Source organism: Triticum aestivum, chromosome 7A, assembly GCF_018294505.1.
Source record: "Triticum aestivum cultivar Chinese Spring chromosome 7A, IWGSC CS RefSeq v2.1, whole genome shotgun sequence".
NCBI lineage: Eukaryota > Viridiplantae > Streptophyta > Magnoliopsida > Poales > Poaceae > Triticum > Triticum aestivum.
In genome coordinates, this window is record NC_057812.1 from 9,243,646 (window position 1) to 9,315,384 (window position 71,739).

General features: G+C 44.6%; 4 protein-coding genes and 2 pseudogenes across 6 annotated transcripts in view; 3 read left to right on the forward strand and 3 right to left on the reverse strand.

The window, feature by feature from the left end:
• Window positions 1-2,054: 2,054 nt before the first annotated feature.
• LOC123148442 (anther-specific protein BCP1) lies at window positions 2,055-2,741 on the forward strand. Its single transcript, XM_044567875.1, has one exon. The coding sequence runs from the start codon at window positions 2,061-2,063 to the stop codon at window positions 2,628-2,630; it is 570 nt and encodes a 189-aa protein (XP_044423810.1). The 5' UTR covers window positions 2,055-2,060; the 3' UTR covers window positions 2,631-2,741.
• Window positions 2,742-3,653: 912 nt separating this feature from the next.
• LOC123150453 (MLO-like protein 1) lies at window positions 3,654-31,695 on the reverse strand (annotated as a pseudogene).
• An 11,637-nt stretch (window positions 31,696-43,332) lies between these two features.
• LOC123149546 (disease resistance protein RGA4) lies at window positions 43,333-49,779 on the reverse strand. 3 transcript variants are annotated; one of them, XR_006474745.1, is made up of 5 exons: window positions 48,779-49,779; window positions 46,433-48,552; window positions 45,990-46,316; window positions 43,782-43,985; window positions 43,333-43,612 (listed from the first exon to the last, which is right to left on the reverse strand). XR_006474745.1 is itself a non-coding variant. In XM_044569230.1 (4 exons), exons 1-4 carry the CDS (start codon window positions 49,591-49,593, stop codon window positions 43,924-43,926), a joined length of 3,324 nt encoding a protein of 1,107 aa, XP_044425165.1. In that variant the 5' UTR covers window positions 49,594-49,779; the 3' UTR covers window positions 43,333-43,923. The 3 variants fall into 3 exon arrangements, 1 of the variants encoding a protein (XP_044425165.1); XR_006474746.1 differs by having other exon boundaries at window positions 43,731-43,985; XM_044569230.1 differs by having other exon boundaries at window positions 43,333-43,985.
• Window positions 49,780-52,216: 2,437 nt separating this feature from the next.
• Window positions 52,217-59,627, forward strand: LOC123148999 (disease resistance protein RGA5-like; annotated as a pseudogene).
• A 9,351-nt stretch (window positions 59,628-68,978) lies between these two features.
• Window positions 68,979-69,931, forward strand: LOC123146870 (uncharacterized). The gene has a single exon (XM_044566141.1). It carries the CDS (start codon window positions 69,284-69,286, stop codon window positions 69,638-69,640), a length of 357 nt encoding a protein of 118 aa, XP_044422076.1. The 5' UTR covers window positions 68,979-69,283; the 3' UTR covers window positions 69,641-69,931.
• Window positions 69,932-70,995: 1,064 nt separating this feature from the next.
• The window catches only part of LOC123152522 (probable glutathione S-transferase), a 1,070-nt gene continuing 326 nt past the window's right edge, over window positions 70,996-71,739 (reverse strand). Inside the window, exons 1-2 of the mRNA XM_044572048.1 lie at window positions 71,717-71,739; window positions 70,996-71,534 (exon numbers count right to left, since the gene is read on the reverse strand). The exon at window positions 71,717-71,739 is cut by the window's right edge and continues 326 nt beyond it. Coding sequence (XP_044427983.1) covers window positions 71,160-71,534; window positions 71,717-71,739 — 398 coding nt within the window. The 3' untranslated portion in view covers window positions 70,996-71,159. The remainder of the gene's footprint in view (window positions 71,535-71,716) is intronic.

The window sequence follows — 71,739 nt, forward strand, 5'->3', positions numbered from 1 at the left end:
AGTGGAGGCATCGAGAAAAGCTGGGGCTGGCCCATTTGGATGGGGCGGGGAGAGTAGAGGGGAGGACTAGAGAGGAAGGCGGCCGAGGATGGTTAAGACTAAGCAGGGTCGTCCTTGACGAGAAGAATGACAAGGTTTGGAGTGGAGAAGGGAGGGCTGATTTGTAGAGGATTTGATTATAAAAGGCCGTGTTAACCTTACCATTGACCTGCCGGTAGGATTTGGCCAGTCAGTGTATAAACAATATCACAAACGGTCAAGGCAGGTGACACGTCGGTGATGAGAATCGGTTTATTTTTGCATCCGGTTTTGGCATGAACCTGTTATCAGTGACCAACAAGATGACTTATTTGGTAAGTACTTATTGGACTACTAAAGAAAACATAATTTGTTTTGTTAAGTCACTAAGAGATGAGGCATTTGAGGCGGTTTTCAGGGAAAATCGGTGGGGAAAACAAGGAGAAGAAATGGGAACTTAGGTATGGTTGGACGAAGTATGAGCGGACAATGGAACCTTTTGTTTACATAGGAGAGGTAAAAAAACTAACATATTCCCTAATTACTGATCGAACTGGCACACAAGCACATCGTCGTCGCCGCCGCCGCCGTGCCGCCCACACATCCCTGGCCGGTCAACCCACATTTTGCCGCTGCGACACCATCCTCTGATCCACTATGCACCCTCGATGATGATGCTGAAACCTTCCACGTCATCACCCGGCTCCGCCACCACTAACTCCATCCACTGCCACCGACACCCAGTAGGCTTGCATGCCTCCAGCAACTTCACACTATGTACCACTGCTCAATGCGCTTTCTGTAACGTTCATCAAGCAAGGTAGCTTTTGCATGTTCATATAGATCTTGTGACAATCCATGATCATAACCAGTACCACAATGGAGGCCAAATAGCCAATCTCAATATTCCCATGCACATATTTCGTTTCACTGCACACACTTCACTCTACTTAACTTTAGCAACTGTAGCATACATGTCTTGTACTCGTAAGAGGCTGATTTCTCACCTAATACACTATGTTCATTTGCTTATATTGGGAGTTCGTCCTTGTGATTTCATAGTGTACTAGTGGTACGATTGTATTCAGCTTGTTTTTACGTAATTATATACATAGCTTTAGGGACCTAAGTCATCAACTGCGCCCTAGGGCCCTCCAAAACATAGAGTCGGCCCCTGTTGTGGGTCGATTCAGTTCACATCAAAGTTTTAAATAGCCCGCTATGAAAAATAGCAGCCAAAGCGTTAGCGCACTAGATTGTGCCATAGCGCGATAAATGGCACTAAAGGATGCTAAATGTCCTAACGTGATGCCCCTCCAAACACCATAGCATCGAGACAACAAGCAATGTAAAACTACATGATTCAAATCGTAGGGAAGAAGACCATGAACAATGAATTCTGAGGGGAGGAAGGAAGCCATATGTGGAAATCGACTGATCCAAATTGTACTACACAATTTATGTTCAATTGTAAGTACAGCTCAACCAATGGTCACTAAACCATCCAGCATGGATGGTGAGCTATCTCAAAAAGAAAAAAATCAATGGTCACTAGTGCACAAAAATATAACTGGGACCTAATAAAAGTCAATCTTTAATGAGATTTAACCAAGTCTCAATCAAGTGACATAACATGCAGGAGAGAAAAAAAACAGAAAAGAAAATTTTGCACAGATCTCAATGTAAATCTAATGGATATAGTGTCGACTGAGACTTAGCAAGACTGATATTTAATCTACTTCTTATGCTGAAAAGTCCTCTTTTCGGATGAGTCACTGTAATCTAGCAGGATGACAGGATACAGTAATGGTCGAGAAATAGTATTGATCCATAATTTCATGTGTCCAAGGTAAATTCGCCCAACACACAAAGCATATGTATGCATGCATGCCGCCGCTTGGCGCACGTCACCACCACACGCAGCATGCCGACCCACCCAAGAAAAGCCACCGTCCTCACCGTGCTTGTCTCGCCGGCACCCTTTTCTCATTGGTCAACCTATTTAACTCCGCGGCGCCATGGCTCCCCCGAAAGGACGCGCCATGGTACACTCTGTCGGCCTCGTCGTCGTCCTCCTCGCCGCGTCCGCCGTCGTGGCGCTCGCCGCCCAGGCTCCGGCTCCGGCGGCCTCCGCGAAGTCCGGTTCAGCTGCAGCACCCCCAAAGGCCTCGGCAAAGGCTCCGGCTGCGGTCCCCGAAAAGAGCGCGAAAGCTTCAACGGCGGCGGCCGCAACGTCCACGGCTACACCCAAGGCTGCACCGCCCAAGGCGCCCGCGAAGGGGTCTGGCGCCGAGTCGCCGAGCAAAGGCGCCATGCCGTCCAAGGCCCCGGCCAGCTCGTCCGAAGCCGAAGCCGCCGAGTCTCCAGACGGCGGCGCCACCGACGAGGATGATTCATCCGCCGCGACGCCGTCTTCCTCGTTGTCGGACGATGACTCCGACGACTCCGACAGCCCGCCAGGGCCCGCCAGCTCGCCAGACTCAGACTCGCCAGCTGACTCGCCTGACCCCGCCGCAGACGACGAGGAGAGCGGCAGCGTCGGCGTGAGGAGTGGCGTGGTGGCTTCCGTCGTGGCCGTGGCCACCTCAGCCTCCGTCGTGCTTTTATTTTAGAACATCGTAGCGATGTCAAATGTACTACTTAGGTTGTAGACATAAACTTTTTTGGCAATTTGTACTCAGTTTTGGGTGAAATTTCAGGCGCGGGTGAGTAATTATGTGGCAGTTAATTACTACTCAAATTAGGTTAGTTTCCTTCTCAAAAAAATTTAGGTACAGTTTCTTTGGTCTATGGTTGGTTTGTTCTTTTTTGTGTTTGATCAGTTGAATGCCTGGAATTGTTGCATAAAACAACAAACTTAACACTGGGGTCATTTTCTCTTCCTTGCCGCTGAGACTGAGACATATCAAAAAGAATGAGAATAATTTGGGCGACATAGCAGCAATGCATATGTGAATGCCGCATTGCCGCTGCTTCCAGATTCAGTGAGCAAAATTTTCTATCCAGGCTGGCAGGCCACCGGAACCTAGCGCTCAGGCCTCGCCGGCCCTATCGTGTCTTCCCTCGAAATCGCATGCTTTTCGCTTGCAATAGTAAGAAGAATGTGGAGAAGAAGATTCAGATGCTTTGATATATGTGTTCCCACATGGCACACTACGAGTTGCGTCTCACTTCAGGCTTTTTTTTTTGTTTGCGGGAACCCTCACTTCAGGCTTGAGCCGAACAAAACCCTGCCACATAGAATTTTCTCCTGATCTAAGAAAAGTCTATTTGTGACTAGCAAAATACACGTGCCTTGCTAAAAAAACAAAGATACTGATTAAAATGTCCTACTATATATCATGTACATGTGTGTCGACATATTGTGTAAAACTCTAGGTGGCAACTTCTAAGCCTTCTTTTCCCAGTAAAACATATAGACATACGAGATATAGTACTGAAACTCTCATTGAAACAAAGTCAACCATGAAAGCGGATCATAAATTGGATCAATGGTTTGAGAGAGAGAAACATTTTGGAGCTTCAAAATTTTCACTAATAATGCTAAAATTTCCGCTCAGAGATACATGCATGTAGTGGTTGCTAGTGTGGACACATTCTTACCCTTACTGGGGTCCTAAAGCCTATGTATGCAATTAAATTAGCCTAGCAGTCCCTTGCTCCACTGATGATCTTTCCGGCGTATTTGCCATTTCAAACGCGCCGCCATTTGCCTCATCAATTGGTGAACTATTAGTAGCATTAACGTACGCGGAAGGGGCGTCCTCTGGTGATGTCCACGTAGGATTTCTACAGTGGTTAGCGATTGGGGAGAGAGGTAAAGGATCGACCGCAATTGGATGGTTAGCGTGTATAGATGGGATAGGGACGTGAGGATGCGTGCAGTAAAACCTGCCGCCACTCATTCCTTCCCTCTCGCGCCGCTCATCTCCGCCTCCTACCAGCCGCCCTCTTGCTCGCCACGCCTCGCCACTTCCTTGCCGTCGACCCGCCCCACCACCATCCCAGTCGTCTCCGTGCGCTCGCCAGCGAGGGAGAGGCTGCCACCTCTCGTCACCTCCTCCCCGAGCGGCTAGGGTTTCTGTGGCCGCCGCCACCGCCATCACGGACGCCCCACCCCGGCTCTTCCAACACTGGCCACTGAAGAAGGCAAGGTCTCCTCTTCGCGGCAAGGCGTGCGCTCCACCTGGCTGCGATGGTGGTGGCAGAGGAGGGGGGAGGGCCAGGGAGCGCGACCTCACCGCCGAGGAGGTGGAGCAGCTGCGCGGGGTCATGCGGTGGCAGGGCAAGGAGCTGCGTGCCCGCATCGCGGAGGTCACGCGCGAGGAGGCCGAATGAAAGTGTGTGCAGGGCGAGCGCTCCAATGCCAGGTACCCAAATACCTGTGGAATTAGGGGCACGAACTATGTACAGTATGATTTGATGATTCTGTTGGAGATATGTGGATTTAATTGATGCTATACATTTTGGTTTTCACTTTTGCTGCTTGCTGTATTTACTGATAGGAATGCCTGTAAATAGTCCACTTAGTACCAACTGACTGTCAATACTTCACTGACGCTAGTGGAAATACATGAAAATACTCCCCATAGAATTGCATGAAAGTGTCACTCCTTATCGGATTTTGATGGGAACAAGGTTGGATATATTAGAGGATGTTCAGGTTGATGCCGCCCAAAAGATAGACACGTATTAGACAGGGGGGTGATATTCATGTTACATTGTGATTTTCGCTTCTGCAGCTTGCTAAATTTACTGGTAAAATTGCCTGAAAATGTAGGACGTAATATTTACTACTGTCACTACTTTACTTGGAAGTGTCACTCTTGAATCTTTAGTTGAGTTTAATGGGATCAAGGCTTGATGTATTTGAAAGATTCAAGGCAGAAGACTAACATATAGTAGAACTACTAAAAGCATTGGTAGAGTTTATGGGCACTCTAAATGTTGTTCCATTGACGGGAAGGTGGGCGGGGGCCGGTCAACCTAGGCTCAATTTCAAGGTCTCTCATGGCCACGCCCGGGCCACTTGCACTCTTCCCCTTCCTGAAGCGCAGCTGCTGTTTTTGGGGCTCCGCTCGAAGAGGACTACTACCGGCTGCCGGCCAACGGAACACCCTCCTGGGCCTATTCCCCTGGAGAAGAAGAAGACCTCTTCCGCTTCAGATTCCTACCATCTGACTTGTTTTCTCTTTGTCTGGCCAATTTCTTGCTCGTTGCTCTTCAACTGGTCGATTGCTCTATTTTCGCGGGTGGTTCTGAGGTGACCACGAAATTTCTGGAGGTTCATCGGTCGGGCATTTTGTTTGTGTTTCTGTCCTCCGGCCCGTCAGGCTGCTCAGCCTGAAGGTTACTCCCTCAAATGCACTTTTCTGCTCCATGCTTTTTATTTTTGATTTTTTTCAGCACTGCTTGTTAGTTGGTTGTCTGAATTTTATCTGGTAGTTGATAAAATCGTGTCGATTTTTGCAGGACCAAGGCCACACTGTTATTGTCTGATATGGATAGCACATTTCATGCAATTAAGGTTAGAGCAGTACAATATATGTATCTTTGTTTCCGTAGGCACTTAGCCAAAGTGATGCAAGATGTCCATGTCGCTATGACACCAACAGCTCTGTATCTAGCAAATTTGTTGTTGGTGATATTTTGTTTTGTTTATTGGGACCTTAATATAAATAAATTTAGTATTGAATCACCCTTACATTTGGTATGCACTGGTTGCTAGTCTCTACTCCTAAGGGAGCAGTTGGTAGTCTCGCTTCCAGGTTTTTTTTCGTCCTAAAAAAATCTACGAAATTTCGTAGGTTAACCAGGGACAACTCCCACCTTCCAGGTTTTTTTTGTCCCACCTCTCATGGTTTTTTTGGTACCTCGTCCCACCTCACACTAAGCCGCCACGAACCGCAAAAACCGCCTACCTTAGCCAAATCAACAAATCTCTCTCATTAATGCAATTTTCTTTAGGAAACAAATAATAGATTCTTTCCTACCTTAGCCAAATCAACGGATCTCTTCTATTAATGCAATTTTCTTTAGCAAACAAATAATAGATTCTTTCCTACCTTAGCCAAATCAACGGATCTCTCCCATTAATGCAATTTGCTTTAGCAAACAAATAATAGATTCTTTCCTACCTTAGCCAAATCTACGAAATCTCTCTCATTAATGCAATTTGCTTTAGGAAACAAATAATAGATTTTCAGGAAACAAATAATCTCTAATCTCTAATAATTTCTACTCCTAATGAAGCAGTTGGTAGTCTCCTCCCACCTTCCATGGTTTTTTTTGGTACCTCCTCCCACCTTCGCTGGTTTTTTTTCGTAGATTTTTTTCGTCCCCTCCCCTCACTTCATCAGTTTATTTTCGCGTCACCCTCTCACACAACGAAAGAAATCTAAACAGATCAGAACTTTCCATACTGGCGCAAGTTATTTAGTAATGTAGAATCAATCACGAACAATATCTAAAGATCAAATCTAAATTAATTAACCTTACCTTAAATCACTCAATTACATTAATTAGAAAACAAATAATTGATTTTCAAAAAATCGCTCAATCACGTAAACCTTACCTTAGCTCACGGATGGTAATCAATCTCCAAACAAAGGAAACAATACATCGAGGGAGCAGTAAATAAACTCCCTTTCTTATGACTGTATATGACCTTTCCTTCCCTCTACGTTGTCGAGCGTTCTTGATTCTCGAGGCCGATGCTTGGGCTGCGTCACTGGGTCGCGATGGTGCTGGAGGACGAGGACGGCGAGGCCGGGTGCCGCGGCACCGCGTTGGCCGCGACCGGTGAAGGGGGCAAAGAAGGGCGGCTTCCCTGGCCCTGGCCATGGCCGTGACCCTGGGAGTTGGTGCGGTGGAAGTGGCACTTGAAGGACACGGCGTGGGTGGCCGACGCGCAGACGCGCTTGGAAGCGGGCCCGTGGCCCGTGCCGGACGGCGCCGACGCCGACCGGGCCACCTCCTCCGCGTATTCTTGGAGCTGTGGCTGGCCGATTTACATGAAATTAATTCCCTCAGTTGTGGTGGCAAATATAATACACATAATCCATATTGTTATGTACTAGCGTGTGTGTGTGAAATAGATGGATTATGGTCCCGTACCCAAAAGATGGATATGTGTGTGTGTTAGAGAGAGAGAGAGGGAGAGGGGGAGAGAGTGAGGAAGAGGGAGGCTGAGTGTGTATGTGAGGAATTGATGGTAAAAAAGGTCGCCAATGTCATTTGATATATATGAGAATATTAATATTGAACTTTTAAAGTTAATGTGGCCCCGTTGCAACGCACGGGTGTTCTTCTAGTTTTAATATATGTCCAGTTGTCCATCCCGGGACACTCTTGTATGCTGTGAACTTTTATTCAGTGCCCATGTCTTTTTGAAGCTTGTTTCACTTCCACTTAACCTGGATGGTTTAGCTACAAATCAAATGCATCAGGCACTGATGTTTAGCAACACTATGCATACAATTTTCAAGACAACATGAACTGGATATATAATGCATTGACATTCTTCAAAGTATGGGATATTTAGTTGGAAAGAATGACATTTTGTCAAGGAAGAAACGGCCTTAACTCCCTTATGATAAGCATGCGGTTGATCTGGGTGCAACTCATATGCACCAGCATACTTGGCTGTAGCATGTTTTGTTAGATCCATTCTTAAGAAAATGCATTATTCTTGAAAGGCGGCACGCTCACTGCAGCTTGACCACGTCATCCCCGCCAATGCCGATTAGCTCAGCCTTGCTGGCGGCGTGCTCCTGGACCACCTCAAGCAGGCGCCTGCTGCGGCGGCCGACATGTGAGGTATGCTCTTTGGTACCAGCTCTTCATTCTCGACATCCGGCTGTGTCTGTTCCTCATATTGTTTCCAAATACCGGTGCGGAAAGGCTTTCTTCTAGATCTGCTCATTATGGTTCTCCAAATACAATACATTCAATGATATTGTAGTTTTTGTGGGCTTTTTCTTTATAAGAAAATAATTGTACACATAGCACTAAACTTAGAAGCAGGTCCACGAAGGCATGGCTTCAAAATTCCATATACATGTTTTGTTCCTTTTCCTTTCCATATCTATGGTTTTCATACTAATTTATGGTTTCCCCTCAAGGGAGGACATGTGTATTTGGGAGAGAGTTATGGAAAAGAGGGGGCTAGACTAAGAGGAAGGAGTGGAATCACATGATGTGCATTGCATTTCTGTCTGTGTGCAATCCAGTTATATACTGATAAGGGTTTATACAATAATAAGCTCCCTATCTGTTGAACGTTACAATTAGTACAGAGGCACAAGTCATTTCTGACAATTGAAGATCAAACAAACAATACTGCAGAATTATGCCAATATAAGTTTTTGATGTACATTGAACTTGTCAGCTTTACTGTCACCTTTCATTTTGGAGACATGGCTAACTATTTTCTCCACTATTTGGCATCTTCCCATGTTCATCTTGATAGTCTGGTTTTTTATGATCTTGTTTTCTATTTGCAGGGGCAAATTATATTTCAATGATACAAATGGCTGATGTTGGTTTTGGTATATGTGGTCAAGAAGGTTGTCAAGTAGTGATGGCCTCAGATTTGTTATGGGGCAGTTTTTTTAATAGATTGCTTCTTGCGCATGAGCACTGGAACCATCGGTCTGTGACATACATGATTCTCTATAACTTCTACCAGAATGCTTTCTTTGTGTCAATGCTCTTCTGGTACGTATTACCTCCTCTATGTTTCTCATATGGTGTAAGCTAAGTATATCTGTGTTACCTTTGTTACTTGTCACCTACAATTTGACTATCCAAATGTATGAATACACGGAAGCATCATCCCACACTCCCTAAACCCTAAACTCCTCTTGTAATGTAAGCTGGTCTAATTAAGTTCTTAATGAATTGATTTAGGCACACTACATATTCGGTAACCCTTGTGCTGATAGATTAGAGTACTGCTTTCTGTTCCATTATCTACATGTCAGTTCCCACAGTAGTGGTTGATATTCTAGAGGAGATACTCATAATAGTCATAATATCCTTCTTTATTGTCTGAGACTATTGAGGCAAAGATTCAAAATGAGGGCTACAACATGACACTCTTCTGAAACATAATGGTAGATACCTTGTAACAAAGCCTTGTCCTTTCCTGTGTACATTTCTTCACATATAATATCAGTATGATGGACATTTGGAGTATGGAATTCTTGATACGTCACCATTTGACAAAAAGAATTAGAATATGTGATATCGACAATGTAAGCCTTTTAATACTTAGCACTTACATATTCGTATGTGTTTTCTCTCACTAATATTTGAATGCATGTACCTTTGCGTTTTGCAGGTTCACCTGATTATTTGAGTTAACCTGATTATTGTCGCAAGCTGTGTCAGATGTTCTAGGAGATAGTCCGGTGGTCCTGTTTAGTTCTGTTTCATGTAGCAGTCTTCTTTGTTAGTAATGTTCCATGTTTCTGTTTACATGTACATTCATTAATTTTCCCATTTGAATTCCCTTAATTACTAAGGTGAGATCACAAGCTTGGGTCCTAAACCACAAGAACTCAAGAAAGTCTTAGGAGACAAGTACCCGTGGTGGTTTCTCTGTTCTTAGGAGACATGCTGAAGACTGTCTTCCTCCGACAGTTAGCATTGAAAGCATTTTTTGACTCCACTTGATGTCTACAAAATTTCAGGCTTATTGAATGGTATGGTTACTTGCAAGACATGTCGCAGAATCCACATAGAACCGGGTGGCATTTTCTTCACGTTTCATGGTGATTTTAATTGGGCCAATAGCTCCTGTGCGACGTGTTTGATGTGAATTTGCTTGAGTGCGACGTTGTTCGAGCGAATGGCTGTGGTGCGACACATTTAAGCAGGTAAATAGCCCAGGGCCACATGGGGTGTTAAATGTGGTTAAATTGGTCGTCAACCAAGCCCGTTTATGTTAGGACATGTGGGTCCAACTTAATTGCTCCTCAAAACAGCTGACCGTGCCCTGCCGCCCGACCGTGCCGGACCCGCCACTCTGCCCCCTCCCCCCTTCTTCTCCGGTGGCGGCGGATCTTGCGTTCTCAACGGCGGCGGCGGAGCCCTCGTTCTCAACGGCGGCGGAGCCTTCGTCCTCAAAAAATGGTGAGTGAAAACCCTAGTCCCCCTCCCGTTCCTCTCTCGGCCCCGTAGATCTCAGCTCGTTTCCTCTGTTTTCGCTTGTTGAATCGATAGGTTGTGAGGGGAGCCCGTGGGCATACTGAGATGGAGCCCCCAGATTCAACTTCGAATAGGTAATGCTCCTCTCTCTGATCCAATTTTGCATGCAATTAGGGCCTAGTCTGCTATTTCTCACGGGCTCACACTGTCCGCCACTGACAGAGGGGAGGCTGCCGCTCGGACCTTCGAATTGACGGTCAATTTCTTTCCATCAAAGGCAAAATTAGTTGATGGTAGCATTCAGAACATTGAGAGAGACACAATTGTTAAATGGGAGGTTGAGTTTACAGAGATTGATCCACAAGTTCTACAGAACATGGGAGAGAAGGCAGTGAAGAAATGGGTGGAAAAAATTGGGGAGAATGTTGTTTGGGGTCCAGAGCAAGAAGTATCACTATTGCGGTTTGATGATTGGAAAGGAGAGTATGTGAGAATGGAAGATGGTGAACAGATTGTTGATGAAATCGATCGGCAAAACGGCTGGACAAGCAAACGAGCTAATTTTTTTGCTGAGCTGGTTGATCTGAATATTTTTTCGAAGGTTGGATATGTGCCATCACAATTGGCTGCGCCGATGGTAGATGATGATTGGGCTACACAGAGGCCATTGATTCCCATGTGTACTGAACTTACAGTAATAGGCGAAGAGGGACAGGTGACTGGAATTGAAACTGAAACTGCAGCAACTGTTGATTGGAATGTAGTTGAATTAGATGAGCCTACTGATTTGGTCATTGCACCAATGCCTGACATTGAGATGGCCAAACTTTTTGGCATTCCAGTCGATGACAGAGATAAGCAGGAGAGGGGAGAATCTAGTTTGCCTGCTAATGTTGATGAAGATGTAGATGGACAATTGATGGAACAAGCTGCAGATGAAGTAGATGATGCACATGATGATGAGCTGGTGCATGTGTATGACAAAGAAAACCCTGTCATTGAAGTAGGCAAGTTCTTCCCAAGCATGAAGGAGTTTAGGATGTGTTTCAAGACTTATGCAGTGAAACATGAGTTTGATGCCAAGACTGTTTGGACTGATAGAAAGAAGTTTTATGCGAGGTGCAGAGGATTTGATGGTAGTGTCAAGCCTTGCAAGTGGTACATATTTGCTAGACTGCAACCTGATGGAAGTACTGTCAGGGTTAACCAAATCCCCAATCAACATACTTGTATTACAAGTTCACAGAGAGTATCAACCATGACATCACAACTTTGGGTTGCAGAAAAGATCACCCCAATTTTAGCCAAAACACCAAACACTACTGCCAAGAAACTCAAAGTAGACTTGGAAAAGATGTACCCCATTAAACTGAAATATACCACAGTGTGGAAGGCAAAACAAAGGACAATGAAAAACTTATATGGTGATTGGGCAAATACATTTAGGATGCTTTACAACTTCAAAGCAGAGCTGGAAAAGAGGTCACCTGGTAGTGTTGTGGAGATAGATACAGAGGTATCAGCCAAAGGTGAAGTCAAGTTCTCCAAGTTTTTTATGGCTTTGAAGCCTTGCATAGATGGCTTCAAAGCAGGGTGCCGTCCATATTTGAGCATAGACTCATCATTTTTTACTGTCAAGTGGAATGGTCAGTTGGCAGCATGCAATGCTCTAGATGGACACAACTGGATGTTTCCTATTGCTGTTGGCTTGTTTCAGTCAGAAACAGAGGCTTCATGGACATGGTTCATGATCCAGTTGAAAAGATGCCTAGGGCCAGTGTCACCTTTGGCTATACACATAGATGCATGTAAGGGGCTTGAAAATTCAGTGAAAAATGTTTTCCCACATGCTGAGCAGAGGGAGTGCTTCGGTCATTTGTGGATGAATTTGATCAAAAAATTTAGAGGAGAAGAATTTGGGCGCATGTGGCCAGCAGCAAGATCTTACACTAGACAGACACACAAATATCATCTTGATAAGATAATGGCAGCATGTGATGAGTTTGGTCCATGGCTGAACACCTACCATTCTTTGTTATGGTATAGGTCAGCATTCAACACTGCCATCAAGTGTGACCACATCAACAACAATTTGGCAGAGAGTTTCAACAATAAGGTGAAGGAGTTAAAAGATTTGCCTGTGCATGACATGGTTGACCAAATTAGGATCATGCTCATGCGGTTGTGGGAATTGAGAAGAAGGATAGGTGATTGTCTGCAAGGTGATAAGCTTCCAGCAGTGGTACAACAGGTGGTCAATAGGAGCAGAAGTCTTTCACATTTGTTTGTTGAAAAATCTTCACCTTGGGGTGCTGAAGCTAGAGATAACAAAACTGGAAGGAGACATGTTGTTAACACTGAATTGCATGATTGCACTTGCCTCGAGTGGCAACACACTGGTAAACCATGTGAGCATGTCATTCTTTTCTTAGCATCCCAACCGAAGATAAACATGCACCCATATCTGCATGAATATTATTCGGTAGCAAGATTCAAAGCTGCATATGCTACTCCAATTCCAGCACTTACAGATCAGTCTCAGTGGCCTGAAGTGGACATTGAATTTTCCATGTGTCCTTCCTTGACGAAAAGAAAGGCTGGCAGGCCTAAACAGAGTAGATTCAAGGCATGGTTTGAGAAAGGTGGGAGTAGTAAGAAGGGAAAGAAAGATGAAAAGCCAAAAAGGGCCCAAAAAGGTAACAAAAATAGATGCAAGTTGTGCCAGGAACTTGGGCACAGAGTGGGATCTATCAAATGCCGTTACACTCCTGATAAGCCAAAGTATGTTCTTGTTTATTTGTCTGTGTTTTGATTTGGTGCTTTTTTCCAATTAGTATATCTATAACATTTTCTGCACAGGAGGAAGCGAGCAAGTTAGCCCCTTGTTGTTGAACAGTGTTGGCCAACCAAAAAAGCAAGAGTCAATGGTGGTAGAAAGAAGAGAAGTGTGCCTGAGCCTAAGCAGACTGAAGAAAATCCTGCTGCAGTCAACATTCAGACTGAAGAAACTGATGTGGAGGTGCACACCGAAGAAACTGAATTTGAGCGTGTCGAGGTTCAGACTGAAGAAACTGAACCTGAGCGTGTCGAGGTTCAGACTGAAGAAACCCATGTTGAGGTACACACCAAAGAAACTGAAACTGTTGTCAACATTGAGACTGAAGACACTGATCACGAGGGTATTGGCGAGGTGTTGAAAAGACCAGTGAAGAAAACCAAGATGATCAGTGAACTTGTGTGTGTAGTAGAACCAAAAATAAGAAGGGCTAAGGCGAAGAAGGGCACACAACGTGGTAGGAAGAAGTAGAACAGAGAATAGTTTGAAAATTTGGGACATGTAATAATATTTGTAACTTGGTGCGTACTGGTAGTCACTATGTATCCCCATATTTCTATTCGAACTTGTTTGTCTAAACTAGCCAAATAAAATTCAAATTTAAATTTAAATTTGGGCTATTGATGTTTTAGTGCTATCTAAAGTACCTCAACTGAAATATGTTTGCTTGCTGATCATTCCGAGCCCTTTTGGTAAGTTGAACTCATAGTCATGAAAAGTGTGTTTCAAATGACCTCCAAAGGTAGGGTAAACGGCCTCATATTTAAGCAAGTTTTTTTGGCACCTTGTCTAAACCAGCCAAATAATTTTTCTACACATCTATTCTACCTATATAGTGTAAATCTAAAGTCTCACTATTTATTGAATTAATTTTCTATTTTTTCTTTTCTTTTTGAAAAAACAAGGTTTAATAGAAAATTATATATAAAACAAGTTTAAAACATGAAAATGAGAAAAGTAAGTTCAGATCTTTCTTAGTCAATCCAAAATGAAGTTTTGGTGAGGTTTTCACACTTTTCATTTTCAAAACTCCACCTACTCTCGGGTGCCCACTACTCTCTCCCTTCAACTCCATACTACATTGTTTGAGGAATAACAATTTTGTGAAGGATTTTTCGTAAAAATGTATGTAAACCATATTTATATTTTTTTTTCGTTACTATACGACATAATAAGACTATGTGCGCAAGTTTTATATTTTTTTGATTTTTTTTGAATTAGTTATGCTCAACCCTAATCAGTCAAAACCTCTCAAAACCCCTCAAAACCCCTCTCAAAACCCCTCAAAACCCCGCACACTACCTGGTCGTCGATCGTTGTGCGTGGACGGTTGAGATCAGGCGCTAGGGTTAGCTACAGTGTGCAGCGATCCGCATGAGACGCGGTGGGGTTTGGATCAGCCTCTCTCGTTGGAGCATCAGGACCGTTCATTTGAATCCAACGGCAAGAGTTGACGCGGTGCATGGACCAAGCCTACGGAGTGCCCTTTCCATCGTTGCATGCGTGCCCGTGCCTACCCGCAGCATGCATGCCCACCCGCAGGACTGCGCCCGTGCGTTGCATGCATGCCTCGACGTAGCCCTGCTCCGCCACCCCTATCAACGCAGTAACCTGTCGCATGCCTACCATTAGAACCGATGCAGCGTCGCATCAAAGCATGCACCCGGCCACAATGCAGCAGCTCGATGAAGACAACCAAAAAGCCAACGCTGCATGGCGTGGTGTGCACGCTGTGCATGGCGTGCTCCTCTTTGACGACGCAATACTGGCATGGTATCGATGGGGCCCGTATCGATGTGGGTATCGATGCAGTTCAAATGGCGTGCTGCCCGTTACAAGATGGGCAAAAGAAGGCGTACATTATTGTCACGTCTCCCATCGACCGAACCTTGCCCTCTAGCCAGGCCCTAGCAAGATGAGCAAATTAATGGGCAACGGCATGCATGCACGAGCAGCACACGCAGAGAACCCGGGGAAGGCGTGTCCCCTTGACCCACGACAGCACAGACGCGTGCGTGAGCCCGTCCCCCTTGACCCACGACCGGTGGCACAGAAGCGTAGCAGTCCGTTTCCCACGGCCACGCTCGTGTACATGCTTTCATGGGGCGCCACCAAACGCCGCCCGCCCATTAATTCTAGGGTTTCGACGGGGTGAAACGACGTCGCACTTGGGCTATTTAAGCCGGGCACTATCGTCCTCTCGCTCCTCATCCATCATACCCCATCCTCTGCCTCCTCTGCCCTTCTTCTTCATTCTTCTCCATCAAACCCGACCGAGCACTCGAGCCACCCCGCCACCATGCAGTACACCGCCCCCACCTACCGATTCCCCCAACCGTGCCGGAAAGGCTCTACCCGGCCGGAGTGTATGTAGAGAGAACCCTTAGGGTTTGGGCGATCTCGAGATGGAGGGGCGCAAGGGAGTTAACGGAGTTCTTCCTTGCGGCCGGCTTCCGCCACCTCCCCCGCGGCTCTCCTCGGATGTACCATGTTGAGGAGGTCAACCACAACGGCGTTGTGGTTGGGCTCCTCGCCACGTTCACTAACCCTTTCGATGCTTTCCATCTCCTCGGGCGAGCGTATTGGGTTGGTTGTGAGTTCATAGCTTTCACCACCTACAATATCTTCACCGACTTCCAGAGCATCTTCCCCAACAACGGCGTTATGCACACGCTCCTGTACCCCATCAACAACGGGGAGGAGTGAAGGACGGCGCCCGGAGGAGCGAGGTGGCGTTGTTCCCCGGGAGAAGGAGAAGAAGAGCCCGAAGAAGAACCCGCGTTTGGTGCCCCCCGATCTATCTAGCTTATCGTATTAGTTTTTTTAAGTTGTATTAGTATTTTAAGTTGTAAGGCTATCATGGAGTTGTAAGGTTATCGTGGAACTATGGGTTGCAATAGTTATGCTACTATATATATTGTGTGTTTCGTGCTATTATTTGAAGATTGCTATGGGTTGTTCTTGCTTATTATTTGTGTATTGCTATGGGTTGCTACGAGCCCGGGTTGCTACACCTCAATCTCACCACACACACACCATCTTCAAAATATTGGCCAAACCATGGACATGCAACTAGGAGCCCCATGCAAACCCACTATGGACATGCCACTAGGAAATGCAAACTAATTTACTTCATGCAACTCATTTAGTTCATGTAACCGTAGACATGCATAAAAACAATTAACATTTGGTTTTATTGCATCAAAAAATGATCCATCACAAAATTTAGTGCAAGAAAAAGGCCAAAGTAAAAATAAGTAACATTTTATTTGCCGAAGTTAGAGGTGGGCTGGTGCCGCTACGAGGGTGGGCTGGTGCCCCTACGCGGGCAGGCTGGTCTCTATTTTGGGCATGGTTATTTTCTCAGGGTCCATTTTCTCACGGCCCAACATCTATTCGGCAGCCCAGTTTTGTTTTTTTTACTAGAAACTGAATTTGGGTGTGTACTCTGTTAACTGAAGAACAAAAACAGAGGAAACAGAGCATCAACACTGAATATGGCCCCTGAGAATATCATTACAATAATTCAAGCAAGTTTTGCTTCACACGAATTCAAGTTCATCTAACAAATGATCCCTGGCTAACTCAAACTACTGGGCACCCCTGAAACTAGCTGACTAACTAACTGAAACTATAACAAATTCTAGCGATTGATGAACATCAAGTAAAATAAACCCATAGCAATGACACAACCATAAAATGCTCTCGCCATCATATTTGCTTGTTGCTTCAAATCGATCAGATGCTTTAGTTGCTTGCCGATTTTCTTCAATTCACACTTCAGTTCTGCACTATGCATCATCGGATCGGCTCTGTCCGCCAAATTGGGGGCTTGTTCCACGGCAAGCCGCCCCCCAAAATTGAGCTCTTGGGTTGGGGTTGATCCCTCCAATTTCAACCTTTCAACATATTCATCGAGCCACTCAAAATGCCCACATTTCTTCAGAACCTGAAAACAGGGGGCCGGCGGCGCATGAATCCTAGATCCACCACCCAGATCCACCGCCCTAATTCGAGGGAAAAAGAAAGAAATCAGGAGAAATTAGACCATAGAATTGGTCAAGAACACAGATCTAACCTGCCCTGGCTGTGGCTTGCTCAAACATTTCACAAACTCGCGCCCATGGTTGCCATTTTCTTCCCTCACACAAGTCAAACGCTTGAGAGGCTCCATGTGTGGGCAATCGGGGCATCTTGTCAATGGCAGTGGACCATACTGCGTCCATGGTTGGCAGGTGGCTGAAGTCGAGCTAGACATCACTTGCCGGCGGCGCGCTTCGTTGCCGGAGTAGAGGAAGAAGAAGGTGGGAAAGGAAAGGGGCAGGGTAAGCAATGGAGGGGGGCGGGCTGGCTCGGGTCGGGGCACGCTGATGAGCACGGGCATGCTTGTGTGGATAAGTTGTGGGTCCCACCCGCATGCGAGTAACTGGTGGGTCCCGTGTGTCATAACTCAAATCGCTAACCCTCGTGTTTTTCATTTCACGGTTAAACAGGGCCATGTCGCATTGGAGCTATTTACACACTCAAGTGTGTCGCATCACAGCCATTCACTCGAACAACGTCGCACTCAAGCAAATTCACATCAAAAACGTCGCACAGGAGCTATTGGCCCGATTTTAATTTGAGCATTCAACTTGAATACCCTTTAAACTTTCCGTCGTTGTGCTCTTATTGTTTTGGTGTAGCACTTCATGTCACAATTGAATGTTGAATTCTTGCCACTGCAGAAACTTGCAACATGTATTGATTCATTAGATAATGAGTATGTGTGAGCTCTCTTTGTCTTTCTAGTTGAATATTGATTTATTAGATAATGAGTATGTGTGAGCTCTCTCTGGATTTCTGGTTCTACATCATGCCTTCCAGTGTTTTGTGTTTCAGATGCCCTAATCTCCTTGTATTTAAGCATCATTTATTTAGCTCTTCCGAAATTTGTCGTGAAAGCAAGTGGAATGGGCGCTTTCAACCCGGCACCGCCCAGATTCCTCTCAAGAGGCGCCACCAGGTGGCGCCCCAACCCCTAGTTTGCATCAATAGCTGCTGTGTTTGGGACTCTTGTGCTTCTCCTTGCCTTTTCGGCCCAGTTGACAAGGCCTTCATTCACATTCTCATCAATTATAGATTTTTTGAATGAATTCCCCATCTGCAATAATAGCGAGAAGAAAATTAATAAGATTGCACATCAAAAGGTCGTACTTAGATCGTTTCAGTAAATACCTATATTGTGGCATTTAATTGTCGAAAAGAATTTTATATTACTCAGGCATTAACTAATCATACTTCAAATTAAAGTGTGCATTAACTAAAATCCTAATGAGAAGCTAAAATCATATCCATCTAATTAAGCGAACTTACTTGAGAGACGATGGCGTAGAGCGGTAGGGTACTATAGCCGCATATGAATTGGTTAATGACACTAAAAAGAAAAGAACAGAAAAGAGTGATGAGTATGCTGCTTTTCTCAAGGCGTGCCGAAATATTATTGCACGATAGTGTTTTTTTGTTGTACCTTATGACAACTCGAGTAATAACATATGCTGGTTTTCCCATGATATAGGATTTAAAGCCGTATGTTACCTGCAAGGTTCATAAATGAAGAGTTAGTTCTAATTGTACTTATTACTAGATTGCAATTTAGGACCATCAAGTCCATATCTTATAATCTTGTAAATACATCATTTTTTATAATACTTTTATGAAATATAAATTAGTCTGTGTTGATGGTCGACGAATTAACATTTTGTTCTTACCAGGAGCCAAAAGAAAAATGCAATTTCGAATGCATTTTGGAAGAGGACGATGTAGATCAACAAAAGGACTAATTTAGGCCGATGGAACCAAAAGAAATCATCTGAAGGAGCTACCACTAATTCCCCACGAATTGATGTATGCTTCTGGGCAACCTCATAAGCTAGTTCCGTAATGATGTGCTCCATCTTACTTCCAACTACAAGTAGCATCTGCCAAAACCAATTCATAATTTCATGTCAAGGTTGTGCCTTTAACCGGATCCATACAAAAAAGAAAATAAAGTCCTGAAAAAATGTATAAACTAAATAAATTTTGTGTTTTCATTTTTTTTCTTGACAATATACTAAATTCACTTACAATGAATGGAACCACCGATATCCAAATGTAGACATACCATCCTACAATAACAGGCAACCATACAGTGAAGTTATATTTTCCATAAAGCAACAACAGATATTATTAAACTTAGCCAAAAATATATTAATACAATAATTGATGCTAAATATGTAAGTAGGACACAACATAAAATAGATACCTTGAACATTCAACAATAGGAATATCATCAGCATAGTCCAAAGGTACCAGCTGCATTCGAAAAACATGCCAGTTAATTAGTTACTTCGTATACCGATAACTGATATAACCAATAGAAGAACATCATGCAATATATTGTGTGGTAGTAGCATTGACTATTTAACTAATACCAACAACCTTCTTGAAATCAACCTCCAATGCTCTAATCATGTAACTATAAAAGTTGAATTTTAAGTTCCCCCTACAATGTTTCTGTGAAAGGGGGAGGAAAACATTTAAATCTCATCCACTAACAAGACATGCTCAAAAGTTTGAAATTGACTTCTATTTGATGACAACTATGTATGATTACCATGATGAAACCAAGTCGCATTGTTGTATAGTCCTCCTCGGTGACAGATCCATAAAATTGTTTGAAGAAGGAACGCTAAAATGACAATTGATTGTCTTATGCTTCAATTATAGTCAACAACAATTGCAATATACATTTTTATTGACGCTTTAAGTTCAAGAGAAAAAAAATACCAGCCAACCAAATGTCTTCCATCGCTTTTTGTCACCTTTAAAGTGGTCTTGAATAAATTTGAATTCTTGAACATGCTTGATCATTCGAGGGGCTGCAAGTTACGACCAAACATTCATAATGAAATAATATGACATAACCTTGTAATCAAGAAAATCTGTGAACTCATCACTCATCAAATTTGAAATGTGTCTGAATCTTACCACTATCATCATTTCTTTGGATTTTTGTCTCCCAATTTCGCCACTTTCTCGTCTGGACAACCAGCAACATTTTTTTTAGTATAAGCATGATAGGTTTAGTACTTGTTAGTACTACTAAGAAACATCTAGTTTGAGTTTTCTAATTGGTACCTGCGCAATTCCTAGAAGAACCGTAATAGCACTAAAAAGGAAATGAGTGACCGCCTGAAGTATAATCCTTGTTGCTAGGATCAGTGTTACTCTAAGTTTCCATAGCTGAATAAGTGACCGACAGCGTGTGCATGTCCACGTTCGGTTCAGTTTTTCTTTTCTTCAGTTAGTTCAGTTTCATCAGATAGCTGTAGAAACGCCAACAAGACCGCTTCCATGGGATGGCGTGGAACTTCAGCGGATTTGACGGCGGCGTAGTGGCTCGCACAAGCTTAGCATCGTGGGATGGCACGATCAGTAGGCTAGGAGTGCGTGGGTGTGATTTCCTTTGTATTCGGCAACTCGTTTTGAGCTCTGCATAAATAACAGAAACACCAGAAAAGCTGCAATCAGTTAAGCAGCGCAAAACCTCTCTGTAAGACTTGTTCATCCCCTTCCTCTCGATCCAATCTTGCTCCCTCCTTCTCTCTCGATCGGTTGGCCAGTTTGTGCAACAACAAGTGGCATCAGAGCCTCGGTGCTGTTCGATCCATCCTGGGCGCCGGCGGTGTCTGATCCGTCGGAGCGATGGCTGGCAGCGATGACGAGAAGGCGAAGGAGAAACAGGAAGAATAGGCCGCGGCGGAGGCGTCGGCGCTTGGCAAGTCCCTGGCCCGTCTCTCCACCGAGGAGGGGTCGGGGGTGCGTGTTGTCGAGCGAATCGTGCACGGCGGCGGCGGCGGCGCGCCTCCGATGATGCTCACGCGCACCAATTATTCTGATTGGGCCATGATCACTAAGCTGCAGTTGCAGGCCGATGAGCTGTGGCGCGTGGTGGAGACAGGCCAAGGCACGGACCGCGACGACCGGCGCGCCATGATCGCCCTTCTGAAGGGGGTGTTGCCGGAGCTGATGCAGATCTTGGGCGCCAAGGCCACTGCCAAGGAGGCATGGGACACTCTGAAGACCATGCGGGTCGGCGTCGAGCGCGTGCGCGAGGCCAAGGCGCAGACTCGTCGCTCGGAGTACGAGTCGCTCCGGTACAAGGACGGCGAGGGAATCGAGTCGTACGTGATGCGGCTCAGGACGATCATCGACGAGCTGCAGGCGCTCGGTGATCCCGTGGACGAGCACAAGGCCGTCCTCAAGGTGCTCCGCACCGTGCCGCGCCCATACCGCGAGATGGCCGTGGCGATCGAGTCGCTCGTCGACACCAAGCAGCTCTCCCTCGAGGAACTCTGCGGCCGGCTCCTTGTCGTTGAGGAGCGTGAGCATGAGGAAACTCCTGCCCCCGGCACGCAGCTGCTGTACACCATCGACCAGTGGCATGCGCACGAGAAGCTGCTGGAGCACGACGACGCGTCCTCAGGCTCTGGAGCAGGGCGTGGGCGCGGGAAGGGCAAGCCCAAGAACCTCCAAGGCGGAGGCGGCCGTGGCCAGAGCGGTGTCCGCGGCAATGGTGGTCCGGCGACGCCCAAGCGGAAGGGAAACTGCCGCTATTGCGGCATCCCAGGTCACTGGGCCAAAGAATGCCGCAAGAAGGAGAGGGACTAGCGGGAGCAGCCGGACCAACAGGCAAACGTCGCCCAGGTCGACGTCGAGCAGCCGGGCTTGCTGCTGGCCACCTGCGCGGTGGTGAACGGCGAGAGCACGAACGGCGGTGCACGCGAACCGGGCATGGAGATCTTCCTCAACGAAGCACGGGGCGTGCCCGTGGCGACGGACGACGACCGGTGGTATCTCGACACTGGCGCCAGCAACCACATGACGGGGCGCCGCGACATGCTCTTGGAGCTCGACGAGATGGTACGGGGTACTGTTCGTTTTGGTGACGGCTTGGTTGTGCAGATTTGTGGGCGCGGCGTCGTGCTCTTCACGTGCCGCAACGGTGAACATCGCGCGCTCGCCGACGTCTACTAGATCCCGCAACTATGCACAAGCATCGTCAGCGTCGGCCAGCTCGATGAGCACGGCTGCAAAGCCGTGATCAAGGAGGGAGAACTCTGCCTGTATGACAGGCAGAGGCTGCTGCTTGCGCGGGTGCGGCGGACGAGCAACCAGCTGTACGCCGTGGCTCTGAACTTGGCCGTACCCGTGTGCCTCCTCGCCGGAGTTCAGGACGATGCATGGAGGTGGCATGCAAGGTTCGGGCACCTGCACTTCCGCGCGCTGCATGATCTCGGTGCAAAGGGCATGGTGCGTGGCATGCCAGCGATCGCGCACCTCGACCAGTTCTGCGAAGGCTGCACCATTGGGAAGATGCATCGCACTCCCTTCCCGCGCGCATCGTCATACCGCGCGGAGAGCGCGCTCGAGCTCGTGCACGGTGACCTGTGTGGTCCGATCACTCCGGCTACGGCCAGCGGTAACAAGTACTTTCTGTTGATAGTTGACGATTTCAGCAGATGCATGTGGCTTGAGGTACTGAAAAGCAAGGATGAGGCATTTTGTTAATTCAAGAAGATCAAGGCACACGCGGAGATGCAAGGAAATGCCAAGCTCCGGGCGTTCCGCACAGACAGAGGTGGCGAGTTCACCTCAAACGAATTCGCCGCCTACTGTGAGGAACTGGGGATCCAGAGGAACACGACGACTCCGTACTCTCCTCAACAAAATGGGGTGGTCGAACGGAGGAACCAGACTTTCGTGGAGATGGCGCGCAGTCTCGTGAAGGCCATGGGCGTGCCGTGCGCGTTCTGGGGCGAGGCCGTGCGCACCGCCGTCCACATCCTCAACCGGTCGCCGACCAGAAGCCTGCATGGCATCACGCCATACGAGGCGTGGCGCAAGAAGAAGGCAACGGTGGACTACTTCCGCACCTTTGGCTGTGTCGCCCATGTCAAGCTCGTCGGACCGGGGGTGACCAAGTTGGCGGACAGATCGCGCTCTGGCATCTTCCTGGGGTACGAGCCCGGGACGAAGGGCTATCGGGTGTACGACCCAATTGGCAAGCTTCTGTACATCACACGCGATGTGCGTTTCGAGGAGGGCCGGTGCTGGGACTGGAGCAAGGACGCCGGCGACTCTGTGCATGCTCGCGAGTTCACTGTTGTGTACTCCGACGCGGGTGGGCCTGTAACCACGACCTACACCGTGGTGCCCGAGGTGGTGGGATCACCGCGAGCTCCTGCAACGCCAACTGCTCCAAGCTCACCAGTTCCATCGCAATCCCCTCGGACGCCCGTGTCCGGCGAGTCGAGCGTGGGCGTGTCGAGTGCGTCGAGCGCGCCAGCTTCAAGTGCCAGTCCGTCTACGCCAACACAGAAGTTCTACGACCCCGAAGATGGGTGGGTGACTCCGCCCATCGGCGAGTCGTTCGATGCCGAGGGGGTGCCCGTCCATTTCAAGTCGATGGAGTATGTGATCGATCACGCTCCAGAGTGCACGCTGGAGTACAGTGGGCTCTGTCTCTCTGCTGCAGAAGAGCCTGCGTCCGTCGACGATGCTCTGGAGGAGCCGGCGTGGCGAGATGCGATGGAGGCGGAGATGGAGTCAATCCGCGCCAATAACACATGGGAGCTTGCCACGCTCCCGTCGGGCCACCGTGCGATAGGCCTGAAGTGGGTGTACAAGGTGAAGCGAGACCCGGCCGGCAACATCATCAAGCACAAAGCACGGATGGTGGCAAAGGGCTATGCACAGAAACAAGGGGTCGACTTCGATGAGGTCTTCGCGCCTGGTGCCCGGCTAGAGACAGTGCGCGTCCTGCTTGCCATGGCCGCGCACCGGAGCTGGAGAGTGCACCACATGGATGTGCGCTCGGCCTTCCTCAATGGAGAACTGGAGGAGGAAGTATATGTGCACCAGCCAGCAAGTTTTGTCGACAACAATGAGGTTCACAAAGTGCTCAAGCTGCGGAAGGCGCTGTACGGGCTCAGGCAGGCGCCACGGGCATGGAACGCCAAGCTGGACCTCACACTGCAGTCACTTGGGTTCGCAAGGTGCCAGTTGGATCATGCTCTGTATAGGCGCGGAGACGACTCAGAATTTCTGCTGGTATGGGTGTACGTCGACGATCTGATCATCACGGGCACTTCTACTGACGCCATTGAGGGGTTTAAGACCCAGATGCAGGAACTCTTCCAGATGACAGATCTTGGGTTGCTCAGTTACTATCTTGGGATTGAAGTGAAGCAAGAGCATGACATGATCACTGTTTGCCAGTCCGGATATGCAACCAAGATCTTGGAAGATGCTGGAATGAGCGACTGTAACCCGAGCTTGACACCCATGGAGCATCGCCTGAAGGTTGTCAAGAACATTGGAGAGGCAGTGGATGCAACCAGGTATCGCAGTATCATTGGAAGTCTGAGATATCTGGTGAATACTCGCCCGGATATTGCATATGCTGTAGGTGTGGCCAGCAGGTTCATAGAAGCTCCCGGAAAGCAGCACTGGGTGATCATCAGACAGATTCTGAGGTATGTTCGAGGCACACTGAACTACGGTTGCACCTACAAGGCAGGAGAAGGGACTGTTCTGACAGGGTTTAGCGACAGCGACCACGCCGGTGATTTGACAGACAGGAAGAGCACGACAGGTCTGGTGTTTTTCATGGGGCCTAGTGTCATCACTTGGAGCTCACAAAAACAGAAGATCGTGGCTTTATCTTCCTGTGAGGCCGAGTATATTGCAGCAGCCACTGCAGCGACACAGGCTGTTTGGCTCAGAGGACTAGTTTCAGAGATGCTTGGAACAGAAAAGCAGAAAGTGCAGCTCAAGATCGATAACAAGTCATCGATTGAGCTGAGCAAAAATCCAGTGCACTACGAGAGGAGTAAACACATTGATTTGAGGTATCACTACATCAGAGAGTGTGTTGAAGAAATAAAAGTGGAGGTTGAGCATGTCCGGACTAAGGATCAGTTGGCTGATATACTGACAAAGTCGCTTGGGCGTGCAAAATTCACAGAGCTCCGGTGCAGACTTGGGTTCATTCAGGTCAAGTGAGAGCAACAGGATTAGGGGTGATTTGAAGTATAATCCTTGTTGCTAGGATCAGTGTTACTCTAAGTTACCATAGCTGAATAAGTGACCGACAGCGTGTGCATGTCCACGTTCGGTTCAGTTTTTCTTTTCTTCAGTTAGTTCAGTTTCATCAGATAGCTGTAGAAACGCCAACAAGACCGCTTCCATGGGATGGCGTGGAACTTCAGCGGATTTGACGGCGGCGTAGTGGCTCGCGCAAGCTTAGCATCATGGGATGGCACGATCGGTAGGCTAGGAGTGTGTGGGTGTGATTTCCTTTGTATTCGGCAACTCGTTTTGAGCTCTGCATAAATAACAGAAACACCAGAAAAGCTGCAATCAGTTAAGCAGCGCAAAACCTCTCTGTAAGACTTGTTCGTCCCCTTCCTCTCGATCCAATCTTGCTCCCTCCTTCTCTCTCGATCGGTTGGCCAGTTTGTGCAACAACACCGCCAACACGAAGATAAATATGTGTAACTAATGAATAGCTTCAGTTGAAAGTATTGGAACTTTGCCCTACATGCAAGTAAACATGGAATAAACCAATAGATAAAAATAAGGGGGAAGAGAAGAAAGGTGGAAACTGAATATCAAATAACGCGTCAAAAAACAGATTATCAAATACAAAATACCAAATATTTTGAGCCGAGGAGAAGTCTACACATGGAAAAGAAAACGGAAAACGGGAGTAGCAAAGACCAAATCAAGAACTGTTAGATAATAACGAGATAAAAGAGACACGAGAGCACACAGATTTTTACGTGGAAACCCTTGCGGGAGAAAACCACGGACGCACGAAGGTGCGACCACTATGAGGAGGAGTATTACAAGCACAAGACGATATACCGTCTGAGGTGTGACTACATGGGGTATATATGAGGGGCAACACATAGGAGTCCTTGTAGGACAAGTAAACGAGTTGTACTCGTACGCGTCGGTACCATTGCAAAAGGCCCACGCCGTATGTACTACGTCTAGTCCAATACGGTACTAGAATTTGGATCACAATTTAACAATCTCCACCTTGAGCCAAATTCCCTACAGTAGTCGAAGAAAGTGAATAACTCCATCCAAATCAGCTTAAAACACTTTGTGCGTCAAAGTCCATAGGACTAGTGAGAAATACCAACTAAGCCTGAGCAAAGCTCAAACTTATTGGTCGGAACTGGCTTTGTCATCATATCAGCAGGATTATCATGAGTACTTATCTTGCATACCTTCAAATCACCTTTAGCAACAACATCTCGAATATAGTGATATCTGACATCAATGTGCTTTGTTCTCTCATGATACATTGGATTCTTTGTAAGACATATAGCACTTTGACTGTCACTAAATACGGTAGGGCAAGATGAGTCTCCACAAAGCTTAGTGTACAAACCTCTCAACCAGATAGCTTCTTTGCATGCCTCAGAAATAGCCATATACTCGGCATCAGTAGTGGAACAAACCACAATAGACTGCAAAGTTGCTCTCCAACTCACAGTACAACCACCAATGGTGAAAACATAACCTGGGAGTGATCTTCTCTTATCCAAATCACCAGCAAAATCAGAATCAACAAAACCAACAAGTCCATCTCTAGTTTTCCCAAACTGTAAATAAGCATTAGAAGTACCTCGCAGGTATCTGAAAATCCACTGAACTGCTTTCCAATGTTCCTTTCCAGGATTAGCCATGTATCTACTAACAACACTCAATGCATATGATAAATCCGGACGAGAACAAACCATGGCATACATAAGTGAACCAACTGCACTTGAATAGGGAACTCTAGACATGTACTCAATATCGGCATCTGACTTAGGACATAAAGCTGATGATAATTTGAAGTGTGCAGCTAACGGAGTACTTACTGGCTTGGCATTATGCATATTAAAACGACGAAGAACTTTATCAATATATCCCTTCTGACTTAGATATACTTTTCCAGACGGTCTATCTCTGGATATTTCCATGCCAAGTATTTTCTTTGCTGCACCCAAATCCTTCATCTCAAATTCATTACTCAATTGCTTCTTTAGTTCATTAATCTCTGACATACTCTTTGCAGCAATAAGCATATCATCAACATAAAGGAGCAAATAAATAATTGAACCTTTGACAGTTTTTAAATAGACACAACTATCATAATTAGACCTTTTGAAACCTTGAGAGAGCATAAAGGTGTCAAATCTCTTGTGCCATTGTCTAGTGGATTGCTTCAATCCATAAAGAGATTTCTTTAACATACAGACAAGCTTTTCTTTTCCAGGAATAACAAAACCTTCAGGTTGTTCCATATAAATATCCTCTGCTAATTCTCCATGTAAAAATGCAGTTTTAACATCCATTGTTCAAGCTCAAGATCATGCATGGCAACAATACTGAGTAAAGTGCAAATAGAGCTATACTTCACAACAGGAGAAAAGACTTCGTTATAGTCAATACCTGGAATCTGACTGTAACCTTTAGCAACTAACCTTGCTTTATATCTTGTCTCATCATTAGAAGAAACACCTTCTTTCCTCTTGAAAACCCACTTGCAACGAATAGGTTTCTTCTCTCTAGGTAATCTTACTAAATTCCAAGTGCCATTCTTTTCAAGTGATTCCATCTCATCATGCATAGAAGTCATCCACTTATTACTATCACCAGAAATAATAGCCTCAGAATATGAAGAAGGCTCAGCATTACCTTCAATTTCTTCTGCAACAGATAAAGCAAAAGAAACAATATTGCACTCTTCAATTAACCTGTCAGGTTTATTACTACCCCGTCTAACTCTGTTACGTGCAAGATTCCAACTGGGTGGAACAATAGGCTGATTTGGAGTGGGAGTGACATGATCATCATTAACGACGGGTTCATCATGTGCATCAACAATTTCATTACGAGATGTATCACCTGAATCAATAACATGCTCCACCTGAACAGTAGGCTGCTGAATAGGAGGTTGCTGTTCACTCTCAACAGGAACATTAGTAGATGAAACATCATGTAACATAGCAGATTCATTAAAGATAACATTTCTGCTAATAACAACCTTCTGGGTTTCAGGATTCCATAATTTAAAACCTTTAACACCAGACTTATAACCAACAAAGATGCACTTAACAGCCCTAGGCTCCAATTTTCCATTATCAACATGAGCATAAGTAGTGCAGCCAAAAACTCTCAATTGTGAATAATCAACAAGTGAACCAGACCATACCTCAATTGGAGTTTTCTTATTAAGAGCAATAGATGGTGAATGATTAATGAGATAACAAGCAGTGGAAGCGGCCTCAGCCCAAAAACGCCTATGCAAACCTACATTGGACAACATGCAACGGGCTCTGGAAATAATGGTCCTGTTCATGCGCTCAGCAACACCGTTTTGTTGAGGAGTATAAGGAACAGTGTAATGTCTGACAATGCCTTCAGACTTGCAATAATTCTTAAATTGCTTAGAACAGAATTCCATACCATTATCAGTGCGAAGTATTTTTACCTTCTTTTCAGTTTGTCTCTCAATCATAATCTTCCACTCCTTAAAAGCTGAGAATGCTTCATATTTATGCTTCAAGAAATAAGGCCAAAATTTTCTCGAATAATCATCAATAATAGTCAGCATGTAACTAGCACCACCTAGTGACTTCTTGCGAGATGGTCCCCGTAAATCAGAATGCACATAATCAAGAATACCTTCGGTTGTATGAGTCGAAGTGTTGAACTTCACCCTCTTGTGCTTGCCGAAGATACAATGCTCACAAAATTTTAATTTACCAGGTTCATATCCATCAAGAAGACCTCTCTTATTTAACTCTGCCAAACCAAATTCACTCATATGTCCAAGACGCATATGCCAAAGGTTAGCAGCATCACAATCAGAATTCTTTAAAATAGCTGGAGTAGCGTTACCTGAAATGGTAGAACCTCGAAGGTAATAAAGACCATTGGTCGAACTTAAATCACCTTTCATCACAATAAGGGAACCTTTGGTGACTTTCAAAACACTATCTCTACCTGAATACTTGTATCCCTTTGCATCAAGGGCACTCATAGAAATAAGATTTCTCTTCATCTTCGGAATATACCGAACATATGTCAAAGTTTTGATTATGCCATCAAACATCTTGATTCGAATAGAACCTATGCCTTCAATCTTGCATGGTGAATTATCAAAACCCAAAATGGAACCAGCAGAAGTAGTGGAATCAAAAGTATTAAACCAATCTCTATGCGGGCACATATGAAAAGTACATGCAGTATCAAGTACCCACTCATCATTGGTCTCAACACATCCAGCAATAACGACAAGAGCATCATCAGAACTATCATCACGAGCAACGTTAGCAGAATTTTCACCTGGTTTGTTACCTTTCCTCTTTTCTTTATTCTGCAACTTGAAACACTTTGAGATGTCATGCCCGTCTCTCTTGCAATATCTGCAATATTTCTTGTCTCTGGATTGTGACCGGCCCATGTAGCCGTTTTTACTTTTGCCTCTGTTTCTATTATTGGAGTTCTTCTCCTTTGTCCTGCCACGAACAGATAATCCCTCTGCTTGGGATGAACTTGAACCATCATGAGGCACCATTAATTTCATCTTCTCCTTAGAGTTCAAAACTTTATAAACTTCATTAAGCGTGAGAGTATCACGACTGTATAATATGGTGTCTCTAAATTTGGTATAAGAACTTGGCAGTGAACAAAGTAACATTAAAGCGGTATCTTCCTCTTCATACTTAACCTCCATTGCAGCTAGATCGGATATAATCTCATTAAATTCTGAAATATGATTCAAAACATTACCTCCCTCGGGTAACCTGTGCAGGAATAATTTTTGCTTCAGATGCATCTTGCTGGTGAGATCTTTTGTCATGCAAATCCCTTTCAGCTTTAACCATAGAGCGACGGCAGTTTTCTCGCTCAAACTTCCTGCAAAATATTATTATGCAAATGGAGTTGAATTTGAGACAAAGCCTTACAATCAATTCTTTTCTCCTCAGCAGTCCAGTCCTCAATTCGATTCTTTCCAAAACTATCCAGTGCTACATCATAGTCGGCCTGTGCCAACAACGCCCGCATCTTGACTTGCCATAGGGTAAACCTTGTGTAACGGTTCAGTAACGGAAAATCGTACTTCATGGATGCCATGAGTAGATAAATCTGTGTGTACAAAGTAGTACAAGCCGGTAGAAAAATCCTTGATAGAATTAATATGTGGAGCAAACAAAAAACAGAGATAAATAGCTCCTGGATATTGTACGTCTCGGGTGACCAAACACTTGATCTATAGTTTGACGTGACGAATAGTACTAGTAGCTAGTAGCTAGCTGATCTGACCTTGTACTATTTCTTGATCAACGGAAGAAATATTAAACAATTCTGGACTTGGCTTCACGTGAAGGGAGAGGCGGCTAATCTGAAGTCTTGGGACTTGATCCTTGTACGCAGCCGCGAAGGAACCCGGCGCCTTGCAATTTGACGCGACGGCGCGGCGGAAGTTTGTGTCGGCCTCAGACAACTGGTTGCGTATGAAATCCTGTCGGTCTCGGATTCTGCGTAAGCGATGCAGCAGGCGGAAATCGATCCTGCCTCGGATTGCCTGGTCACGCGCCGGCAGCTGCGCGGCAACCCTAATTCTCTTGATCCCTAATCTCGTATCTGAAACTTGACTTTGTATATCATTTGTTAGATAATAACGAGATAAAAGAGACATGAGAGCACATAGATTTTTACGTGGAAACTCTTGCGGGAGAAAACCACGGACGCACGAAGGCGCGATCACTATGAGGAGGAGTATTAAAAGCACGAGACGACATACCGTCTGAGATGCGACTACATAGGGTATATATGAGAGGCAACACATAGGAGTCCTTGTAGGACAAGTAAACGAATTGTACTCGTACGCGTCGGTACCAATAAAAAAGACCCACACCGTATGTACTACGTCTAGTACAATACGATACTAGAATTTGGATCACAATTTAACAAGAACCTCCACTGCCAATTATTTGAAGCTAGTACCTTCTTGAGGCAGTATTCGTCGGAGGCGCCTCCTCCAGCCAGGAGCCGCCTGGGCCCGCCCATGACGCCGGTGAACACAGCATGGGCAAAGTGCTCAGTCTTGTGCGGCCGGCGCGGCGGCGGCTTGCAGGGAAGCATGTGGCGCATGGCGCTCCGGCGGACGCATACCTTCCCCAGGGGGGCCTGGAACACGTTGAGCAGCAGCGATATGAACCCCAGTAGCATCAGCTCCTCCATCACCTTCAGGAGGGCCTCATACAGCGGCTTCTTTTGGCTCTTCTTCAGCCTCTGCGTGAAAATGAAACAATAGTCAGCTGGTGACGGATTGTACTTTGTGCACGCAGCTAATTCATGGAAGGTCTCATGGTGGACGCACTCCAGCATGCACGTACCTTGCCTAGGCGGTGCAGCAAGCGTTCGAAGAGAAGGGAGATGATGACGATGATGGAGCAGACGGACGCGACGATCCATGTCGGCGTGAACTCGAGCGGCTTGGCTTTGCCTCGTCCGCCGGCCATGGCGCCCGGTCGGCCCCAAAGGATAAGGGTACTATCCCCGCAGCAACGTCAAGAACGGCTGGAGTTCATCCGAATGATGTGGCAAACAAGCTTTTTCTTGGTCAATTTATATAGAGGTGAATAAACTAACATACATGGAACATGGTTGTCAAACATTCAGAATGGTCTTACAAATTGACTCGGCACGCTTTTTTAGGGTATTATCCAAACTAACTCGCTCTCAAAGACCAGAAAACAGGAGAAAGAAAAATCACATCACCTTCCTTCCAGTTCCACTTGCTATATATATTTGTCTCATATGATCATTCTATTTATTTCCTTTTGAGAAAGTTCCATATGATCATTATGACGAAGAGGCCCCTGGTTTAATTTGGATTGGCATATCTGGCGAACGCTCGCCACAGGACATGGCATTTGCGATTGTTTGTCAGGAAGGTTTCAGTGCATTTTTAGGACCTGGGTGGTGTTTTTGCAAAACTGTCATGACATTTTTTTTAACTTTTGTGTGTAAAAAAAGTCATCCAAACTGCACCACAGGATCAAGATCATGGCAGCTAGGGCATTCGCTGGCAGTTTCTCCCTAGCGAACGTTCGCCAGTTCCTATTTGTGTTTAATATCAGTTTCAGAAAATATTTCAGCCATAGCAAAGCTAACTTCAATAGTTCACTCAATGATTTTGGTTTTCGTTTCAGAACTTCAATTCGGTTGAAATACAATCAAATGTTTGAAATTTCAAAACATTATTAAAAAAAAGTGTGCTACTGTAATGAGTGAACTATTGTGTGCTGAACGTAGCTAGTATACCTACCAAAATGGCAGAATTTTCGTTGAAAGTGAACCAACACTACTATCCATGAACCGCAAACTTGGAATTCAAATAATAGTCTACTTTGTGCCAAAAGAAAAAATTGTCATACCTAGGGCTGTTTTGTCACTGGAAAACAGTAGAACACGGTCAAAGTTTGGTAGTGTGGAACACGGTCAAGGGTCGTACGTTGAAAACATTTGCTGTCAAATATTGGCGGGCTTCCATCTTCACATTCTAGACTAGTACTCCCTCCGTTCCAAAATATAGCGCGTCCTCGGTTTCCGTGCTTCAACTTTGACCATTAATTTAATCAACAAGACTGACTGCGGCGGGCGAAAAAATTATACCAATGAATTCGTATTCAAAAAAAGTTTTTAATTATATAATTTTTGATCCCGCCGCAGTCGGTTTCGTGGGTTAAATTTATGGTCAAAGTTGAACCTCGAAAAGCGTGGGCGCGCTATATTTTGGAACGGAGGGAGTACTATTATCCTTTTGGCTGCTGCTTTTGTTGAAGTACAGGTAGTATTATCTCAGCCTAATTTCTAGGTAAACATACGATTAGAATATCTGGCCGAGAAAAAAAATTGCATTCACAAATGAATTTCAAAATGCTTGCTTCAAATTCAATCTACATGCATGAACTAAACATGACTGAGATGGTTAGCTTCTTTGTGCTAGAACCGATCAACCGGTGTTCAAGTCCTAAATTTGGCTCAGATGCTTGTGTATTTTCTGAATTTAAGATTTTCTGACGGCTTCATCAACTTAAGATACGTCTATTTCGTCTAGGAAGAGCGAACATGCTTCTAGAGGTAAGGTAAGATGTAAACTTTTAAAAAGACTTATATTTAGAAACGAAGGAAGTACATTCACATGACGGGGCACGACCGGGTGGCGGGTGCCTCGTGGGTGTGGCTCCATTTGAGCACAGTGCGTACGTTTTTGAGTGAGTGCGCGTGCGTGTCGTGCTTGTCTGCATCAGCGATGAGTTTCTAAAAAAATTCCATCCCGTATGCATGCGACGCGGCGTGTATGAAATCGAAGTTGCTGCATAGTGCCACGGTCAGCGTTGGAGACCGTGCAAAGTCTGAGACGTTTTGGTTGCATGCAATGCATCTCCTCGTCACGGGCCGGAGTGCCGCAGTCGTTTCAAAATACAACTGGTGAGTTTCTTTTTGAATAGTGAAAGGTGCATGCAGCTAAAATGATTGACGTGGTTGACGGAAGAATGGAGCTAGAAATGATTGTGACGTGCCATGATTTTTTGTCTAAAAGAACCACATATCGAACGCAATTGACAAAAAAGACCACCTCTGAGTCATATTGCCAAAACAGACCAGCTGGATCGTGGCGGCAGGCGCGGCAGCCAACACGTGGCACCTGCCGCCACGCGTGGAGGCGGCAGCCCCTGCCGCCACATGCCCAGGCGGCGGGTGGCCTGCCACAGGATTCAGCGAACGGGACGGAAAGGAGACTGTGCAAGTGGGCCCAGCCGCCTCCTGCTGTGGCGACAACACTGTGCAAGACTGTATACTTCTTTGGACTGCGGCTTCTCCACGCAAGATGCATCGCTGTGCACGCGCTGCATGCATGCATGCAAGAGGCAAGAGAGAGCGCTAATAATCTAGGGAGAGAGTACTATTTCTGCGCTGCATGCACGCATCGCATTTGAGGGAATCCCATGCATGTACTACTAGTAACTACGCCGGATTATTATTAGCTACAGTACTTCCGCCACACCATGAGGCGGCAGGGCCATCTGCACAGTGCTCCGTTCCGTCGCGCGTCCGTTGCGTTCACAGAATCCTGTGGCAGACCACCAACCGCCGGGGCCTGTGGCGGCAGGGGCTGCCGCCTCTGCGTGTGGCGGCAGGCGCCACGTGTCGGCTGCCGCGCCTGCCGCCACGACCCAGCTGGTCTGTTTTGGCAATGTGACTCAGGGGTGGTCTTTTCTATCAATTGCGTTCGATATGTGGTCTTTTTAGACAAAAAATCGACGTGCCATAGGGCACACAGTGCAAGTGGTTGACTGTTGGCTAGAAGTAACGCTGGACTTGATATTTATCCACTACTGAAGTGAGTACTTTGAAGGTTAGGGCGTTTCGGTACCTAGTCTCATCTGCACCCGATTAGTAGAAATTCGTAAACAATTCAAAACAAAATCAAAAAATTTTAATTTTTTTGTGCGGTAGATACTTTGATGCGTGAGGCCCGCTTCAAATTTCAAGTCATTTGGACATCTAAGCAGCTCTTAGTAAAAAAAAAGACAAATTGAACCAAAACAGTACATGAACAGTAAACATTTTTACACACCCTCAATTTGTCTTTTTTGCTGAGAGCTCCTCAGATGTCCAAATGATATATGTTGCTGGTGGATGATGCAGTTGGTTTCTTCAGGGCAGTCTCGCCGTCGCCCGGGGACAAACCGCTTGCCGCAACAAGACCTCCATAGCAGCATCAGCCCACCATGGCCTCCAGATAGAAGCTTAAACGGTCTCCCATATGGCATCCATGCTTGGAGGAAAGGGGTAGGATGAATGGACATGTAACTGATAGTCCAATCTAAAATATGACAAAAATATATAGAAATTTAAGATTAAACATGGACCCGGATAAAAAACCGACGTTCAGGAGGGGACATGGTTAGATCGAAAAACTTGTTCGATCTACCAGCGGGGAATGAGCGAACCGTTTAGTTCGCTACAATACAGTCCAACGCACGCGGTCAAACCTCTTCTATTGGGCCACCAGCAGTCAAAGCTAAAAAAAAGTGAAAAATCCATTGCAAAAGGGAGGAAAATATATCGGTAAAATACCACACAATGATTTTTTTTGTTGTCCTATATGTATTGTGGGAAAAATTAAAAAAATGCCGTATGAAAACTCATGAGAGAAGTTCCATGTTCATGATAAAAAACACATATGTGTTAAAAATAATGTTCGACCATGTTCAAGATTATGTATTTAAAGAGAAAATTCATCTTAAAAACACAAATAAATAAGTTGCCATGATAGAAATTCCTAAACTAAAAATGCTATATATGCCATTGTAAAAACACATTGTTAAGATAAAATTGACGTGCTATAAACAAAATAATTTACAGTGGTATTAAGACTAAATTCACCATGGGTTGTTAAAACAATTCAATGATGTGAACACATATAGATTGCCATCATCCAAAATGGTAATGTAACTAAAAAAGGAATCTACCATTGTATAATAACAAATAAGAAATTGCGGGGTATGAATGAAAGAAAGTTTTCCATAGTCGAAAGTAATAATTTGGCATTTTACAAAAAAAATAAAAAGGCCATGGTACTAAAAATTATTAATTTTTCATCATGCAAAAAGTAAAAGAAAAATAAAATAATTTGCCATGGTCAAATGTTATAATTTGCCATGGTACCTATAATAAATTTCCATCATACAAAAAATAATTGCGATAGTGATAGTTTTTTTAAGGAATTTGCCATGGTAAAAAAATGCCTTGGTACAACAAATAAATTTTCTACCATGAAAAGTAAGATAAAAAGGAATTTTCCATAATACCAAACAAAAAATTACTATGGGCACAACAAAAAAGGTTCCATCATGATAAAGTAAGATTGTTTTGCCATGGTGGAAACAAACATAGTTTTGACATTTTTATATTTTACTTTTCATAAAATTTTAAAAATTTGTAGTTTTGCTAAAGATTTTCAACGGAAAAAATATCCATGTACTATGTGAGAATGTTTTGTCGTTATTTTGCCATGTTCAAGTAAAAACAATAAGATAAGAAAATTGCCATGTTCTCTAGAATAATATCTTTAGCAAAACAAAAAAATTGCCATGTTCTCTAGAAAACAGTTTTGTGAATTTTGAGGAATTTGCCATGGTACCAAACAAAAAATTCCTTAAGGGTACAACACAAAAAAATTGCCGACACTAAAAAGTAAGATTTTGTTGCCATGGTACAACAAACATAGTTTTGACATTTATTTTAATTTTTAAGAAATTTCTAAAAAATTACATGTGGTTTTGTCGAAGATTTGCCATGTCGCCTTACAAAAAAATGCCATGTGTTGTGTTAAATACGTTTTCTACTTATTTTGCCATGTTCAAGGAATAACAAAAAGATAAGAAAATTTCGGTGTTTTGAAGAATAACATCTCTGCCTAAAATTGCCATGGCAAATATAGGGAACTTGTAATCCACACATCGCAAAAGGTTTTATGAATTTTGTTCTCTCAAAAAGACATGGCAAGGTTTGGAAAAGTCGTTTAATAAGATGTCTGTATAATTTAGGAAAGTTGTCTCATGACTACTTTTCTCAGCTCTAGTAAAACTTGTTCCCCTAAAATCACTTTTGCCTATTTTCCATTAAATAAACCTCGCTAATGGTCTAGCGCCCTGAAGTCAGTGATACATGCATGGGACAATGGATGGAGAGGTGCGGCTAGGGGTGGTGGCCCGGTGTGGCGATGATGGCGACACAACGGCACGAGCCGACAGCGGTGATACGACAATGGCCCGGCATTCCGGTGGCGGTGCCGTGGCATTCCGGCGGCATTGGCGTGCCGACGGCCTAGTGTTCAAATGAGGCGCAATGGTGGCCCAACGTACCGTTGATGAATTTTCAGGAGGTTTCTTGCCTGCCGTAATTGTACGGGAAGACCATTTTTCAGTAAATGTGAGGGGGGTTGGGGCAAGTGTATGGGATCCTATAATTTTTGCCTTAATTTCTTGTTAAAGACAGTTTTTTTAAGGATACAGAAGTATGTAAAATGGTGACAGTTTCCCCTCCCTTCTCCTCTGTAAAAATGGCAGCCCAGCATAAGGAAACAGACGGCAAAAAACAATCCCCAACGCTACCAAGGCTACTGCGCATACCCTTGTTCCGACAATGAAAAAACAAATTGAAAATAACCCAACCAAAGAAAGGAATAGAAGAATAAAACTGAAAATGGTTGCTTGGCTGGTCCAGTAACCACGAGGATGCGTCATGCTAACGTCACTCTAACATCATCATGTTTTTACGTATTTACTTCACGTTTTTTTTTCATTTTTCCTTTTTTTTTATTTTTTATCTTTATAAATATTCTAAATATATATCTTACAAGAACAATTTATAATTTTTTCAAAAAATGTCAATCATGCATCTAAATTTCTTAATTATGAGTAGAAAAAATTAATAATATGTAATATTTTTCGTGTGATATGTTGTCACACATATAAGAAAAGTACTCGAATTTTAAAATAAGTGTTTATGTCATGTAAAAAATGTTCGTGCATTTCAAGAGGAATGATTTGTAGGTTCAAGAAAATGTACGTTACATTTACAAAAATGTTCACAAGTTTCAAAAATGTGTTTGTTATACTTTGAAAATAACTGTATGCAATATTAAATCATTTTTGCATAATATAAAAAAAATTCGCATCATTATAAAATGCACATGACATTTTAAAGAAAGATTACCATGATTCGAAAAAATGTTTACAATATTTTCAAAAGTGTTAATAAAATGTAAAAAAATTTCCCATTGTATAAACAAATGCTTATTGGCATTAAAAATTATCTTAAATTTTGAAAAGTATTCACATGCTTTCAAGAGATTTCCATGAAATTTTAAATATGTTTGAACAATTTAGAAAAATGCGGGCAATTTATAAAAAGTTGATTGCCATTACAAAAAATGTGCAACATGTCTTTGGAAAATGTTACCATGTATAAAAAAACATTGTTCAAAACATGTATTTTTAAAGGAAATGTAGATCATGCATTTAAAAAATGTCCAAAGTGTATGAATGAATTCATGTGTGCGCTAAAAATGTAAATTCTGTACTGAGAGAAGTAGAGCTGTGTTTAAAATAATAAAAATCAATTAAAACTGACACAAAAACAAACAGGAAAAATAACCAAAAAAAATGAAGAAAACTAAGAAAGAAACAAAAGTATAACGAAGAAAGAAAAACCGAAGAAAACCAGTGAAAAAAGAAAAAAGAAACAATTACAAATTTAAAAAATCAAAGAAAACTGGTAAAAAAAGAAATAACAAAATAAAAATGAAGCGGAGTGAGCGAACCTATAACGACATGCAAGCGACTGCGCTAATGTGCCGGCCCGATTCGCTTGCCTCTATCCTCTAGGCGATTCCTAATAGCCCTAGCGGTCGGTCACACGCAAGGCCAATTTTAAATAAAACAGTCAACTGTGTGAATCTCTCACTATCCTATGGCTAGGAGATGTGGTTAAATTTGGGTGGAGGATACGCAACGGGAGAAGCTGCAACGGAGAGGGGGGGGGGGGCGATTGGACGATTCAATGGCGTTGGTGCAATGGACGGTTGTGCTTCAACCACGGTCCATTGCTGCCTGGAACCGGCGGCTACAAATCTGCAACGGGGAATCAAACCGGCGGATCGTGCTTCAACCATGGTGCGCTGCTGCTGGGATTGGTGGCTGGAAAAGCTGCAGCAGGGAGGGAGTCAATGGTGACGCGGCGATGGTGGTCGACCATGCTTCAATCATGGTCTACTGTTGCTGGGACTAGCAGCGGGAAAGTCTCCAGCTGGAACTGGCAAGGCACGATGCTGCGACTGACATGACGGATCTTCGACCATGCAGATCTCGTATTGCTAGAACCGACAAGGAACAGTGCTGCGATCGGCGCCACGACATGCTGAGACAGGCGAAGTGCTTGGGACCAGCAGGGCAATATGCTACAACCGATGACAAAACGATGTTGTTGCGGCTACGGTGGTGCCGGGATGGGTTGCAACCGGCAACAAAAAAGCTACAACCAATGATAGAATGGTGTTGTTGCTGCTACGGTGGTGCCATGATGGGTTGCAACCGGCAACAAGAAAAAGCTACAAACCGGCAAGCCTTTCTCCTTGATGGCGAGGAGGAAGTGGTGACCATGGGGTGAGACGATGATGCTAAGTGTGGCGAGCCTCTACGGAGAGGCGGTGGGGGCGAGCGCTCGTGCGGGACGGCGAGCAGAGATGCGCGACGCTAGCAGCAGCCGCCATGAGCGAGAGCTGGTCTAGGTGCCTCGTTAATTTTCGTGTGCGTGTGGGGGCTGGAGATAAAGAGAGCAACTAAGCAGGGTCTGATTAAGTTTCGGACTCGCTCTCGCCGTGGCCGACCCTCGTTGCTACCGCACCTCACGTTGTCACCACGCCTCACGGAGAAACATGGCTGACGCCACAAGTATGGAAGATAAAAAAGAATACCCTTTTTTTCTAGAAAGACAACATTTCTTTCATTCTTTTACATTGGAATAACGAATTGAAATCAAAACAATATAATTTAACCTCACACCCTTTTAAATATAGCAGTAACAACGGAGCTCGAAAATCAACGATATGCTAGTATTTGTGATGTTATTATTACTGTAATCTTTATTTTTTTTTGCGGAAGTATTATTACTGTAATCCAAGACGCATTGCCACAAATGCCTCTAGAAAGATCCCAAGTAAAATGTTCAGGCACATAAAATTTAGCAAATCATCAAAAGTTAAAGGACTGTGCTAACGACCAGTCAACTGGTTGTTAGCGACAGATCCAGACGATCGCTATGATTATTTCGATCGTCCCGCTTTTCCAGTTTTCTTCGATCGTTTCCGGCTTTCTTGTTCGATTCTAACAGAAACTGGCCCATTACCGAAAGATTTTGTGGACCCAGGTAAGTGCAAGGCTTCGGACTAGGCCCAGTTGACCTCATGGAGAGAAAAAAAAAGAAAGATTCCATCTAAAAAATTATATTCAAAACGTTTTGTAGCTCAAACCGTTGCTCTGATGGAAAACTGTTTTCACATAAAAGATTCGTCACGACGAGACCTTTAAAACTAGATCCCATGTTGGTATGTTTCGATGACTTTTTTTTCGGGTCAAAAGTTACCAAACCCGCACTAAGTAAGTTATCACATATATGATACATAAGTTACCATCTTATTTATATAGAAATAACCGGGGCATAAAAAGTGGTCCTCCAATTCTCCCCTGTGCAATGATTTAGAAGACCGAAAATTTGATGTCATCCTTGATTCCCCCTTATTTTCAAACTTCAAAATGTTTTGTAGCTCAAATCTTCGGTCCGATCAAAAAATCATTTTCATAAAAAAAACACCGCGAAGATGGCATCGAAACTAGATCCTATGTTGATATGTTCCGACGACTTTTATTTCGGATCAAAAGTTACCAGTTCTAGGCTAAGTAATTTATCACACATGTGCTACATATATTACCACGTTGTTTACACAGATATTACCGGGGCATAAACGTTCTAACCTTCTTATCGGCTTGGGTTAAAGTTACTGTGGTGATTGTGCATGTGTTATCACGTATATGATGCGTATAGTACCAAAAAATTACATGAAAGCTGTCGGGGTATGTTATTAAACAACTCCCTTGCCAATGTTATCAGGACCGAGGCACATAAAGTTATCAGGTCTGAGATGTCGGAGCTACCATGCTATTCACACAAAAGTTACCGAGGAGATATTTCATCAACCCCTCCCCCCATGCCAAAGTTGTCAGGACTGATGTACACAAGTTAGTAGGTCTGTGATATGTGAGTTAACCATGCTATTCACATAAAAGTTACCAGAGGGTATTTCATCAACCCCCCCCCCCCCCTCCCACACACACACACACCCATGCCAAAGTTATCAGGACCGGGATACATAAATTATCAGGTGTATGACGCGTGAGTTATCATGCTATTCACATAAAAGTTAACGGTGGTATATTTCATCAACCACCCCAGCACTCCCCCGCCCCTCACCGGCAGCAAAGTTACCAGGACCGGGGTACATAAGTTATCAGGTTTGCGATGAGTGAGTTACCATGCTATTAACATTAAAGTTGTCATGGGTACATTTTATCACCCCCTCGCCGAAGTTATCAGCACCGAGGCACATAAGTTATCGCCGCCCTTTGCCTTGGGAGGTCCCGCCCCCACTTGGTGTTCAGTGAAATGCCGGGACGGACTTCTCACCAGCTGGAGCAGCACCGTTGGGTTTAATGGCTCTGTCCGGACGCGTACGTCGGTCCGGTCTTCATTTTAGTGACCCAAATATACAAAACGCAAACAAAAAGGACAAGATTTGTGTTTCCTGGTTGGAGTTGCCATGTACAAAAAACTATGACTAGTACTTTATTCATCCCATTTTATTGGTTCCAAAGACCAAAACACGTAGTAATTAGCCTTATTAAATGGCCCTGGTTATCCATCTGCACATAGAGAAAAATGACTTACCTGTGCATGGGCTCATGGAGCCGCATACGACATGCATGCATGCCCACATAAAAAAGGCCAGCTCATGCAGTACCATGCAAACATGCATGTATGGTGTATCCCTGAAAAAGGTCATATCATCTCATCCATCTCTCACGTCTCTCTCTCTCTCTCACTCTACAACCAGGCAGTCTGTCACATGGGGAGGGAGACAACACTTGCATTCACATGGAGAGGGGGGTGGGGGACCAATGGCCAACATGCAGGAGGTAGAAAGGTCACATAGTTAATTTTCATTTACAGGACATCAATTGAGTTTTGGTGAGTTGGTTGTTCGCTTCAAACAAATACCAGCCGGGTTGGGTTTGATCCCCACTGGTGCGTCTTTTTAGCGCTCAAGGAAAAAAAAGGAAAGGGAGCGAAGCATGCGGGCGGGAGCGATTGTACGCGCCTATTGCAAACCACCAGTCGACTGGTGGTTAAATTTACCGAAAGTTAAAATTACGATTGGTCATTCCAAAAAGACCCCTCACTATTGCTACCCTTTCCCCAGTTTGACCAGTGTTGACCTTGATTTTGTCCTAGGCCAGGACATGGGCCCACCTGTCATTTGCTTCCCTCTCTTCCCTCCCCTTTGGATGCACTAGCCGGATTGGACGCGGCTAACCATCGGCGGCGCCGCCCATCCGCGGCCAACCACCACCGCGCTGCTCCGCGATCCATCGAGGAGGTCGAGGAGACCCTCAGCTCACCCCTTGCCCTTCGTCCGAACCGGCGGCTGAAGCCGCGTCGGCGGTGGCGCCTCCGGCCTCCTCCGCCGGCGGCGGCGCTCCCCGGCTGACCACGACCTCTCTCCAAATCTTCTCCCGAAATGTCTCCCCCATCGGAATCGAGCCCATCCCCTCAGCAATCTCCCTCCACCTCTGGCCTATCCCCGCCGGCACGGCGACCTCCGCAAGCCCGTGGCGACCTTCAGCCCCCGCCCCCTCCACGGCTGTTTCTTGGACGCCGATGATGATTTAGGTACTCCTATCTATTTCGTCCTGTACCAATTCCACTACGTTTGCTCGGCGATTAACCCTACCCTGGAATTACCAACAGGCCAGAGATTCAGCCAGGGGCCATACCGGATCGCTCCTCAGATTGTCGCCAAGGGACTCAAGTCTGCACAATGGCGAGCAATTAGTGTGTTGCAGGTACGGTTCAGTCCCATTACTGCAGGAATTTCAACATGGTTTCTTGCTTGTCGTCGTCAGAGCTCCTCATTTGCAATTTTGCATACAAGACAGGTCTGAGCGACGTGTCAGCAAGGTGGGAGAAGCCGGTGTGCGCGCCGCCGAAACTCTGATGGAAACCGGTGCGCGTGGAAACTCTGTCAGGAGCGCCAAACATCTCCGGCCGGTGACCAGCACATAGGTTCTGTCTGAGTTCTGACAGGTCAGCACAAACTAGAACCAAGCCGTTTTCTCTTGAACCATTCCTTTCTTTAGCCTTAGTTTCATGCAAACTAATCGTATACCAGCATGACCATGAAGTTATTAACAAGGAAGAAACCATGGCAATGATCGCATACCAGCGTGGGAAATCAAATTATTTGAAAGAAAGCAAAAAAGAAAAGCTCTCCGCAAAATGCAAGAACATATATTATTGCCAGCAAAATAAACATCATATGGTCTTGTAACTGGATGAAGGATGATTATTAAGTTTTTTTGGAACAGATGTCGAAAGTTAACCGGCACCAAATACATATCCAACAACATACATGGTGAACTCTGTCACAGCAGAAAGCCACCAAATCGACATGCATGAAAGTAAACTTGTGTTGCGGTACAAGTAAAAACTTGGAAGGAAAAGCTTATTCGAAGCACTTCGCCGTCTTCACCACAGCCATATCAGTCTGGTATGGCATTGTCGCAAGCGGCAGCACATGGGGATTCACCATTACTCTCTCTGTAAACAAATATAAGAGCGTTTAGATCACTAAAGTAGAAAATAGTGATCTAAACGCTTTTATATTTCATTACGGAGGGAGTAGCATGTAAACATGCCAGGGGATAAAAAGACAGACCAGTTTCCGAAGCAATAGAAACGACGGCTACTTGAAACACCAAATGCCAACCTGATACTCGAAGCAAACGTAAGTGCTGTCCGGACTCCGGAGCGAGATTGACCAAGCTTGCAAACACACGTACTACATACAAAACAACAATGGATCTGCTAGAGGCACCAGTGGCCCCCATCCACTTCTTCGATGGAAAACCTCAATTTCCATCAGAGACAGCAACCGCTAGCCCAGGCGCTGTTTGTTTTGTAGGCATCGTTTCTGCAAACCAGCCAATGACGATAACCAATGTAACAATTAAAAACACATAGTAGTATCAGTAGGAAAAATATTCTAAAGAGAGCATTTGTAGATTCCCATACAGTCCAAATTAAAGCAACATCTCCAACAGCCATCAGATTTCTAACATCTCCAATAAACTTCAGAATCCAACTGCACGGACAGTTAAAGGAGGTGGGAATGGCTTGAATATTCATTGTGCACTAACTACATTCCACAGATATTTAGAAACAGGGCATAGAAAGAGTCGAAATTCATAGGCACATTGTCAGAGTTCCCCTTGCTAGCTATAAAAGCACTACATCTAGCAGCTTATAAATCTCTAATCACTTGAATAGATTTATTTACCTGAAGATATTGCTTCCAAATATCACCCCAGTTTTACTACACTAGTAGAAAAAGAGGCTTCCGTCCAGCCCCATTAGTCGCGAGACTGTAGGAACCGCGACTAATGAAGTCTTTAGTCGCGGTTCGGCAGACGAACCGCGACCAAAGGCTTGGGCCAGGGCGCTCGGTGGCCAGCTGGTGCACGTGAGGGGCTTTAGTCGCGGTTGGGCAGGCCAACCGCGACTAAAGGTGCCCAAAGGCCTTTAGTCGCGGTTGGCCTGGCCAACCGCGACTAAAGCTCCTCCCCTATATATACCAGTTCAGCGCACTCACTTAGCCATTTGGTGCCACTTCTCTTCACAAGGGGGTGTAGGTTTGCTTTTGGTTCCTCTTATGCACACAAGGTGTTTGACAAAAGCAGGAACTCAAAAGTGATATTCTATTTCCTTACCATTTTGGGTGAGTGTTTCTGTCTTGAGCACATTCTCTTTTGTTTACTCCATGCATGGTATGTGGCCGGCTAATCGATGAGTTATGCATGACGTACTGTGCATGTATCGTGTCCGCAGGTTCCACTGGATTCTGCTAGTAATTAAAGTTGACACCTCAGAATGTCTCGTCCACGACTCTCTGAATAAGGATCCAAAGCTTTGGGTCGACATGAGAAGAATGCTGCAGAAGTAATTATTTTCATTCATTTGCGCTCTATATCGATCGGCCTATTTCGTTCATTTCCTAATATCAAGTAACTAATAACTCTCTTGTTCATTTAATTTTCTTTGCCTCGTAGGGTTTGGAGACGGTTCGTAGATACAAAGGTCGGTGAATTCAAAAAAGAGCTAGAATTCAAAAGGGCAAAGGCTAAGAATGGTGAGGATATTCAGCCAGCGGGGACCAATCTATGTGCATACTATGTCTGTGAGATGATCCGGAGATACACCTCTGAGCGGGTTCCGAGTGATACCAATGCTCAGAGGAATAACCTCCGGATGATGCTTAGTCCAGAAGCTCGCTTCCGACCACTTCAAGAGGAACTAGCTGGATGGTTTAGGAGGGAAGTCCTCCATCCTAAAGGAGAACACCATTACGAGGACGTAGAACTTTATATGCATTAAATTATGTATGGAAACTTGTTCAAAATTGTATATGGTCATCCGATGATATTGAATATATATTGTATATTCCTCTTGAATTCTTTTTGGTTCTAATTTCAAATTTGTTTGAAATTGTACATTCATATGCATGTATGTAGTACCGTAGAATATGTGAAACTCCTTCAAAATTAAAATAAAGCACAAAAGAAATAAAACAATACATATTAAACAGAAAACAGGTTTAAGGGAGGGGGGGGGGGCTAAAACCCTAAACCTGCGGCGGCCTTTAGTCGCGGTTGGCCAGAAGAACCGCGACTAAAGGTCCTCCGCCCCGACGGCCACCTGGCGCCCACGTGGACGGGCCTTTAGTCGCGGTTCTTAAGCAACCGCGACTAAAGGGTGGGGCCTTTAGTCGCGCCCGTTCGGTCGCGGTTGCGCAACCGCGACTAATGGCAGTTGCGAACCGCGACCAAAGGCCCTTTTTCCACCAGTGCTAGTTATGTCACTAAGAGAAATATTGGAAGAATTTAAGACAGTTGGAAACTTGGAATTTGTAAATTACTACCTTGGACATCCTCTGGCTTCTTGCGCTTCACCCTATCAACAACCTTGTCCATTGAGTTATCTTCACCAATGTCTAATCTTGCCCTCTTTCTTCTGTTCTCCCCCACCACAGAAAGCACAACATTTTGATCAGCCTGATCAGTAGAATGAGTGACATCTTCCATCCGCTCATCCTCTAAACCTACCATTCCTTCCATCCCCTGTTCAAAACTTTCCGTGTTCATTGGAGGGTCAAGACAAGTCTTGCTAGCAAAATCCTCTAGGATATCAATTTTATACGCATGTTCTTTCTCATCACCCTGTTGTAGATCAGCACCATCAACTTGTACTGCACAATAAAAAATGTCACATAGACGCGTGAAGAGGGAGTATATATAACTCCACACCAATAATTAACCAAAGTACCAAATATTAAGCAAAATAAGAGGCACACCACTTCTTTACCAGATTGTCCAGTAGAAATGGCATCCTGGGTTGTTATCACTGATACCGTTGTAGCAGTAGTTTGTGCCACAGGGCTCTCAGAATTGTCTGCGGGTTCACTTCCCATATCAGCATCTTCTGCTGTTTTAACAAACAAGAGATTGGGGCGTCTGGGGTGTTTTTTTGCTGCTTCCTTCCACTTTTGTTTTGTTTCACCGTTCACTCCATCATGGAGGGTGACCTCCTTAATACGTCGCAGGGACTGGATCATCTTGCTGCAAAAGCCATTTAGATCCTTACATAGCAGCTGGAGCGACTCGAGGAGCGGTAGAGCTCCCTCTTGGACTTCCAGTTCAGTCATGACTTCAACCACGATGCATAGTTGTCGCAGGTTTCCAAGTGCACCTTCTACGATGACGAGGTTGTCCAGTTGAGATGCAATCATCTTCAGGTATGCCAAGCAGCGCACTCTGCTTAGGGCAACAAGAATATCCCCGCCCAGCTGATGATGAGGGGATGAAAGGCACAGCTTAGTGAGACCACCTAGCATGGTAACAAATGGAGGCAGGCTGCATATGTTGCCCCCTTGTAGCTTGAGCGAACTAAGATAGCAGGAGGAAGCTTCTTCTTTTTCTAGGGACAAGTTCACGAGCAAGTCTTGGAACCATTTATCATTGCAATGTAGTGAGAGTGAATGAGCTTTTTTCACATCGGTGCTTCTCTTGATGAACCCCTTGATGGCCTTTGAGACATGAGTGTAGTTGTTGGTGTTGCTGCTGCTGCCGCTGGCAGTGGGATCCCTGCTATTATTACTGGACTGCTCACACCATATTTTCACCTTCGTCAAGTGTTTCATATGCTCCATGAACTGTGCAAATCCTTGGCTCTTGTTGCTGTCCACAACAAATCCTGCTACTGTTTCCAATTTGCTATTCTCCGAGAACCAAATTTGCAGCTTATGCATTTTCCGTCCTCCTACACCTTGCTGGAGCTTGAACTTTCCAAATAGATGAATCAGGCATGGCAGCTCCATGACTTGTGTCGGCAGGACCTCTATCTTGGTTTTTCTTACATCCAGCGTCTCCAAAAGTTGAAGCTTTTTTATCTCTTTGGGGAGCACCGCAACCTTATGTGCAGCCCCAAGGCTTAAGTACCTGAGCAGCAACAGGTTGCTGCATATCTCCCTAAGATGCTTGTCCTCCAAGTGGTTACTGCATTCTTCTAAATCCAAAACTCGAAGCAGTTCATATTTGGAAAAATCCAAGACTGAATCATGCGCCTTGCCAAAGACCGTCAGAGACCGAACAAGAGATAGATCATTTACTACTCTAGCACTTGCGTCATGGAGAGAGAGCCAACGGATTTTGCTGGGTGGAGGTGGGGGAGCCATCTGATCATATAACAAGGTAATGAAGTTGTCACACTTGGACATGTGCAGGATGAACTCAAGCATCATGCCGTGAGTATGGTATGTCTTCACCTGATCTTTGTTGTTTTTGCTGCTGGCATCTGTATGTTTGATGATGCTCCGGTTGAGAAGCTCTTTGAAATTGGCTTTAGCAGCATCCAGAGCATTACACATATAATCTCCTTGGATAAACCCTTCAGCGCACCATTTCCTTATTAAGCTTCCTCTCCTAACTGTACGACCACTACGGTAGATACCGAGATATAGTAAGCACGTCTTGACATCATGTTTAACAAGGCTGGTGTAGCTATGGACAAGCACACGCTTCATTCTTGCTAACATCTCTTTTGTTTCCAGATGTGCTCCCAGGTTGTGGCATAATGTTGCCCAGTTTCCATGTGTTGGATTACCTGTGCTTTGCAAGTACCGTGCTGTGGTAACAAGAGCAAGGGGTAAACCATCACACTTCTTCAGTGCTTCCGAGCCAAGTTGGTCCTCTTTATCGATTGGTGGATTGTCGTCTTGAAAAGCTTCCTTGAAGAATAATAGTCTCGAGTGTTCATCGGCAAGAGTTTTCATTGCGTACACATGATCATGAGCTGCTGAGCTGCTGCAGGCATTTGCTACTGAATGAATGGCTGTCGTCACCAAAACTCTGCCGCTCAACCCCACAAATGCATCTTTTATATCATGCCAAAATTCTGTCCGCATGTCATCAATAACAATGAAGAACCTACCAGGAGGAGTACATGGTCAAACATGGAGAGATACCAAGTGGAAATTAAAACAGAGTAAATTTCATTTTGTGTACCCACAAAGATGATAATACTGAATCTAGCTAGGAGAATTGCTGGACTCTGCAAAAGTATGAAAGATGCAGACTGCTCTAGATCGAGATTGAATCATCAAACAGGGATGGAGTTGACAAAAAAAAAACCAAGATAGCTTAAATTAGTTACCTCTTGGTCCCAAGGTATAGTCTAAGGATTGCGCAGAGCTTGCTGAGGTTACCTCCACCATTGGTGGGGATGGCAAATTGCTGGAGTATCTCCTTGATAACATTTGTTGGGACCCCTTGCTCCGCTGCAGAGACCCATGCCCGAGCTTCGTATTGGTTCTCAATTGTGTCATACACACACCTGGCAAGGAGAGTCTTGCCTATACCATCGAAACCAACAATGGAAATCACCTTGAGCTGCTGTTGCTGCTGCTGGATCAGCTCGAGAAGCTCCTCCCAGGGTGCATCCATGCCCACGGGTTGGCCAGCTGAGAGGGTGTCATCTATCACCATCTGTGTCGCCGTCTCACATGCCATCACCGACGACGCCACTGAGGAAGAGGAGGTGCCAGCACCGATGTTGGCGCTGTAATAAGTTTCTCTCAGCTTGGATGACTCCTGTGATATTTTCTTGAGCTCGCGGATCGCCTTGGCAAACTCCTTACGGACTGTCACCGTCTGCACCCGGTGGACAGCCTGACGGATCCATGTCGACGCCCCAGAGATGGTCACCCGGTGCATGAAGCGGTCGATGCAGTCCTCGATGGCATGGGCCAAGTCACGTATGATTTGGATCCAGGCCCTCTTCACATGGTCGCCGCTCCTCCAGCGACAGTCATCATCTTGCTGAATGGCAGCGGAGATCAACGCAAACTCTCTTTGGATGTAGGTGATGTCATGCTCCAGATTCTGCCGAAGCTTGTGATTTGCAGCTAAGAATTCGAGGAGCTTCGGCGCGATCCTACCGACAAAAGCGGTGGCCGCCGCAGCCTCCATGGATGTTGGTGATATCTGTGTGTGGTTGGAAGATCAGATCATGGAGTTTCGTGGATAGAGAAAAGAGGCGAGGACGGCACATGAGCAGCCATGGCCGGGCAAAGGTAGGTAGCTACGAGTGCCCACCTATAGAATATATCTTTCTCCAGTTTAATTAACATCCCTGATCTGCCATCCCATCCTCTGGAGTTAATTATGGACACTACATATGATGGTAAGCATATCCGGATTTAACCTGGCCGAGCGGAATCCGCCAATCATTTACGCTTTGGAGATTGGTGCAGGCGATTACCTCCGCCCGAATTACTTATCTCGGATACAGATCTATCTAGACACGTTTTAGTGTTGGATGTATCTAGATACATTTGTGTTAGATACATCTATATGTAGACAAATCTAAGGCAAGTAATTTGAGACGGAGGGAGTACATTTTAGGGAAAATTGCAAATACAAGCCAAAATACCTTCCATGTAGGAGTAGTACTTTGTGTTTTCTTTTTTTGCGAGGTTAAGTTAGAGAGTTGCACGGAGAATGAAGGTTGCTTACATACTTCCATATTCAAACCACCCAAATTTCAACTATCTCAACCAACTTAGAAACATTTCTTAGGTTTTACACAATTTTGTTAATTATTTGTCATATTCCAACAAAACTCTGTAACACTTTATAATTGAAAATGTGAATAGATAATTTAAATTCATGTGAATTGTGTGTTGAATGGTTATGAAATTAATTGACATATGTCTGAATGTTTCTGAAATTGATGTGAACAATCATTGCAACTTTGTTGATAATTTTGTATGAAATTTCACAAGAAAAATTTCAAAATAAATGATTTTTTGTTAAAATATTGAAAAAGTTACTAAATTCTAATCAAATAAGTGAGATACGTGTAAAAACATATTGGAACGGAATTGAAACAAATTCACGTTTGTAACATTCGATGATTCATTGCGATATAATGTTTGGAAATATGTAAAAAGTTTTAAAAATGAAGTCAATAATTCATAGGAAAAACACATTTGGAGATCTGAAACCTTTAGTCTCTGTTCGGTTAATCCTCTCCAAGAGGATTGACGAGAATTGAGACGTATTTTGACTTACAAGGGGTTTAAATCCTCCTCAGACCCCTTCAATCATCTCCTCTCCTCGAGAGGTTTGGAGGGGATTGGCGAGGATTGGGACGTATTTTGATCCTCCTCAAACCCCTTCAATCCTCTCGGATCCACACTCAACTGAACAAGGCCTTAAGCAATCAGTGAATCAAAATCATTTCATAACCACTGCAGTTTTTTGTAACATGGCACGCTCACGATAATTGCAACTTTTCGAAACAAGATAGGCTCACGTGAATTAGTGTGATAAATAGCTTTGAATGATCGGAGAGAGTGTAGAAACAATATTTCTTTTTTCCTTGTGATGGGACAACTCGATTGCAAATGCTTTCTTTATCTTTCTATACCTTGTGGTGGGACAACTAAATTGCAAAAGCCGACGAGAGAGAGAGGGGCCAAGCACGTGAGCTGGCCCAGCTATTTAATTCCCGACAAGGAGTGGTGGTGGGCCCCACTCCTACAATGATGGTAGGAAAAGAACAGTCCATTAGCTAGACTAAATGCAGAGAACACCTTCTGCACTGAGTCAGCACAATCATTGCGCAAAGAGCATATCCTCAAGAGCATATTCTCTCGGGTTCTAATTTGGTGGCTCATATGATGGACTGGCCTATTTGGCCTTTCATAGTTCGCTTTCAATCCTCATTTGTCTATATACCCAACCATGCCCTCAAATTGCCTGGCCACATGTGTATGATTGGTGAGGATGAAGAGAAAGGGATAACGTGATTCGAGGTGGGTTGCCTCTGACGTGATGGACTACCTAATTTTCTCCACATATGGACTCAATGTGAGGGTTTGCGGATAACATGTACATACGAGAACAATTTAGGGGGCTCTAGTTAGATATCGATTTTTTTCTCTCCTGTCCAGGTTGCCCACCCGCAACATATGAGGGCAGTTTGATGGGTTGGGATTGAGATGCTTTTATTAGGTCTCCTTGTATTTATATTTTGATCATATATTTAATTAATAAAATATAAATAATATGTCACAACTATTATATGATGAGAATCCTCTTTTGAATACAGTACAATGGTATATCTTTTGTAGGATATAAATCATGTTTTGTTAGTCATGCAAATGGTACGCATTGACCCAAAATACAAGGGGTTTCAATAAACTTAGACGGAGGAAGTGCACTTTATACTCCCTCCGTCCCATAGTAGTGGATACAGTTTTCTTCAAAAGTCAAACTTTGTAAAGTTTTACCAAGTCAAAAAGAAAAATATCAATAATAGTAATACCATATGCATTCACTATAAAAATATATATCACAATGAATCTAATGGTACTGGTTTGATATTGTACACTCTATAAACCTGATCAAAGTTGATGAAATTTGACTTAAAAAAAATCTATGCGCAGTATATCATGGAATCAAATGTTCAAAGACAACGCTACAAATATTCCACTTTTTACTCCGAGTAAATAGAGAACGTGTGTGTCTACTAGACTAAGGAGTGATAATAAATAAATGGTTAGAACCAGCTTGGAGCGAGAGAGAAAGAGAGAGAGGGAGGGAGGGAGAGAGAGCAAAGGCTGAAAGCTAGTAAAATTTTCATAGGTGCGTCCCCCGCTCCATTGCAAAATCTCTCAGCGACTGGCGTTGTGTAGCATTGAAGAATACACATAATCAATGGGTCGGTCGCCATCCTCCACCGGTGTCGCCGGCGTGAAGAAGGGCCCGTGGACGGTAGAGGAGGATATACTGCTCATAAACTACTTCCAGAGGCATGGCAACGGCGGCAACTGGCGAACCTTGCCCCAGTGCGCCGGCCTGAACCGCTCCGGCAAGAGCTGCCGCCTCCGCTGGACCAACTACCTCCGCCCCAACATCAAGCGCGGAACCTTCACCGACGATGAGGAGAAAACCATCATACACCTCCACTCCATTCACGGGAACAAGTATGTGTATTATTCTCTGTTGTGTCTGTCGATATCTTTCTTCTTCTCCAACTCCGGTGTCAAGCCACACTGTGTCGCTGCTGAATGCTTACGAATTGAACTTTAAACAGGTGGTCGGCGATCGCGACTCATTTGCCGGGGAGAACAGGCAATTTTATCAAGAATTACTGGAACACGAACCTGCGCAAGAAGCTGCTCCAGATGGGCATCAACCCCGTCACGCACCGACACACTGACCTCAGCATGCTCAAGGGGCTCCCCGGCCTGCACGCCGCTGCCCCCGGTAATAGCCTCTCCTCTGGTGTCAGCATGGGCACCAGGGCACAGCCCCACACCAACGCGGCCAGCTTCGCCGGGAGCAGCTCGGACATGAACACTCTCGGGATCAAGGACAAAGCAGCCAGCTTCGCCGGGAGCAGCAGCTCGGACATGACTACTCTCGGGGTCAAGGACGAAGCCGCCAGCTTCACTGGCAGCCACTCAGACATGAAACCTCCCAGGATCAAGGACAAAGCCGCCAGCTTTACCGGCAACTACTCGAAGATGAAACCTTTCAGGATCAAGGACGAAGCACTCAGCTTCACTGGCAGCTACTCGGACATGAATTCTCTCAGGATCAAGGACGAAGCCACCAGCTTCACAGGCAGCTACTCGGACATTAAATCTGTGAGTCTCCAGGACGAAACCACCAGCTTCACTGGCAGCTACTCGGCCACCGGCACTGGCTGGGACATGAATGCTCTCTCCGGGCTCCAGGCCGACCCCGACAAGTTCCAGCTCCTCCAGGACCATTGTTGGGTGATCAGTGCTTCGTTGGGCGCCATGAGAGCCCTTGTTGAGAAGCTGGACATGCTGCTGCTAGCTTATTCATCTCCTCAGGAATGCTCCTCCAAGAGGGTGAAGGATGGGATGCACCTTCTCAAAGATGACCTTGAAGAGATAAGCTCCTACCTTGATGAACTTTTAGAGGTTGAGGACCCTCCCCCGATGGCCATGTGCTGGATGAATGAGGCACGCGAACTGTCTTATGACATGGAGGATTACATTGACAGCTTATTATTATGTGTGCCACCTGACCATTTCAACAAAAATAAGAAGAGGAAGAAGAATAAAAAGAAGATAATAAAGAAGAGGCTCAAGTGGCACAGACAGATCACATACATTGCGCAAGTGTCAGAACATGGTGTCAGGACCAGCAAACGCATTCATGTTACTGTTGTCCCTCCTCTTCCCAAAAAGTCCAAGATTGCGGAAACAATATCAGAATTCAGGATCTATGTCCAGGAGGCAATTGAACGGCATGACAGGTATAAGCTCCATTGTTGCAGCAACTTGAGGAGACATACATTCTTGTCCAATGGCCGTATGCTTCCAATGCCATATGAAGAAACCGATGATCATGTTGTAATCGATGGCCGTATGAATGAGTTTATCAACTCACTGGTAGCTGATGTTGCTGCAGATCAGCAGCAGCTCAAGGTGGTATCTGTCCTTGGATCGGGATGTCTGGGTAAAACTACACTTGCCAAAGTGCTGTACAAAAGAATTGGGATGCAATTCGATTGCAGAGCTTTCATTCGAGTGTCCAAAAAGCCTGATATGAAGAGCCTTCTTCACAACCTGTTCTTGCAACTCCATAAGAAGAAGCAGCCACTACCTGCCAATTGTAATGAACTTGGCATCAGCGACATTAATATCAGCAAACATCTGCAAGATAAAAGGCACTGTTAACCCAGTCTCTTTATTCTAGTTTATGTTTTTTTTGCGGGATTATTCTAGTTTATGTTAACCCAGCAAACTTCAGTTTTTACTATTATCCTGGCACAGTATATCTGATATGCGTGAATTCTTGGCATGCAGGTATCTAATAGTCATTGATGACTTGTGGGATGCATCAGCATGGGATATTATTAAATGTGCTTTTCCGAAGGGAAGCCATGGCAGTAGAATAATAATAACCACACAGATTGAAGATGTTGCATTAACATGTTGCTGTGATCACTGGGAGCATGTTTTCGAGATGAAACCTCTTGACGACGATCACTCAAGAAAGCTATTCTTTAACAGACTTTTTGGTTCTGAAAGTGACTGTCCTGAAGAATTCAAACAAGTTTCAAATGAAATTGTTGATATATGTGGTGGTTTGCCGCTAGCAACAATCAATATAGCTAGTCATTTGGCAAACCAACAGACAGGATTAGCACTTGATTTGCTGGCATACATGTGTGATTCACTGAGGTCCCATTCTTGGTCAAGTTCTACCTTGGAAAGAACGAGAAAAGTACTGAACCTTAGCTACAATAATCTTCCTCAGCATCTGAAGACATGTTTGCTGTATTTTCATATGTATCCAGAGGGCTCCATAATCTGGAAGGATGATCTGGTGAAGCAATGGGTGGCTGAAGGGTTTGTTGCTACAGGAAAAGGGAAAGAGCAAGATAAAGAAACGACAGAGAAAACTGCAGGAATCTATTTTGATGCGCTTGTTGATAGAAGATTCATTCAACCTTTATATATCAACTACAACAATAAGGTGTTGTCCTGTACAGTTCATGACGTAGTACGTGATCTTATTGCAAAAAAGTCTGCAGAAGAGAATTTCATTGTGGTAGTAGACTACAATTGAAAAAATATAGCACTTTCCCATAAGGTTCGTCGTCTATCTCTCATCTTTGGTGATGCAAAATATGCCAAGACACCAGAAAACATCACAAGGTCACAAGTTCGGTCACTCAGATTTTTTGGATTATTCAAGTGTATGCCTTGTGTTAGAGACTTCAAGGTTCTCCGTGTCCTAAACCTTCAACTATCTGGTCATTGTGGCGCCCATGACCCCATAGACCTCACTGGCATTTCAGAGCTGTTTCAGTTAAGATATTTGAAGATCACAAGTGATATCTGCATAAAACTACCAAACAGTATACGAGGGCTGCAATGTTTGAAAACGCTCGATCTTATGGATGCAACAAGAGTCACTGCTGTTCCATGGGATATTATACATCTCCCACACTTGTTGCACCTGACTCTTCCGGTTGACACAAATCTGCTGGATTGGATAGGCAGCATGACTGACTCAGTCATCAGTCTGTGGAGCCTTGGCAAGCTGAACTACCTGCAGGATCTTCATCTTAACATGTCGTGTATTCCTTCACTTCTGGGCGTGGAAGCTCTGGCTCATTTGATCGGAGGGCATGGTAACCTGAAAACTATAGTAATGTCTCATGGCTCATCGGTGATTCCTGGCGCCTCAAAAGCAATAATTTCCTGGGATGACTTGGAACCTCTCCCCCTTCTCCAGAGATTTGAATGCTCGCCGCACAGCTGCATCACATTTTCCCGAATTCCTAAGTGGATTAAAGAACTTAGCCACCTGTGCATTCTGAAGATTGCAGTGGTGGAACTGCAGATTAGTTGGGTTGATATTCTGAGAGGATTGCCTGCCCTCACTGCTCTGTCTCTGTATGTGCGGCGTGCGCCCATTGAAAGGATCATCTTCAACAAGGCAGACGGGTTCTCAGTTCTCAAGTACTTCAAGTTGACTTGCACGAGTGGTATAGCGTGTCTAAAATTTGAGGCGCAAGCAATGCCTAATCTCTGGAAGCTCAAGCTAGGTTTCAATGCCACCCCCCGAATGGACCAACATCAACTTATCCGCATCGAGCATATGCCAAACCTTAAAGGGATATCCGTAAAATTTGGGGGTGTAGCTGCTCATATAGAGTATGCGAGGTCTGTTGTAACTAGTCATCCGAGAAATCCTACAATCAATATGCAATTGGTGAATTTTTGTTCAAATTGTGATGGAAGCACAAAACAGAACCTTCTCACCAACTGGGCTGTCAAGTCACGTGCCGCAGCCTCAGCACCAATGGAGGATCCTCCCAGTCACTTCACCACCACCTTCTCCAGCTCCGATGGCATCTTCATGGCAGACATGAACTTGGAGGCGCTCTGCCGCCTATCTGACAACCTCGCCGCCGTCTTCCGCTCGCCGGATGTCTTCGCCTTCCTTGTTGACATGCACATCGTCGTGCCCGACGCGCCCGACCTGCCTGTGCACCTTCCCATGCTCTGCGCACGAAGTCCCTTCCTGCATGATTTCTTCATGCGCCGTGCCGCTGCCGTGAAGGGCAACCGGCTGGACCTCCGCGAGCTTCTGGGTGAGAAGATGGAGGTCGGGTACGAGTCATTGCAGCTGGTGCTCGAGTACCTGTACACCGGCTGCGTCGGCGACCTTCCCAAGTCGGTGTGCGTCTGCGCTGATGTAGATGGCTGCACGCATGTCGGCTGCCACCCCGTCATCTCCTTCATGGTGCAGGTCCTCTTTGCCGCATCCACCTTCCAGATTGCCAAGCTCACCAACCTCTTCCAGGTCCACCTCTTCCCCCCCTTCTCCATTGCGATGATTTCTTCATATCAGACATTTATTGTCCTTGGTGGGAATGGGATGTGTATTTATCAGATGTTTCAATGCTATATTTCAGCCGAATGGGATAGATCCATATCATATTATTCTAGCTAAAATTCTTTAATTTCAATGCTTTTACAAAACATCGATAAGCATTACATTTGTGCTGAATATATGGTACTCATTAAATTGGTCAAGTTTTTTATTCATGGGGCATGTTGACTTGTTTGGAGCTCCCTACTAGGGTGCAACGCCCGTTTAGGTTCAAGAATCAAGACCCATTCCTGGCTCAGTTTGATGTAGGAATGGAAATAAATTGAGTTGTCTGTGCATGTGGTGGCGTAAATTGGTGTCCCAGTTTCAAAACCTGTCCGCTTAAATGTGTTGATGATGCAAATCATGCAATTGGTTGCTCCAGCGCTGTGTCATTTTGATGATATTTCAGGGATTCTTGTTTTGAATTTTTATAGGAAAAAGGAAAGGTAACTGTTTAAAGCATGAAAATGCTGCTCTTCTAGGTGTATTCGAGAAAAAAAACTGTTCATGATAAACATGCTTGGGTCATACTATCCAAATCTAGGCTCCATGAATACCAACAGCTAATACATGTAGAGCAAAAATGATAGCATATAAATACAGCAGTTTTCCCCCGAAGTATTTGCAACAAGTCCGTGACAATAATATTCATCTAGTTTTTTCACTTACTAAAGTTTCGAATGTCAGTTTGTGTGAGAAGTGAATTATCCCAACAAACAATAATTAATTAATTATAGTAGTACCTAAGAACTAAGATTCCTAATACCTATGCACATATTAGCTCAATAACTCCTCATTTTCCATTAGGACCAATGAATATTCTCTCAAGAGAGAGTATTTAAATAGGGGACCCCCTTTTTGTAGGTAAATAATCATCAATCTGTGCATCTACACATTCTAGAAATTTTTAGACAGGGCGTTGCTTAAAATTTTGCTTTTTCAGATTTTTATTTAGTATTTTTGTTTTGAAAGTTCTGACTTGTGTATCTATGATGTGATGATAATTCGTGTCGGGTTGTTACTTGTAACATTTTACTATCATAGTGTTTTGCGTTTTTAAATAGCCAATACTAAGCCACGTCTTTTCCATGCAGTGGCGTCTCCTTGATGTCCTTGATGATGTTGAAGTTGATAACCTTCCATTGATCTTATCTGTTGCAAACTTATGCAATAAATCATGCATGAAACTTCTCGAGAGATGCCTTGAGATGGTAGTTCGGTCAAATCTTGACATGATTACTCTTGAGAAAGCATTGCCTCCAGATATTATCAAGCAAATTGCTGATTCACGCCTAAGTCTTGGGTTAGTTTCAGCCGAAGACAAGGGATTTCCTAACAAACATGTAAGAAGGATACTCCAAGCTCTTGACAGTAATGATGCGGAGGTAGCGACGATCCTGCACCAGGAAGGGCAGACTAATCTTGATGATGCGTTTGCGTTGCACTATGCTGTTGAACATTGTGACTCAAAGATCATAACAGAAATTTTGGACATCACACTTGCAGATGTTAATCATAGAAATCCTAGAGGTTATACTGTTCTTCACATTGCTGCCAGGCGAAGAGATCCCAAAATTCTTGCTTCTCTTTTAACCAAGGGTGCTCGGCCTTCCGATCTTACATTTGATGGAAGAACAGCAGTTCAAATCTCAAAAAGACTCACAAAACATAGGGATTACTTTGGGGTTACTGAAAAAGGGAAATCGTCTCCTCAAGATCGGTTATGCATTGAGATACTAGAGCAAGCTGAAAGAAAAGCACAACTTGGAGAAGAATGAGTTTCTGTTGAAATGGCCGGTGACGGTCTATGTGGAAAGTTGTTGTACCTTTGAAAACTGAGGTAATATCATCTAAAAACGAAAGTTTTTTAAATTACCCGGTTTTTATGGTTTGCACATGGTGGTGTTTTGCATGTGGAGTGAAGTTCTCCTTGTGCAACTTGCAAATGTGCTACTTTTATCTTCTCTTGGAAGTTGTGTTTTCACTCAATTATTTCCTTGCAATGCAGGTTCTTTGATGAAAATACTCTTTCCGATTGAGGCAACAGTAGCAATGGAAATTCCTCAAGTGAATGGTACTTTGGAATTTACTTTTGATTCTAGTCCAAATCCACATCTGGAGATACGATGGCCAACCGTTGATCTAAATGAATTTTCTTTCGAAACGAACGATGCACACTTGACTCGGCTGAGAGCCCTCTCCAAAACAGGTGAGGCACAGCCTGCCTTTGTATAACCACCGCGCTTCTACATTATTTATATTTTCAGCCTAATAATATTCACTTCTTTAGCTAATCTGCTGTGTAACATTCTGAATAAGAAAGCTTGTTCAGCTGAAGTTGAGATCCAATAATCTTTTCCCAGCTGTATTCTACTTTCGTTGCTGTCTCCTTGGGCCTGTTTAGTCGGCTCTTGTACTGAACTTCCTCGAAAAATAAATGAAAATCCAATTGTCTGTGGGTTGAATATTTTCCTGTCTACCAGTCCAACTCGGCAAACGCTTCTTCCCATGTTGTTCGAATGTGCTGAAGAAGATCATGGATGATGAATCTGAGCTGGATTCCATCGGAAGAGACACATCCACCGAGAGGAAGCGGAGGTTCCATGAGCTGCAGGACTTGCTTCAGAAGGCATTCAGCGAGGATAAGGAGTCGTCTAGTTTGACAAGTCTCAGGTATAGCTCGAATGCCGACGGGTGACATGAAAAGCAGCCAGAAATGCATGTCTGGGTTATACCGTTATACTAGTACTATATCAGATTGGAGTACGACTGGAAAGCAGCCAGATATTCAGATTGTGCCTTTTATAAAAGAAAATTTTCAGGTGAAATTAATCTAGAACTCGGTTCTCTTCTCGGATCGAACCTTCTACAAACTGCAAGCAGCCGATTGTTTGGAACTGCAGTTATCATTTAACGCCAGAACATGTTCATGGCATGTGCTGTTCTTTTCTCTGTTCTGCACTTTTGAGGTGATGCTGTTGTGTAAATTTCAGCAACTAGTACAAATTTGTGGGAACTTGTAGCTGGTACGTAGTAGTAGATTAATTCAGTTCACACCGAAATGCGCTACTGATAGACCAGCGTGTCAGTTCAATTCGGCATGCTCAACTAATTCTTCTTGGCATGTACTATTCGAGTTAGGTCCCTAGCTATGCGTATGGGACGAGTGGAATAAATATGTCTCACTTGTCATACGGTAGCTCTTCCCATATGACAAGTGAGATATATTTATTTTGTCTTTTTTTTCTTCAGGTTTATTTGATTTTCTTTGTTTCTTTCTTCAGTTTTCACCCTTTTTTTGTACTGTTTTCTCCAGTTTTTTCTTCTTTTCTTGTTCTTTTCCTCCTTATCCTTTTAACACATGTCTACTTTTTTCATACAAATTTTACATTTTCCTATACATCATATACATTTTTATACGTGTTTAACATTTTCCCAATACATGATTAACATTTTTCAAATACATCTTTTGAATACGTGTTGAACAATTACCAAATACACATGGAAACATTTTTTGAATTGATATGAATTTTTTAAAACTACACGAAATATTTTTGTACATTGTATAAATATTGTTTCTAAATGTCACTAAAATATTTTTGAAATGGGTCGACATTTTTTAATCGTGAAATATTTTTGGAAACGTGTGAACTCTTTTTAAATGTCTCAATTTGTTTTTTCGATACAATCATCATTTTAAAAAATTACGCTACTCCCTCCGATCTGAATATGCAACCTCTATACTTTTACATTGCATTAGAACTTTTCAAATTTGTGGTTTATATATTTTTTGAATTTTTATTATATTTTTTGGATTATTTTGGAAATAGGAACAAAATAAAAAAATTAAAAAACAGAGAAGGGAAACGAATTAACCTGCGTGAAGCTACTTAGGCCGGCCCATTAGTATGGATGTTGATGCCAGACGAGCTTGTGTCTTGCTGCGGGTGAGACATAGCTGCTCCCAACACCACTAGTACTAGTAGTACGTCCTGTTGTGCCGGAAGAGGATTTGTAGCACCTAGGTGCTCCAAATATTGAGAAATTTGAAATAAAAACTGAGAAAATTGAAATAAAAACTGGGATTTTGGAATATCAAACTTGGGGATTCGATCTACTTTCGTGTGAAATTTCATGAAAAATATATCAGGAAAGGTATCCGTGGCAAAAAAGATAAAATAAAAAATTCTATGTATGAAAAAAGACTGTTTGGATGGATTTTTATTCGGACAATATTTCCTTCGCCACGGATACATTTCCTGGTATATTTCACAAAACTTCACAAGAGAATAGATTGGGAACCCAGGTTTGATATCCCTTCAGATTTTTTTTTGATTCTTTGGTATTTTTTAAGTTTAATATTTGTACAGGGGTGTGGAGCACCAAAGAGCTCCTGCGTATTTTCCTGATTGTGCCTTTCTACCTTAAAAAGTTTTTCTTTCGGTGGCTAGTTTACTTTGCTGTGTTATTCTAATAGCACATGTTTATAAAGAGAAGGTGTGTTATAACATGGTGTGAAAATTCAGAGCCACACAGTTCTAAATTGTACAATCCAAAACATGACACATTTGTATCGTTTTGTCAATCAAAGATGACATCTTCAAATTAATTAAGAGCCCATATAAATGATACTCCCTCCTTCCATATATATAGGGCCTAGTACATTTTTTGAGGTTGCCGTTGATTATTGATAAGATTAATAATATATGAAATATATAATGTGAAAATTACATCATTAGAAGCTTCTTGTACGTACGAATTTGAGGGTGTGCTTTGTTTAACTTGTATGCCATATATTATTGCTTGGTCAAAGTTAGCCTTAAAAAACGCATTAGACCCTATATACATAGAAGGAGGGTGTACAAATATGGAAATCGGTGAAGCAAGAACTGTGAACATGGCACAACTTTTCTTAAACTACAAGTGTCCCCATGATTCAACACAATTGAAAGGATAGCTAGGGGAAAAAATGCTCAGTGCAAAATAACACTTCTTAGAAAAAAAATGTTATATCATTTGTGCTGAATGTTCATCTATTTCAACCAAAAATATGCACCTGGATTGTGGAAATAGTTAACAAAATAAAAATTCTCAACAAAAGGTTGAAATGGTAAAAATATTTCGTGAAGTATGTTACATGATATTGAATTAATGCTCCCCTAGAGTTTTAGAAGAATTTTCAGCAGTCAAGACAAGAAACGGACCCAAATAGGACAAAAAAATGACAATCTAAGTTCGACGTGGCATCCAACGACATGTCGGCAAAGGTATTTTCACGTTAATACCTGCTTGATCTCCACACAAGAGTTGATATTTGCTGGGTCTCGGTTTCTAGTCTCTCTTTGTACAGTTCTCTTGTTTATTGACTATTTTTTCCTTTACAGACTATTTTGTTTTGATAGTTTGCTGTCATAATTACATTGTTTGCTTATGCTTGCTTATTTAGTGTTTCTGTTGGTGGATACCAATATTAAATATATGGACACATTTAGTGTGCAATTTTTAATTATAATTTTAATAATTTGCTAAAATAGAGAATGTTAAAGTTTTGAATTAATTTATACTAACTTATCTCATAAGTTCTTGTCAAGTTTTGTGTGAATAAAGTTTTTAAGAACCAGGAGAGACTATGCTATTACTTCTATTAAGGATGCGGCCTGTCGTGGGGGGCTCTTTGTGCCGTCTGATCTGCTCGGCCAGCAAGCACCAGGCCGACCTGCCCCGACAGTTCATTATGGGTGGACCGCAGGGTCGCATAGGGCCACAATCATCAGGCAGTTTCGGTCGCACCTGTGATGACCCTGTTACGCGTTGCCCCGCGCACTATAGGGAGGCTAGAAGCCTGTCGATGACTTCGGCAAGAGGTCCTATGTGTCGCATTTTGCGTCAAATTGCCGCCGAAACGCACAGGGGGAACCACCGAGTGGGCCGGCCCATTAGCGGCACTGCAGCGAGCGAACAACATGATGTGGCAAAAAATTGAGCGCCCCGCGGGGGATCGACCTCACGACTTGTGGCTGCTGAATGCCTGTAGTTAGCCACTCGAGCTGATGGCGTGTTCGTGAATGCTCTGCACCGCGAAATAATAAAAGAACTTCGGGGAGGGGCAGATCAAACATGTGCTGTAGCAACACGAACAAGGCAATGTAGGCGTATTTTTAGAAGCTCCGAATCTTTCTTTTAAAAACGTGAACATTTTTCAAAAACACAAACAAAATTTGGAATTTCAAACATTTTTCAAAAAAGCAAACAAAAATTAGGAACCACAGTATTTTTGAATTTGTTAACAATTTTTCTGAAACATGGGAACATTTTTGAAATTCTGAACAAATTTTGAAAGCCCGAACATTATTTGAAACTCCCCGAACAATTTTTGAATTTGTTAACATTTTTTTTTGAAAAATGGGAACATTTTTGAAATTCTGAACAAATTTTGAAAGCCCGAACATTATTTGAAACTCCCCGAACAATTTTTGAATTTGTTAACAATTTTTTTGAAAAATGGGAACATTTTTGAAATTCTGAACAAATTTTGAAAGCCCGAACATTATTTGAAACTCCCTGAACAATTTTTGAATTTGTTAACAAATTTTGGAAACGAGAACATTTTTCGAAATTGTGAACAAATTTTTTATGGGAATTTTTTTGAAATTCTGAACAAATTTTGAAAGCCCGAACATTATTTGAAACTCCCCGAACAATTTCTGAATTTGTGAACAAGTTTTGAAAACGAGAACATTTTTTGAAATTATGCACAAAATTTTGAAACGAGAAACATTTTTTGAAATTCTGAATTTTTTTTGAAACACGAACATTTTTGTGAATTTGTAAACAAATTTCACAATGAGAACATATTTTTGAATCTGAATAATTTTCAAAATTTTCAAACAAGTTCGAAAATAAAAATTAACTTGAAAATAAAAAATAAAGTAAAAAGAAAACAAAAATGAAAATGTTCAGAAATTCGTGAACATTGTTTTGAAAAAATAATTAGAAAAGACACGAACAATTTTCGAAATTTCTGAACAAAATTTGAAAACAGAAATATTTTGAAAATAAGAAACTGTTTTGAATTTAGGAACAAAATTTGAAAAAAGAAACATTTGTCAGTACCTGAACATTTCTGGAAAAAGAGAAAATAAATTAAAAAAAGATAACGGCAAAAATGGAAAACAATGAAAAAGAAAAGCCTGACCACAAAGAAAAAGAAAAAACAAAAAACCGGATGGGGCAGTGCGAACGCGATCTACTCAAATGGGCCGGCCCAGTCGCGTCGGTTCGCCGCTCGCCTGTGCGTTTCTCCGGCAACGAGCGGCAAATAGGAAATTCCGACTTCGGCCCCATGCGGGATGGTTCTATCCCGTTAGGTGGGCACTGGGCTGGCCTATCAGGACTGTTCGCCCTGGGGTGGGCATTCGGTAGAAACCGAAAATTCGGTTTATACCGTTCGGTCTATTTTTAAATTCGGTATTGAAAACTAAAAACCGAAAATAGCAGGCCAAGATTGCTAAGCGATTTTTCGGTTAACCGATACTTCGGTTCAGTTTTCGGTTTATTACCGAACACTGCTTACAGCGCGGCAGCGAGCGCTTCTAGTCTAAGAAATGAGCACCTCACGGTCTTATATCACCCAGCGCATTGCCACCTTGAGTATCGCAAGCGATGTGGGACTAAACAAATACGCTGAACACTCCATCCGGTCGTTAGAAGTACTAGTTGCGTTGGGCCTTGCAGTTAGTGGTGGGCCAAGGACTAAAAACGTACTAGTCAGGACGTGGTGGGACAAAGAGCATGCATGGGCCTTGGTATGTTGTGTGGTCGTAGCCTGGAGCGCTGGACGCGCGCACGCGACCGCCAGCGTTTGGCGCTACGCGCGGGAGCGCATGGAGGGAACCTCGTACACAAGTCAGGAAGTCGTTGCACTTCGGCTTTTTGTTTCGGTATCGGTTTAATACCGAACCAACCGATCTAAATTCGGTTATTAAAGGTAAAAACCGAATTTAATTGTGGCAGTATAAAAAACCGAAAATTCGGTTTATTCGGTTTCGGTATCGGTTCGGTATTCGGTTGGTCGGTTTTTATGCCCACACCTAGTTCGCCCCATGCCGTGCTGGTTCGATCGCGCTGTCCGGGGCCTGTGTCACGCTCGCACTAGCATCATCGATCGGCTCACGCGTCAGCAAGCCTGCTGCCCGTGTGCACCGGCTCGCACGGGGACCTGGCCTGTCAGGATTATTTGGGCCCGTGTCGCGCCCGTGGAGTCGGCTCACGCATGGGATGAACCTGCAAGGCTGGCATACTGGCTCTTTTTTTTAACACAGTATAAACGCAAAACGCTCATACGTACGCGTATACATTTACCTCTATGAATGCACGTACACACCCTACCTTTATGAACATCTTCAAGAGACTGAACCGGCATATCATCTTGAGATTTATGAAGTCACCGTAGGCGCCTTGTTGTCTACAAAAACGTCTCCTCCCACTGAAAGCTCATTTTTGTATTCCAAACTTTGTAATCTTCGAGGAATAAAGTCTTGGCTTCCCTAAAAAAAGCTACGTGTGGTGTGATCCCACTAACCAGAGCCGTCTGTCGAACAGACGCACAGCCGGACAGGCCCCACCTGTGGGCTTCTAGGAATTTTCCTAAAGTCGCTTGTGTTTGGCGGCTACATAGCAACCCTAATTTCTTTTTCAGACTCTCTCACCCGATCCCTCCTCCCATCCCGATGCACTCTCTTCTTCGCAAGCGGCGGCCAGCGTAGCTCTGCCTCCTCCTTGCCTCCATCCCACAATTCTACACCAGGAAGGACGGATGCAACTGGCAAGGCACTGGTGCAAGAACCTGGTCTGAGCGGAGCGCCGTTTGCATTGCCAACCGCTAGGACTCTTGGATCCCGATGCGGAGCGCCGCCACATTTTTGCGGCGACGTGAGTGGGCGTCCGTCTCCTCGAACGTGTAGGAGCGGCGGATGGCGTCACAGAGGGCCTCGTCATCGTCACTGGAGGGGGGCAGCGACTCCGGCGCGGATCTGCAAGACCCACACTCAAAACAGTTGGCGGCCTCCTCCGCCGCGCTCTTCCTTGCGCGTTGATACAGGCAGCCATTGGGCTACAACTACCTTGTGGACAGGAGCACCCAGTCTCGCCCAGGAGGAGCAGCTGTTGTCGGTGCCAGGCACCGCTGGACCCCTGCCGCCTGACGAACAGGCAGGGACCATGTTGGGCTGCCGTGGGGCGCCATGGAGCTATAGCTACCCACCTGGGCCGCCGCCGATGCCGTGGATGAAGAGCTCCCGCCCGATCCATCCTCGATCAGCTGAGCGGAATGCGAAGCGCTAGCTCCTCCTCGTCGGGCGCCAGACAAACTTCTCCTAGTCGATCGAGTCAGACTGTCAGAGTCACTGTCGATCCATTCCCAGACATGTCGGAGGGGAGGGGATAGGGAGGAGAGAGGAGGGGGAGGAGAATGAAGTCGAGTGGAGCAGAAAGGTTGACTAGGGTTTGATCGTCCGGCTTCGGGGTATTTATGGGAACATGTGTGGAGACGGTGTGGGCCACAGTGGGTTGGTCCGACGTGGCGGACGCTCCAGGGCACGTACGGGCCTCCCTATATCCCCCAAGATATGGGTTCAATATGAGGGGTGTCGGTCGGCTCCGACGTATAGAGCCGGTATGAGGGGTGCAGCTGGGTCGAGTTTTTTTATGGATCAGTGACCGGGCCATCCGCATGAACGTATTAGGGGCATTTGAGAAGCTCGGTTGTAGATGCTCTTATTTCCTTAAGAAAAAGCTAGATACATACTACAAGGGCGACCCTACGCGTCCGCTGGCGGATTATGTTCAAAGATCCGCCACCTTCACTGTCGTTTGATCCGGCGCATCCATCGGCCCGACTCTTTCCTCACAATTGCAACAAAGACAGTGTTGCGGAACCGTTTGCACATATCTCTTGTTGCGGAAACTTCTGCAACAAAGATTTTGTTGTAGACTTTTTTTCGCATTAACTTTTTTGAAACATGTGTGGCCTTCGAATGGACTTCTGCAACACAAATGATGCTGTAGAATTTTTTTCTCATCTTAATGCTTTTGTAACATAGACGTTGTTGCGGGATGACTTCTGCAACCTAGATGATGTTGCAGAAAAATGGCAGAGGCACGCGTCCAGTGATGTAGGTCTTGGGCGGCTGATAGAGGCTGCATGTCGTCCGATTAAACTTGTATCTGACGGTTGCACGTGTGGCGCAATTATAGTCGTGATCAGTCGGGTGATTCTAATCATTGTTCTTTTTGCAACAAGGCCTTAGTTGCAAAACGTTCTATTCTCTAATTTTCTGCAACAAAACCCTTGATTCAAAACCTTTTCTTCTCTAATCTCCTGCAGCAAGACCCATAATGCTGCACAATCTCTTCTTCCCTATTTTTCTACAACAAGACTCTTGTTGCCAAAATTGCAACAATATCTTCGTCACACCTAATTTTCTGCAACAAGGCGTGTGTTGCGAAAAGTGCAACACATCTCCAGCTGCGTCGCAGCACCGGTGCAGTCATCGTTCGCTGCCACCGTTCTGCAATAGTTGTTGCAAAAAAGATGAGGGAGAGAGATGTGCATGGTCAAGCAGGACACGTGTCAAGCAAGGGAGGCGACAGAAGGCCCGTGTTACATCTGCCGGCTAATTAGAATCATTTCCAATAGTACAAAGCAATTGGACACCCTTTCGTGTTTGCTTCCCAACTCGGCTCCCTCGCCTCATCTCCAATGTTTCAATCCCTCCATTGGGCGACCCTGCGGCAAGGAGCCAACTGCAGATCGGCAATCCGGCAATTGCTCCAAATTCAAAACTTTACAACTGCAGTACATGCCACACTGTGGCACTTATCAGGGTCCTTTTTTTTATGTAACTTTATGGTTACTACCAGACTATGGTACATAAACTCTTTTTTGCGAGAAAACTTTCAATCTATTCATCTTCAGTCATGGCGGTACAACGAACACCAGAAATAGTAAAAATTACATTCAGATTCCTAGACCACATATCGTCGACTACAAGAACGGATCCGAGCTGAAGGCGTGCCGCCGTCATCGCCCCTCGCTTGCCGGAGCCGGACAAAACTTGTTGTAGTAGACAGTCGGAAAGTCGGTCATGTCAAGGCCCCATAGGACTAGCGCAGTAGAACAACAACCGCCGCCGATAAAGAGTAACGTAGACCGGAAGGATTCAACCTCAAGACACATGAACGTAGACGTACTATGGCCAGATCCGAGCAAATCCACCAAGACAGATCCGCCAGAGACGTACCTCCACACGCGCAGCGATGATGCTAGACACACCACCGGGACAGGGGCTAAGGGGGGAGAACCTTATTCCATCTTCAGAAAGCCACTGCCGTCAACACAAACCCTAACAAAATTTGAAGGAACATCTAAAAACAAATCCTGCCGCCGATAGGGCCGGGATACACCATGCTGCCATAGCCCTAAGGCCACTGAAGACGAGACGGACCGGCGACGGCGGCGGCGAAATGCAGAGGAATCCTAAACTTTTGTTAGGGAAGGAGGTGGCTGCGTGCCACACAATACATAAAGTTGACGATGATGATCTATATTCCTGTAATCCAGTTGAATATAGTTCTTTTTGTCAGCATTAATCTTGATCATGTAGTTAGACGCCGGCTGGGCGCTGTGGCTGTTAGTTGCCGCCGTTGGAGTCTGTTGGAGGCAGCCGTGTCGTGCGCGCGGCCGGAGCTGTATGGAGCTTGTTCGTGGGTTAGTTAGTGGCCGGGTGTGAAGCGTGCATGCATTGGTTATTGGCTGTGTGGTAGCCGGGTAATGCGTGCGTGCGTGTAGTGTGTGTGCAGAAACCTGGCTATAAAAGCCCTCTCGTGTATTGATGTAGAGTGCGTCGGTTTGTTACCGCGCCACGGTGACGGTATGTGCCGAGCTGAGGAGAAGGAGTCTAAAAAAGATGTAGTCTTCATTCAGATCGTGGTATGCGCCCCGTCAACGTGAGAGTTCTTTCGGGGTTGTGCTGCGTGTGTGCGTGTGTTCCTCCATGTATGTGTCCAAGGGAGTTGAGCCAAGTGAATACAGAGGAAGAAAAAGGCCCCGGCGTTTGTCGCCGGGGCGGGCGTCCGTCCCCGCGGGTGTTCGTCGCCCGGAAAAATTCTTCTCCCTCGTGTTCTTGTGATTATTTGTCAATCCTTGGTTCCAACATTTGGTATCATGAGCTTGGTTCTCTTGGTGATGGTTCGCTATGTAGGAGGCGTGCCGGCGATGACGGTGTTCATTGGCGGCTGCGCGAAGCTCCGGGCCGTGTGTCGGCCTATGGAGGTGCGCGGCGCTGCAACTGTCATGGCGGACGCTGAGGTGGTGCACGGTGAGTCTGCGGCGAGCGCGGTGGCCGCAGAGGCGCTGTGTGGTGGTGCAGAGGCCGCGGACATGCGGCACGGTGTGGCGGCATGGAGGTGCTGCGCGGCGACGGAGGCCGCAGCAGCGCGGTGCAACACCATGAAGCGGCGTCCAGGAAGTCTCGCGTTTGAGCGCGACGACATCGACGGCGTTTTTGCTGAGAGACGCTAGACATATGCTGCCGGTGAAGAAGGAGCTCGGTGTATGTCGTCGAAGATGAAGAAGTAGGCACGATGGTAACATACGTCAATGTGCCAGGTCGAGTTCGTGGTGGTGGCGACCGGCTTCAGCGCGCCAGGTTGAGTCCGCGGTCGTAATGATGACGACGATGATGGGAGCTGCGACAACTCCAATGATGACAAGTCAGGATTAGGAGGGAAAGTGTAAGTAGTAATCTTAACATGCAAGATTGTTAGTTGGATGAGTTTAGTTAGTCGGCGTTGTGTGTGGATGACGCACTGAGTTAGTTAGGGCATGTACAATGGTGCTATCTTAGAAGTGCCACGTAGGATAAATGATGAGGTGAAGGAGAGAGAACTCATAAGAGAAGGCTTGTCTTCTCTTATTTAAGATAAGACAAGAGATGATCTCTTAGCACAATATGTCACACCACATTTTTAGGAATTGCTAGTTATTCAAGATAAGACTAAGAGATGACCCATTATAGACATTTTTCTTTGTCATCTTTAAATTACATGCAAAACTTAATATAAGACTATCTTATCAACCATTGTACATGCCCTTAGCTACATGCATAGCAAGGTTGTGAGGCCGTTAGTGCAGCTGCACAATCGCTGGACGTGCATGTATGTAGGACTTGATTAGTTGGTTAGTCGGTGAGCCGGCCGTGTACTCTCTCTGTTTCTTTTTACTCCGCATATAAGTTTTGGTCAAAGTCAAACTACATAAAGTTTGACTAAATTTATATTAAAAAATATGAACATCTACAATACTAAAATTATATAATATGAAAATACATTTCATGATGCATCTGAAAATATTGATTTCGTATTGTGAATGTTGATATTTTTTAATTTAAAATTAGTCAAACTTTACCAAGCTTGACTTTGACTAAACCTTATATGCAGACTAAAAAGAAACGGTGGCCAGTGTGGTGGACGGGTCTTGCGTGCGTGCGTGCATGTGCTAGTGTGTGTGCAGCCAGGTATAAAAGGCCCTCTGATGTACTGATCGAGGTGTCGATGTGTTGCCGAGCCATGGTGATGGTATGAGCCGAATCAGGATATGTGCCCCGTAAAGTAAGGTCGTTCGTGCGGCCGAGGCGTTTATGCACCGGAGAAATCCAGTGTGCTCCTTCTTTCACCTTCGTCCAAGCTAGTGAGAGGAGATGAGCAGCGAGCTGGTCTGGGGTTTGTCCCATCACTTTTTGTCCAAAATATAAGTAATTGGGAAACTACCAAATTTATGTAATTTTGACCATATGATTGCTCTTTGAATAATACTATTCAACACAATTTACTCCAAATATATATTTTACAGATAGTATGGTCAAATCTTAGCCGAAGTACAGTATATAGCACCAATATTAAGCACTCATAATTTTTGATGTCACACACACACATAAGAATACATCCCAGTAGATTATGGAATCACCATTCCACAAACTTTATTCTAGCACACAACATGCACAATTATACTGGCACACTGCATTGCACCGATCGAGTTGCTACTACTGATGGAGCATCGCATTGGCTATCATCTTGTATATGTCCTTCTTCGCGGTAAAGAGGGCAACGAGCTGCTCCCTCGTCGGTAGGCACTCCTTCACGGTTTCATTCGCGGTATACTCCTTTGCCCAGCGGCGCAGAGCAGGGAACTCGTTCTCGCCCATCAAGCTCACCCCGGTCACCTCCTCGAACGCATAGATCCAGTGAGCCGGCCCGCAGGCGGCGACGTCGAGGTAGCCAATGGAGTCGCCGCTGAAGAACCTCTTCCCTTGGAGCTGCCCTTCCAGCAGCGCCAGGTTCTCCTTCATCTCCTTCACAAACCCCTTCTGCTCCTCGCTGGCATCCAGCCACATGGCCAGCCAGAACGGCCTCGCGCACTGCTTGCATGTCCATCAAGTGTATGTTGGGTAAGTGCATGCTCACGAAAAGATGGCGGCTATAATTAATAAAAATGGATGTGTGCATCGCTGGATGCAAAAGCCGGGGTTATCTTTTTTTCGAAAAAAACAAAAAGATTGCGGCTAGCTTGTATGGACAGTAGGAGGATATAGGAGATCACCTTCTGTTCCAGGAACTGAGCCC

Bases quoted from the DNA above. Each gene is read 5' to 3' on its own strand.
- LOC123148442 (XM_044567875.1), top strand. From the start codon at position 2,061: ATGGTACACTCTGTCGGCCTCGTCGTCGTCCTCCTCGCCGCGTCCGCC.
- LOC123149546 (XM_044569230.1), bottom strand. From the start codon at position 49,593: ATGGAGGCTGCGGCGGCCACCGCTTTTGTCGGTAGGATCGCGCCGAAG. The intron at 48,553-48,778 runs GTAACTAATTTA...TCCTCCTGGTAG, and splicing joins CTATACCTTGGGACCAAGAG to GTTCTTCATTGTTATTGATG. The intron at 43,986-45,989 runs GTAGTAATTTAC...GCTGGTTTGCAG, and splicing joins GAAGCCAGAGGATGTCCAAG to AAACGATGCCTACAAAACAA.
- LOC123146870 (XM_044566141.1), top strand. From the start codon at position 69,284: ATGAGCTTGGTTCTCTTGGTGATGGTTCGCTATGTAGGAGGCGTGCCG.